The sequence below is a fragment of the Coccinella septempunctata genome, chromosome 3, assembly GCF_907165205.1.
Source record: "Coccinella septempunctata chromosome 3, icCocSept1.1, whole genome shotgun sequence".
Classification (NCBI taxonomy): domain Eukaryota; kingdom Metazoa; phylum Arthropoda; class Insecta; order Coleoptera; family Coccinellidae; genus Coccinella; species Coccinella septempunctata.
Genome location: NC_058191.1, coordinates 32862440 through 32934528, shown reverse-complemented (window position 1 = coordinate 32934528; position 72089 = coordinate 32862440). Strand labels below are relative to the sequence as shown.

At 36.0% G+C, this 72089-nt stretch overlaps 3 protein-coding genes across 5 annotated transcripts; 1 reads left to right on the top strand and 2 right to left on the bottom strand.

The window, feature by feature from the left end:
• Window positions 1-27733: 27733 nt before the first annotated feature.
• Window positions 27734-37848, bottom strand: LOC123310501 (serine palmitoyltransferase 2). Of its 3 annotated transcripts, XM_044893985.1 has the most exons (9): window positions 37710-37848; window positions 37432-37620; window positions 37157-37198; window positions 37062-37097; window positions 31289-31635; window positions 30551-30915; window positions 28888-29225; window positions 28558-28820; window positions 27734-28235 (listed from the first exon to the last, which is right to left on the bottom strand). In XM_044893985.1, the coding sequence occupies exons 2-9, from the start codon at window positions 37552-37554 to the stop codon at window positions 27995-27997; spliced, it is 1755 nt and encodes a 584-aa protein (XP_044749920.1). In that variant the 5' UTR covers window positions 37555-37620; window positions 37710-37848; the 3' UTR covers window positions 27734-27994. The 3 variants fall into 3 exon arrangements, with proteins under 3 accessions (XP_044749920.1, XP_044749922.1, XP_044749921.1); XM_044893987.1 differs by lacking the exon at window positions 37432-37620 and having other exon boundaries at window positions 37710-37837; XM_044893986.1 differs by lacking the exons at window positions 37062-37097; window positions 37157-37198; window positions 37432-37620; window positions 37710-37848 and adding an exon at window positions 36376-36532.
• A 249-nt stretch (window positions 37849-38097) lies between these two features.
• Window positions 38098-50185, top strand: LOC123310500 (low-density lipoprotein receptor-related protein 6). Its single transcript, XM_044893984.1, has 15 exons — window positions 38098-38370; window positions 38427-38659; window positions 38787-38992; window positions 39045-39335; window positions 39696-40020; window positions 40537-40783; window positions 40937-41323; window positions 41382-41688; window positions 44285-44569; window positions 44856-45142; window positions 45229-45492; window positions 45550-45701; window positions 45788-46035; window positions 46090-46275; window positions 48141-50185. Exons 1-15 carry the CDS (start codon window positions 38298-38300, stop codon window positions 49444-49446), a joined length of 4797 nt encoding a protein of 1598 aa, XP_044749919.1. The 5' UTR covers window positions 38098-38297; the 3' UTR covers window positions 49447-50185.
• Window positions 50186-51752: 1567 nt separating this feature from the next.
• LOC123309636 (phospholipase A2 inhibitor beta) lies at window positions 51753-68198 on the bottom strand. Its single transcript, XM_044892838.1, has 4 exons — window positions 68144-68198; window positions 67719-67788; window positions 54335-54457; window positions 51753-52868 (listed from the first exon to the last, which is right to left on the bottom strand). Exons 2-4 carry the CDS (start codon window positions 67719-67721, stop codon window positions 51798-51800), a joined length of 1197 nt encoding a protein of 398 aa, XP_044748773.1. The 5' UTR covers window positions 67722-67788; window positions 68144-68198; the 3' UTR covers window positions 51753-51797.
• Between the last annotated feature and the right edge of the window lie 3891 nt (window positions 68199-72089).

Here is a 72089-nt window from a genome sequence, read left to right as displayed (position 1 = left end):
TCGGGTCAAGAAATGAGGATAAAATGTCAAAATGGCTTTCTTCGTCTATTATATGGATAAGAAAAGTATCTGAACGAACACATACAATTGTTTTCCTTACTTCTTTTTGCAAACTTTTCGAAACAATACAGTTCCTTTATCAAGACTACACAAGAAGACAAAAACGTGCATCAAATAAAAGAGGTCCTCCGAAATTGTGAAAATCGAAAAATTGGAGTATCGAGCAATTAACAAGTATTTAAAAGGGTTAAGAGGTAAGCAAATTTACGAAGACATGCTTAATACCCTTGGTGATCAATGTCCTTCGTATGCGACCGTGAAAAATTGGACTACAAGCTTCAAAAGAGGTAAATTTTCCATTGAAGATGATGATCGATCGGGAAGGCCAGTTTCTGTGTCAGTCCCCGAAAATATCGAAGCAGTTCATGACATGATTTTATCAGACCGTCGAATTGGGCTAAAACGGATATGTGAAGCACTGAATATTTCATGCGAACGCGTTCATCATATAGTTCACGTCAATTTGGACATGAGAAAAATTGCTGCAAAATGGATCCCCAAATGTTTGAATGTTGACCAAAAGTTTGCTCGATTTGAAAACGATGTAGAGTTCTTAAACCGAGTTGTCACTTTGGATGAGACTTTGATACATTTTTACGATCCAGAAACAAAGCAACAATCGATGGAATGGCGACACTCTGGTTCTCCAAGACCTAAGAAGTTTCGTGTCCAAAAATCTGCTTGAAAAGTTCTTGCTTCAGTTTTTTTGGGATTGCCATGGAGTAATCATGATAGATTTTTTGGATAAGGATAGAACAATAGCCAGAGGTTACAATTCGACATTACTGACCACTCTACGGGAAACAATTAAAAGGAAAAGACGCGGAAAGCTATCCAAAGGTGTTTTGTTTTTGCAGGTCAACGCCCCTGCACACAAATCTCTTGTTGCCATCCAAAAAATTCGTGATTTAGGGTTTGAAATACTAGAACACCTCCCTTATTCACCAGATTTGTCTGCATGCGATCATCATCTGTTTCCTCAACTGAAAAAAAGTTTAAAAGGTCGTAAATTTTCTTCCAACGAGTAGGTAATAAAAGCTGAGGCTGTCTGGTTTGCAGAGCAAGAAGAAACATTTTTTTTTGAAAGGTCTAGAGACGTTGCAGGTTCGCTGTAATAAATTATCCAATTAAGAGGAGAAAATGTTGAGTAACAAAAAATTTTGACATTGAAATTTTGTTTGGTTCTATAGTAGGCTAAGAATTTTTCAAGATATCCTCGTAACTTGGTATTTATGAGGCAAAACTGAGCATATCTCTGAAATACGAATCCTACATATCTAAAAATCGATAAGTGATTATTTTGGAATTCAAATTTCTCCCACCAATATAAATACATTTCGTGTATCCACTCAAGCTTATTGCTTCAAATACTAATATACTAAGTAAACAAAGTTTCAGTATGATATACAAGCCTAATAATCTCTGGAACACAAGTTCTGCTCAAGACATAATTCTCTTGAACATACCGGATTGTTTTACTAGAGCAGGTGCAGAACTTTGGGGACTTGTAACGATCTCATCCAGTCGTCTATATGGGATTGGCTCTGTGAAAATGCCGAGTTTGATAAATTAGCTTCAATCTCCGTGACAGCTCCACCATCATTCGGTCAAACACACGAGTTCACTCACTGAAAATATATGTATGTATCAAGAAAAGTCATTACTCTTCGAGGATTGAAGAGTCATACGAAGCGGTAATTTTGATCCAAGGTGAATGATGGAAAAAACGATTTTGAGGACTTTTTAGGATTTTTAGACAGTCATCCACAATGTGTCACAAATTTCATTTCCCTGTGGATATTTCAGAAAGAAGAATCACTCTGCACATTAAATCGTACAGAATCTCATCATAGGATGAGGATTGATTGAATTGAATGTGAATTCTTGATTGCAAAAATTTTCTATCGATACCTATACTTCATTCACTTTCATTTTAGCAGTCGGTTGGCCATGGAAATTTGACACATTTCACTCTGTATAGTACGAAAATGTGGGGTTGTGAAGCTTGTCAAAACATTTTTGGGTTTTAAATCAACGCTTTGTTGCCCGTTCTACGTAAAAGTTATTACGTATTTTATTACAATGTCGAATCTCTTCAGAAAATATGTGACGAACATAATTGAAGTTTATACAAACTAATTGAAGTCACACCAAATCCAGTTATTTGCATGGAAAATACAAGAGATCAGTATAATATCATAATATGCCCTAGCTTGAGGAGAGTTTATGTTCGTTATCTTCTTTGGCTTACATCATTTGTAGTTTTCAAAAATATTAACTGGAAGATGAAATGCATATGATGCAGTGGTTGGGAATGAGTATCTCCGAAGTAATTAACAGATAATTACAAGAATGTTAAATTCTTCAACAAAAATCATCTTGCATCAATATAAGTGAAAGGAATTAAAGGAAGTTTCAAGTCAAGATTAACTTCACCTTTGAACAAAAATTTCATATGAATAAACAAGTAACAGGGCAACTTGCGCATATTTGTGGCTATTCATCTTAATACATTGATGTAATAATAAAAATTATAGGTATTTATTAGTACCTTAAGACATTTACATTGTATAGGACAAGTCAAATGAAAAATAGAAAAATCTATTTTAGGGAACTTATTCTCCGATGACATTTATCGAAAATCCTGTAGTAAACTTTTCGCATTAATTCACTCAAACATAAAATTCTCAAATGCCACCACTCTTTTGGGCCTCCCAATAGAAGGAAATTCTTTGTCATCCTCTTCATTCACAATCTTTCTGATTGTGGAAATATCCAGCTGAAATATAGGTCTTTTAGATTCAGATGAAACATTATATAAATTCTCTCACATTGAATATGTTTGCTACCGTCTGACGTATTGTGGATTTTAGAATATCAGGGTATAACTATTTGAATGAGCGGACCTGAATTCTAAATAGCACTTCCTGAACCCCGTTTCTTTTTTCAATCACTTTCGGCATTTTCGTAATAAAAAATTGATAATAGTTGTGGCAACGGCGTTATGACATTAACGACATTACATGAGTGCCAACCTTACTTCGTTCTAGTTACAAAAACTTGAGAAAATTATTTCATGGCCAACCGACTGCAAAAATAAATTTGAATGAAGTATAGTCAAATTTGACACCTTATAAATTTTCTATGTTCATATTGGAATGCTGATATTTATGAGGCCGATCGAACATTTTGAGAAGTCCATAGAAGGCATATTCGAGTTGTGACATTTTGAGTAAATTACATTAATATCGTTCTCTATAATATCTGTTAAAGAATACGTGGAGCTGGTGGAAGCTTGAGTTGTAGTACATTAATATATTGATTACTCTCTAAACATCACAATTTTTCTGCAACCTCCACAATTCATCTCAATTATTATTATTCGTCAAGTTTAAACATCGATTATCATTCCACAGAACTAATATGGCCCTACTTTTCCAAAGAAAAGAAGAAGACTCTAATACCCCAAAGGAACTCGTAAAAGGAAAGACGGAAGATTATCTCAAATATGGGAAACTTTCAATGCCCCCAACTTTCATTCCGGACAAAAACAGGGACAAATACAAAGCATCACGAACTTCCTGTTCATTGTTCCCGAGATCTATCTCCTTCCATAACGAGGTAACATCTCACTGTTCAACTACTGGAGCACGAAAGAAACGGAACAAAAACTTTCTTCCTCTATTCAGTGTTACTGCGAGAAAACAACTGTTTACATCAGTTATTTCCTTTTAGTAATTCCATGTCGAATCAATGTGCTTCCGCAGATAATTAGTGATTTTGCTTTTTAACCCCCTACAACAACTTCAACTGGACATAATATTTTTCTTGCCAGATGTTCATTCATCCAAAATAAAAAAGGAGTTTTTAAATACTGACTAAATACTACACCTGTTTATGTTAGCCTATCAGTATAGATTCTTTATGCTATTTTTATGATTTCCTTATGAAATGGTCCCTTTATGACACAATTAAGTTGATGCGAATGAACAAAACACGCACAGCAGGTTTCATAAAACTTTGACCAAAGACAACCTACTTTGACTTTCCAAACAACTATTTGACACTCGGTTCCCTAATTGGAATCAATAAAACTTCTGCATTTCTGAATATATTGAAGGAGTAGCAACTGATAAATCATTGAGTGGACCTATAAAAGTCATAATTTCTCCTTAATGGGCCGTTCATGCGAGGGATGCTTTCTGCATACAACAATTTGCGCGGATGAATAGTTCTCAATTGACTTGCAGTATAATGTTTACTGCACATGGTGTAGTCAGTAGTGTTTGCTGAAGTCATTGCCTTATGGCCGTTTGCACCGTTTGTCTAAACAACGATTATATTCTTAAACAACGTTTAATTCCTTAACCGGGTTGCATCGTTTCTAAACGTTGATTATAAGGCCCTTAAACGTTGTTTAAACTAAACGCAGAAATTTGCTCGATTAAAGCTCGATTAAAACGTTGATTGAAGTAATACTAATACAAATTCGATTGACAACTGTGTTTTCTATTTGTGTTGATATAAAATTCAAATTAATAATGGATGATTTGGAAGATGAGATATTACTTGATGATGATCTTGATGCAATTTGGATTTTCTAGATGTTTTCCCCGTAGAAGAAATTATTTCGATAGAATGGACCTCACTTTTTTCAGAAGATTTCGTTTAACGAAAGAAACCGTGTTATTTTTTTTGCCATATATGGAGAATGATTTGGAATTTCCCAGATGTTTTCCCTGTAGAAGAAATGATTTCGAAAGAATGGACCTCACTCTTTTCAGAAGATTTCGTTTAACGAAAGAAACCGTGTTATTTTTTTTGCCATATATGGAGAATGATTTGGAATTTCCAGATGTTTTCCCTGTAGAAGAAATTATTTCGAAAGAATGGACCTCACTTTTTTCAGAAGATTTCGTTTAAGGAAAGAAACCGTGTTATTTTTTTGCCATATATGGAGAATGATTTGGAATTTAATAATCAGTTATATTATAGAAATATAGATATTTCAGGAATAATAGTGTTGACCCAATAAATCAATTGCTAGCTACATTGAGGTTCTATGCTAGTGCTGGTCAGTTGGCTTCTGTTGATTTCATAAATGTAGATGTATCGCAAGGATCAAGAATTATTCCCGCAGTTTCATTAGCAATTGATAATTATATTCCGAATTCCTTGAAATGACCAAAGATGAGGATATAGTGCAAATTCAACAGTCCTTCCACAAGAAGGCTTCTTTTCCTAGAGTAATAGGATGTGTTGATGTTACCCATGTTCGCACTTCAAATTCAAAACACAACACCGAATCTCCAAAAAAAAATGTTCAAATTTCCCACCTTGACAACAGAAGTTTAGTCAGAAAACCTTGACTTCTTTTTCTTTTTAATTTATCTTCTATGATGTGCTTGGCTGAAATTTTGAGTTTTTTATGCTGTGAGTGGTGTTGCCAAATCTATCGATGATTAAATTAAACAACGATTATGATTCCACGGTGCAAACCGTCAAATGCTAAGCAACGTTTAAATATTAAACATCGATTAGTTCAACCATGGTTACCAGCGAAACGGTGCAAACGGGCATTAACGTCCTGAAAATTTTATCCACTTTGGAGCACTAAAAATAAAAATCAATGAATAACCGATTCACATGTTACGAGTTTCATTAGACTTACGTTTAAATTTTAACTTTTCAATTTCGGACTATCCATTTTATTAATTTATCCACAGCTCTTCACCATTCAAAAATATTTCGGAAGATATTTTGGGGTTTTCACCAAGAAATTAGACAAAAAAATTCAATAATCAGCAACTGAAAAGCGGTACAAGAATCAAAACATTCAAAACCTCTTTGATCAGAATGGCCATCTGAAATCTTATAAAATTTCATATGTTTCTGCAAATGACACTCAAATTAATATTTCAACCTGTTCTGGTGTCTTAAAAACACACTTGACACACAGATGGCGCTCACATCACTTTAGTCGCTTCGTTTTCCATCTTTATACTCTATAATCTTTGAAACTGAAATATTTAGTACTGAACGAAAAGATATAATATAAACAATTATTCAACTCTACTCTTGAAAATCAAGAGGGGGTAATGATAGCTTCTAGAGCATTCAGAGAAATTTCAGATCAAGTATATATTAAACTATCTATTAGTGCTTAATAAAATCTACATTTCTCGATGGCATCGAGAACTCTCATCTTCCTTTAGATTCCAACGAGTTTTTAACCGGCGTAAACTACTTTTTTGATTTACAAACTATCAAAAATATTCAGTTTCCCATTTTTAGCTTTCATATGTGGAATTTTGAAGTCTTCGTTGAAGTTGTGCTTTGCCTTCAACATATGCTCAGCTAAAGTAGAATATCCAGTAACCTTGATGAAACAATTTCTGAATTTTAATATATTTTTCTGAAATTCTCTTCCAGTTTGACCCAATAAAAGTCTTGTAGTTTTTGCTGGTCTTTTTATATGTATAGATGAAACTGGCTATTGCAGAGAATATTCTATTTGAATTATTTTTTTTCTAAACGAATGAACAAATATGAAGTATATAAAGACTGGAATGTTGTATTCACTTTCCGGACTGCCGTATGACTCCAATATAGTTAACTGTATACATTCCATAGGGAATTGAAACTTTATTTCCCGTTTGAGGTTCAGTATTCAAAATAATGAAATGAAATGAAAATTACCCAGTTGAATATTTTCTATTCAGCACGGGAGCATTAATGAATGTTCAAAATTCCTGACTTCATTTTCGGGGATACCGACCATAAATAATAATCAGTTTCGTACCTACCGCACCCCCAATTCTTCCCATTCAACATTTCGCCTCTCGTTTACGTTCGATCAACTCACATGCGGTTTCGACGCTTCCGACCAATGAATTATTTAATCCTCTCTAACTTTTCTCGAAGTTTTCACCTCCCGTATAAGCCACCTATCGATCAGATCTGAATCATTCTGCAGGTTCGAGAGAATGGCTCATTCGATTTTCAAATATCTGGAGTCGTTCTCCTCCTTTCTAATTTAATTAACTCGGGAAAGGGGAAAATTGAAAACAGCTCGGGCTGGCGTTGGGAAATGTTAGTAATTTGAGTATTTTCAACGGCTCTTTGACGAAATTAGAATTTATATACGATTGTTGGACGGCATCAAAACGTTGGGGGGGAATGCTATGAGTCTGCCAGTTCAGCGGTCTACATTGAATGAAATTGAATATTTAATACAGATGCGAATCTCATCAGAATTCAGCGATGTTACAATTATGCGGTTTGAATATATTTTGCGATTCGTGTAACTGTCAATGTAGCTGCTTATTTGACCTATAGATTTCGTTGACTCGAATAGAAAGGAGGTTGAATGTGGAGAAAAATAAATAATAACAAGTAGGAAAATCAGTTACGAGTTGGGCGATACTTATATGGATTTTTTGTTATAAAGTTTTCAGTATCTTGATGAATACATTTGTGTCACACTCACCCTCAATTTTGAATGAAACTCTAGAACAGGTCGAGCAGTTCAAATACTTGGGAAGCTTCATAAATACTAGGGCTAACCTGGACACAGAAATACACAATCGTATCAATTTGGCATCACGGGCATTCTGGAAGCTAAAGGTCAGAGTATTTCAAAATCACGACCTCAATCTGAAGACCAAGACAGCTGTTCACAAAGCGGTGGTCCTCCCAACTCTTCTTTACGGAAGCAAAAGCTGGACGCCCTACAGGCGACATATTAAACAGCTTGAACAAACGCAACAACGTCATCTAAGACAAATAATGCACATCAGATGGTTCCACAAAGTTTCGAATGCAGGAGTCTTGCAACGCACGAGTTGTACAACAATTGAGACTCAAGTAACGAGGGCCCGACTGAGATGGAGCGAGGAGCGGCCACATTCTGAGGATCCAAGACACAAGACTCCCAAAATAGCTCTGTATGGCGAATTGACAGAGGGAGCCCGGAAACCAGGAGGCCAGTATAAGCGGTTTAAGGATATACTACATCAATCCCTAAAATCAGTTAATGCCAATCATAACTGGAAACAACTAGCGTTAGACAGGTCACAGTGGAGTCTTATCTATCTATGGTGCACAGTAATAAACGAGAAGAATACAGCGGCGGCCAGATCTGGTTGGTGACTATCAATGCCCGGAGTGTGGAAGGATCTGTAGGTCACGGTTCTACTCTGTAATCTGTGGGTCACGGTTGGGTCTCTTCAGTCACAGGAGGGCACACAGTCGCAATTAGCCCTAATAAATTATAAGATTGTTCTTTTTTTATGTCTTTTTGTAGATTTATTCCCGGCAACGAGATACAGCAATGAATGAATGTAAGTAAACCATATAACTTCAAAAAATCTATTTTTCATTATACTTTATGTATATCACAAATTGGTGTATTGAAGAATGTTGCGAATATATACGTTTGTTTTGTCGCTTAGGATGTTTGTTTTGTCGCTAAGGATGTTTGTTTTCTGAATTGAAAGTACGTTTCGAGCGACCTCTCATTGTCAAGTGTGTTTTCACTGACCAAAATGTAGTCGGTTTTTAGTACTAGAGATATGAGGGCATTTCTTATCTTTCTACTTTAATCTTTGTTTCAGTTTATCTTCACCCACCTGAGGATGTTATTATAACTACATTAATAGATCATATCACAAGGATACCATCGCAAACGAATCATTAAACATTTCTCATACAGAAACGTAATTGTAGAAAATATTAGATACATTGAGTATCTTGGTCTGTGACAAATGCTGAACGTATAAGCATCCAAAAAAGAGTTCTTCTCCTCCAGTTATTCACGCGGGATTTCCAGAAGGAATATATTATGTATGGCACGAACTTCGAACATCAAATGCCATATTCCTGAGTGACTATAACTCCTACAATGATATCGTTTCTATTGTTGGGATATAAATTCCACACTTGACCCTTGGTATTCGAGATGGATATATTCCCCAAGTACGGATCGCATTTTATGGGTAATGAAAAGGCTGCAGATATGAAATGGTTGGGACGTAACTGAAAAATTGCGTCAGAATAGACATTTCAGGAAATATGATTCTTTTGTGAGGTGATCAATTCAAAGGGTGTTGAATGTGAAAATATCCGTGAGATATATTACGATCAGGAGTTAAAAATATATCATGAGTTTTGACGAAACCCATTTTTAGAATAAGCAGAATAGGAATTCTAGGAAGTAGACATAAATAATAAGTACATAATAGGTCTATGCATCTTATGTACAGTGTGTCGAACTATTAGCAGGTGCATTACTGAAATATAGGTGGAGAGAAATTTATGCAACAAAATTTGGTCACAAGTACCAGGGCAAAATTAGAAGCCCCTTATTTTTTATATTCCTTGAAAATTCTTGGGCCGTTAAAGACAATTCAGTTGAAGAAATTCCTTGTTTCTTGCAATTTTTCGTGGTTTTTGAGAAGAATCTAAAAATAAGTTTAAGTGCATTTTCAGATTCGTATGGAATTCTACTTGTCAATCACAGGTGCCTGCAGTTCAATTATATTTTCAGATTTTTCTGAAAAAATCTTGCATTTCGTGGAAAAATTGCAAAAGAAAAGGAAGGCTTTATAATATTTCAAGAGAACGAAATACGCGGTTAAGATTGAGTGGTTCCGGAGACCCTCAGATGTAGGTCTTTTGTAAATTGGTTTCTGCTGGATAAAAAAGATTTGAAATCTACCCTACCTTGCAATTCAAAAACATGGTAACAAAAAAAAAGTCCAGAAAAGAGTAAAAACCCTTCTTGAAAACAACCCTTAGTGAATCCGAAGAATCAAAGAATGTTGAGCAAATAATGGTTCTTGATTATATATCCTCAAATAATATGCAACAGTTGAATATATGCCTGGGTTATATCAGAAGCTATATGGGCCAAACCAATCGTTAGGCTCTTTTTGAGGATTTTTGGCACCCTCAACAAGCTGTTTCGGAAATAATTTCATCAGACAGAAACCCCTCTGTTTTTCGTGAAATATTGTTCGACAATTCCGATTCACCCTATTAGTTCTGACTTTTGGAACATTCAAAAATGTTCTTTTAATCCACACTTCTGTAAGATTAACTTTGTTATCGGGATTATGAAAATTTTCTCTTCATTAGACACAATATTCGTTATATGATGAATTATGACATGAAAATAAAATCAAAATGATAGTTTTGAGTCTGGACACGATATTTTCGAGCGATACCAAACATTGTGCTTAAAATATTTCGAGAAACAGAAAAAAAATCTTTCCTTATTATCATTTCATTTGAATCGATATACTCAAAGTTTTTTTTCGTCAATAAGTCTTTATGAAGTCAAGAGACCAATTCATAGAATGAATGGGGGAATTCATGAGAACCCGCCAGACGACTATGCCCTCAACAAATTCTCCGAATGCAATTAAAACAAATTAAGAGGCAGAATGAAGTAATGCGGAGTAGAAAATCACACAATTCAGCCTTCGAAAGAGGGCAGAATTTCACATAATTGCAATTTGTAATTTTGGCATTGTTCTTCAGTCTTTTTTATGCTGCCACTTTTGCTGTATAAATTTGTACGTTGTGTTTTTAATTTTAATAATACTACGTCCCAAATTCTCTCCAGAGAAATATAAGAGAGTGATTTGAAAAAATTTACGACGTAAAGGGTGCAATGTAAGAATTGCGGGAACCAGAATAAATTCTCCAGAAATTGAAACAACTGATTTATATTTGTTTTATGGCTCAAACGAAAAATGTTTGTGCGATAGTTGCGCAACGTTTGATAATTTTCATACATCTAAAAATACATACAGGAAAAAAATGACTTTGTATATGTACTCTCGACATATGGCTATGCCAGAAAAAGCTACAGTATGAAAGACTGCCTTAGAGCGACAGCAAAGTAGACGAATCAACAAAATGAAGATCAATAATCGGTTCTACAGTCAAATTACCGATAACTAATCGCTGTCGTGATTGCAGAAAATAAGATTTTTGCGCACATTAAAACAAATGCCTCCCCAAAACACACCCTGAGCAACCACCGAAAAGAGTTAAATGAAATGTCCATACCATTGACCGCGTTCTCGCCACACCGACATTCAGCAACATACTCATTCAGCCGAAGTCTGGACTTGCAGAAAATAAGATCTTTGCGCCCATTAAAACAAATGCCTCCCGAAAACACACCCTGAGCAATCACCGAAAAGAGTTGAATGAAATGTTCATACCATTGACTGCGTTCTCGCCACACCAACATTCAGCAACATACTCATTCAGCCGTAAACAGACAGCAAAGAGTTGATACTCTTTGCAGACAGTATCTCTATTTATGCGTGTCGCACTTCTCATGTTCGAGATCCCAATCCCGAGTCCTGACGGATCTTCTTGTTCTCAAATTAAAGCTATGCAACCTATTCTGTATTGATTGAAGAAAAATTATCCTACTGGTAGCTTGCAGGTAGCTGATCTTGTGCGACGGTTTTAGCTCTTGCTCTACCATCCCATGAAAGGAAGGCTTTTAAACGAATGCTTAACTCGTGACAATTAATCCACAATTTCTACACAACACCAAAAGAGTTGAAAGAGTCCATTATCCCACATATCTGACAAATAAATATTAAACACCTACAAGAAATGAGTTCCTTGTGAAGGACCATATTTTGTGTGTGTACGTAATCCGCTTATATATGCCTATCTTCATGATATATACAGCAATACTGAAAATTTGCTTCAAGTGTAAAAAGTAAGTTTTCTCTTGATTTATCCACTTCAATTTTTGAGCAGTGTAGTTTGGTTTTCAGGTGGACGCCGACATGCAACTGTTCAATTACAGTATGGACTTCAACTTCAAAGGTCTGGACCTTCGAGCTCCATATGAGGAAGAAGCAGAAATATTACAATAACAACTTCCTCCCGAAAACCCCAAATTTGGTACCACTTACTTGATGATGGAGGATCAAATGCTTCAGCAGAACCATGCTCCTTCCAAGAGTAACTCTCAATTCTTCGGTCTATTAGAGGGTATATGTAACCAACACTTCGAAGTCCGCTGCAAATTGCTGGGTTATCTATTTATCTATTCAAAGCTAGGAAATATTTCTTGACAAATCAGATTCATCCACTTTACCATGATAAACTGATCATGTGTCCATTCAGAGAGATGGAGCTCGAACAACTGAAAGAGACACACACTCTGGTGGAATTTTCCGAGGATGGACCATTCCAAAAAGTTCCTTGGGAACTTTAATACAGCGAGATATAAGAACCTAGAAATAGGCCTCCCCTCCTCGCTGGATTCCTTACAGGGCGTTGTCAACTCAGAAGGCACCTAATGAGATTGGGTGGTCCATCAGAAACTGATGAGTGCGAATTGTGTAGAAAGGAAGAAGAAGCTTCAACTCACCTGGTGAGGAAATGCCTTTCCATTGCAACTGAAGGCAAAAATGCTATCGATGAGAAACATGCAAGAGGGATTAAGTAACCTCTTCCTGAAAACATCCCGGATACTGGAGTTCATTAAAGCTTTGGTACTGGAAGACGAGCTGTAGACTACAAGGCAGAAACAGCTCTGATGGGGGACACAAAAGATCTTAAGATTGCCGTGCAAGACAATCCCTTTAAAGGCCAAGATCAGACTAAGAATTGAATAATACTGCTCAACGCCCAAATATTCATTGCAACTCTTGAACTATATCCAGAAAACTCAGAAAAGGGTAAAACAACTGATGGAATTTTTTCTTTCATTGTCTTCACATCAACCGTCCACCTGATTTCAAAATTTTAATTAATAAATCTTGAAGAAAGAAGAGCTATATCGCATTCTTTGAGTGATGCGTGCGAGCCAGCAGGACAGATCCGAGCGAGCCCTATCCGGCCCTGTTGAATCCGATGGCTACCTGTGGAGCCTTTGTAGAATTCACGCTCCCATAATCAATTCGGTCCGCAAATGCTGCTGCATCAGATTTTCCCGTGCTTACAGGGGATGTTCATCGCAACAACATCGTAACCCTCCAGGAAGATTTTTAGCGTTGTTCTCAACAGGTTTACGGCCATGTTCTGTGGAATCGATCTGCGCTCTCACCTGCGTACTGAGTCCCCCGTCTGGAAGCGGGACAGATTTTCAATGATTGCTATAGACAGCTTAATATCCGAACCATGCCAGCGTCAGTTCGTTCAGACGAGAACAATGATATATTTATGGTGCGATGCGCCAAATTCGCGCCATGAAAAAGCAATGTTTTCACCCCGAGTTAACGCCAACCGAATCTCGTGTTTGTTCTCTGAAATCAATTCGAACTGAACCAACAGCTCCGGTTGCAAGTCTTGTTTTTTTTTTCTCGACTGTGTTGGTACATTTTTATGTTACCGATGTCGAAATTTGATACATCATCAAATACATCAGATACTTTTTTGATTTTTCTTGCAAGAATTATTCCAAACATACAGATCTTCCCTACTTATTTCTTTCTTTAAGGGATTTTCAAATTATTTCTTAACTTTGTCAGATTTTTTAACGTTTCCAAGAGTGGTAATGAGGTTGAATAGAAAAAATAGGGGTAAAAAGCTATAGATCTAACAAACTGTACTCTCTGCAATAGCCAGTTTCATTTACGAGGATATATTGAAATATTCTTATGCTACTATAGAACCAAACAAAATTTCCTTGTCAAAATATTTTTGTACACAACACATTCTCCTCTTAATTGGATACATTTATTACAGCGAACCTGCAACGTCTCTAGACCTTTAAAAAAAAATGTTTCTTCTTGCTCTGTAAACCAGACCTCCATAGCCATTATTACCTCCTCGTTGGAAGAAAATTTACGACCTTTTAAACTTTTTCTCAGTTGAGGAAAGAGATGATAGTCGGATGGAGCCAAATCTGGTGAATAAGGGGGGCGTTCTAGTAATTAATGGCAATCCCAAAAAACTGAAGTAAGAACTTTTCCAGCAAATTTTTAGACATGAAACTTCTTAGGTCTTGTAGAACCAGAATGTCGCCATTCCATCGATTGTTGCTTTGTTCTTGGATCGTAGTCTCATCCATAGTAACAATTCGGCTTAAGAAGTCTACATCGTTTTCAAATCGAGCACAGATCGAACACGATGCTTCTACTCTGCACGCTTTTGATCAACATTTAAACATTTGGGGATCCATTTTGCAGCAATTTTTCTCATGTCCAAATTGACGTGAACTATATGATGAGCGCGTTCGTATGAAATATTCAGTGCTTCAGATATCCGTTTTAGCTCAATCTGATAAAATCATGTCATGAACTGCATCGATATTTTCGGGGACTGACCCAGAAACTGGCCTTCCCGATCGGTCATCATCTTCAATGGAAAATTTAACTCTTTTGAAGCTTGCAGTCCAATTTTTTACGGTCGCATACGAAGGACATTGATCACCAAGGGTATTAAGCATATCTTCGTGAATCTGCTTACCTCTTAACCCTTTTAAATACAGGTACTTGATGATGGCTCGATACTCCAATTTTTCGATTTTCACAATTTCGGTGGACATCTTCTTTCTTTCAATTTATCGCGTAACTCTGGTTTACTTTTTTGACCTCAAACTTCACACTGACACTTCTAATGAGTTATTGTTCGTTTCTATGATAACGCAATATTTTTTTATGCATGGAATTGGTCTAGGTTAACTAGATATCAATACATCCTCGTATATTAGAATTATTACAATTTGTAAACTCATACTTAATATAAGGGGTGTTTGCGATCTCATGTTTCTGGGACCTTTTTTTTTTCTTGAAATTACTTAAGGAACTCCCCTCTTCATTTGTACCTACAATTTAGGAAAACCCTGTATAATAGAATATGCTTCTTTGTCACCCCGGATATTCGGTTTTTTAAAACCAGTGCAGGAATTTGCTAGTGGCGTCCCATTTTCCAGAAATCAAGACATTTCTTTAGGTCCCATCATTTTTTCGCTGTAATATTGTTACAGCTTCACACTGCGTGCTTTTTTTTATGTCAGGTTTATTTTCAAAGGCTGGGATCACCTAGAATGAACATTTCTGATTCACTGTTAAACGCAGACAGGTTTTCAATTTTAGGTTGTTGAAATATTTCATCCAAAAACCATATTTGTTCCTTCTGACTTCGTGATGCATGATCAGGTGCTTCAGTCAAAAAAATCCATTAATCTCCTCTGCGTGACTGTCAATTCTTCGTACTGTTGGGGAAACATTTCGAAGTTCGCTGCAAATAAGCCTGGGTTTCTGTCCAAAACTATTGAATGTTTCTCGTCAGTTCAGTTTCTTCAATTTCACATGGCCCAAATCCGACCATAACGGGAATGCTTCTTGCATATTCGAAGCTGAGCAACCAAGCATTTATTGCAGCTCTTGAATTCCATCCAGAAATGACCGATTAACTGATAAACTTCAACAAAAATTAGTCTACTGAGGTTGGAATATCGAAAGAAATAATGTGAAATGAGTTCATATTTCCTTTCCATCTTTGCATGAAATACGGTCAAAAAAAGTGACAGGGAGAAACTGAACATCAGGTCAGCTAGTTGTCTTTTTCTAGGCTTAATATCGAAACAAATGTAACGAGATTGCTACCTGCAATCTCATTAGTTTTTGAAAGATCTAGGTATTCTGTACTTACATAAACAGGAGTCGAGATGTTGTTTGTGGAGACAGTAGAAACAGCTAGCTAACTGGCAACGAACGCATGTGAAAATTTGGTTACGAGGAGCAATTCTATTCTGAAAAGCATTTCAGTGTCAGTAAAAGATCAAAAAACTCGATAAAACATGGTTTTTAATTGGGTAATGAATTAGATACTTTGGAAATATGTATGGACAACGAACCTGATGAAGGATCACAACGGCTTTGATGAGACCTGCATATATATTTTTTATATTCCAAAAAATAGCAGATACGGATATACGGATTGAAATTCATATGTAGTTTTCATCAGTTCATCAACCAAACAAACCTTTTCAACTCGGTGTTTCTGATTCAAAATGAAAACTGACGTCGAAAATGTATTCGTTTATCTTTTTTTCGTTCGACCCAATGGTCGAACGTTTTACCGATCCATCAGAACAATAATGAAATTCTGGCTTAACAATGAACAGAATATTGGAATGTGGAATGAACAGAAACACAACTCAATCGGGTTGTTACTCTTTCTGTATAATAGAATTCTGCAACCGAATCATTGTTGGAACGGAAAGAGAAAGTTTTAAATTGAAAATGGTTGATCATTCCATTTGATGAAATTGATAAGTTTTGAGGAATTCTCTTGTGAAGTAGGACGTCCGATCGAAAATAATTATATTGATAGATTTTCTTCTAGATATGCTGAAGATATAGTTAGATACTTTTTAAAACTGTTTTCATAATGAATGCGGACGAATTCATCAGAGTAGGTTGTGGCCCATCCAGAGCAGCAAGAAAGAAACCGCAGATTACAGAGTAGAAAAAAACCATAGAGATTCCAGGACATTAAGGTCTCGCGTAGACAGAATGCGTTCTGAGGTCCGAATCAGCGTTCTGCATTCTCTGTAATCAAAGGTTCTACTCTGTAATATGTATGTGGTGCCAAAGGTAATCATCTACCGTCACGGTCGGACCGTAGCGTCGGCAGTGTGTGTTCTTCTAAGGCCATCCTTTGATTACAGAGAACGCTGACCGCAGTCACCGCAGAACGCTGACGCCAAAACGCCTTCTGTCTGCCCGAGGCCTTAATGAATTCTCAATTTACAGAATATCTTTCCACAGAGACGCAAGCAAATCTAAAAATAACCTTCAATCAATTTGATATCAGATGATTGAAACGAAATTGAATTAAATAAATTCTCAATTTACAGAATGTGTTTCGAGAGAGACGCAAGCAAATCTCAAAATAATATGAATTGATTGACGAACCTGAACGAACCTGAAAGTGAGCAAGGACTTCAGCATGAGAAATCGAAGCGAAAAACTGAATCAGACCAGAGTGCTGTGTCATAATATTCCTTTTCGCCAGAAATCAAGATCGGTAAGGTAAATAAAAGAAACGTGAGGAAATGGCGAACTTTCGGAAACTCTCAATGAAGGGAGTATTCTCTAGTGACGAATTCATCAAATATTTCCGACTAGGTCAAGCAGGGTTGGATGAAGTTCATCATATGATTAAATATAATATTTATTGCAAGGGAGTTGAAATGGCAACAACCAATCGAAACAAAGGAAATACTGAGTAAATTCTCTCTAACTGAAGCGAAACGTTGGTGTAACTAGCTGATATCTGTATCGTGTGTACGATACAGATTAAGCCGGCCAACAATACAAATATTTTTGCATTTTTTAATAAATATAAGAAATAATAAAATAGAGTAAATAGTTCAAGCTGAAGAAAAGTATTGGAGTATTTGGTAATTTTTTTTAAATTTCGTGCTTCTACATTTCTGAAACATCTAGATTTGACTCAAGCTAACAAGTAAAAAAGATGCAAAACATTTTTAGTGTTATGATGATAAATGAAACTACAAAATATCAATATGAAGGGTGTTGTTCAGACTATATGTATACCTAAATAGGTAAAAAATTTTCGAGGCCGAACCTGGAATTTTTCATTATGTCAATCGACAACACTCCGGACAAAGAACATACGAATCAAATATTACAAAAATGTGTACTGTGGTTCAAATAAGTTATGATTAATAGAAAAAATTAGCAAGATAAACAAATATCATCTTGGTAATAAAGAATTACAGATCTATAAAATATGGGTTAATTATTTAGAAGTACCTTGGTTTCCTCTGTATACAGGGTTATTCATATCTATTGGGACATAGGCTAAGGGCCTAAGGGCTGTTTGGACCAAAATATGACGATAGGACCAAAAATACCTCAATAAAATATCGCTGTGGAAAAAGATAGAGGACGTTAAAGTTGAATTTTTTTATAACTGGACAAAATAATATTTTCTTCGAAGTTCGAAAGTCCTTCATTAAAAGAATTAGAAAAGGCATAGAAGTCGGAGGAGGCCACGTAGAACATTTAATTTGAGTTTATTCTTTTTATGTTTTACATTGTTTTTAATTATGCTTTATCGTCGAAATAAATAAATAAATCGTTACTTCAAATCCCCTTCGGATGCTCTGAACTGTTCAATTGTGTTTTTCTTAAAAACGGATGATGAAATATACAGTGAAATTATTAGCGAAAAACGAAAAAAAAAAACAACTTTATCGCCCTCTATCTTTTTCCACAGCAATATTTTATTGAGGTATATTTGGTCCTATCGCGATATTTTGGTCCAAACAATCTGCCCTTAGCCTATGTCCCAATAGTTATGAATCACCCAGTATATGTACCCTGGTGTGGTATGCGCATTTCCTAAAGAATCATCCCTGTATATTAAGGGTCATTGCAATATATTTCTTGTTGTTTGAGATATGGCTTACTGAAGAAGAAAGTATATAAGAAGTCAAAGATTGTTATCTCCCATAAAATGCCACTGCTCAATTGTTCCCTCAGAAAGTCTAATTTTTTCCAATCATAAAATGCAGCGTAGGTATCTAAGTTTGATCAGCCTACGCAGATAGATATTTAATTTTAGCTCCCCCCATTTATTCCATATAACATTCCTTGTCCTGACTACCATAGGAATCTACTTATGTGAACATTACTGATATTGCTGCATGAAACCACCTGGAAAGGAAGTGCAGCCATTCCATTCTTCAATCTTCATGTATAATTCCTCTATTCACTCACCTAGCGTCGGAGCTTCCATTGTGTAATCGAATGATTGAATGAACATTCAGCAAGCTTGCATTATATTCTCCTCGTCAGTCTTCAGAGGGCATGTCACCTAACCTACTGAAAGGACCATTACAGTAGGTACACTAATGATGCATATATTACATGTCAGCCAGTTATTTGTTGTACAACCAAACACTGTTGATGAAATAACAAACTACAAAGGCTCAATTGTATGTACATAGTTTACCAACTTGGCTTTAACCCGACAGGAGCAATTTCAATCAATTTTGATTTCAATATATCTCGAGCGGCTGCTGCGTAGGACAGTAATTCCCACACAAGAATGACTTTCAGCATCTATCCAGGGTCGTACATATTATATTCTATCTATCCAGGTCCTTTTCACGAAAGAGTGGTATAAAAATATTTAAGCTAACTTTAGGTAATCATGTCCTTCGATTCAACATCTTTCTAATCATATCTTCTCTCGCTGAAAGCGAGAGTAGGTCATCCAGGTTTTCATGCATTCGGTATGAATTAAAGTAACTTCACCAAAAATGATCTAGGTATATAAAATATTCAAGATTACTGAGCTGCAACCCCTAGCAGATCGACAAAATTTCATTAAATTTCAAGTACGAGACTTTGGAAAGCGACTCCGACATCGTAAAAACGAAACAAAAGATAAATATGTGATGGTATTCTATTGTATGTCTTTTTACATATATTGCCTTTTGACATCCCATGTAAGTTATTTCATGGGTTGATAAATAAAAGGAGTTTTTATGCGGCAATAGACAACCTTAACCATTTGAGCGAGAATTCTAGAAATGGATCTTTCACTGATGAGGATCATTATATTTCATCAACTCTTTTTTATGAGGGTTAAATGTTTAAACTTAATGGAGTCGAATTTTTACATTTTTATTTATTTTAAGATATTTTAAGATTCAGATGACACACACTTTAGGTTCAGAAGTACTAGCCTAGATAAATGGAAAGTTTTCGAAAACTCCTCTAATAACACCTAATTAAGTCACTGAACTCAAAATATACGCGTATAAAAAAATCTTAAATTCGAATTCAATAAGTTCAACCATTTCTTCATTATAAAAAAAGGTTGATAAATAAATGTAAATAATGAAAGCCTGTTTGAAATTTTCAGGGTTTTTCAAACATCAAATTTAAATGAATCTATTTTAAATGAGATCTCAGGAATGATTAGACCGATCCAATTATTTTCGTATACGTGGATGATGCCGGATTGAATTGCCGATACAATATTTATCTCAAACAAAGGATATTCATGATCATTATTATGATCATTGAATACGGGCTTTTCGAATTGCTGAAATCTGAGAGCCTAACTCCTGTAAAATTGATTCCACGATTAGTAAACATCGGATCCATATTCATTGCTCAGTGAAATCTGATGAAAGAGGTACCAGGGGATTATTATTCGCTCGTTGTTTGTGAAATCAATATTTTATTGGAGTACGGTCGGTATTAAGACCAGGGGAAAATACGGATTTACTCAACTGAGCAGATTACCAAACAAATCCCAGAAATTTCAGGTAGGATCATAGTGACGAAATTAATTGAACAAGCTGGGCTCATGGATGGGGATTCGATAATATTGAATCTGGTTCACTCCTAATTAAGGCTGCGGCCAATATTGTCACTAAGAGTTTTATAACTAGCACAGGGAGCTATACACCTATACTTACTGATGGCAATTTGAGAATTTAAGGTGCATACAGTTAATATCGTTATATAGATAACAATTTATATTGTTATATATACAATACAATTATATATTGAAACATAGTTTAATATCGTTGTAGTTGAAAAAATGCACTTTGATCAAAATTATTGTAATGAAGTTCAATTTTTTTTTGTAAAAATGCACCCTCATCTGAGAATATTTTTTTCTTTTGCGTTTTGCATATTTTTTTCGTTTCGATTCGTCACACAGTGAAAAACATACAGAACTGGGGAATAAGTTTTTGTTTGCTGGTACCGATAAGCCAGAGTCAAGACGTTTCCATCGACGCGAATTTTTTCTGTATTCAGATTGAGTCAATGCCGAAAAATTAACGAGTAGTTTAGTGGCGATTTGAAGCCTAACTCCTTCCGATTTTTAATAACGCCTTCGGAAGACTGTATTCGAGATTGCCGAAAAGTCATTTTTTCAATACGGTGCCAGTAGATTGCGAGAGAGTCTACTGATGAAATTATTGTGACCGATCCTCTAGACCAGCCGTCTAGAGTCCAGAGGTAAGACAACCTCCGTATTATTATCTGGGAACCTCAGCCTCAACCTTCACTCATCCTGTGCAACACTTTGAGTTCTACCCCTACTGTTAGTACTCTACTAGTACTAGATTCTCTGCTGGTGTGAAAATCCGGGAGAACCGAACGCCTTCAGAGGCGAAATGCCTTTCCTTTTTTTTGGCTAACTCACCAGTATCTACCTCTACTGTTAGTACGAATGTCTGCTGATGTGAAAACTTGCTCAAACCCTAATTCTGCTGAGTTCCGACATCATTGTCCGTTAAGTGTGAACCTTGGTTCTGGCTGGCGAACAGATCCGTAACACCTGTGGCGCATTTGAGATCGGATGCCCTTTTCATTCCGTTCAACTCACTGCGTGAATTCAATACCCGTACTAGAGGATGTTTGTATGTAATTTCGAGAAAAACCCTCTAAGTTGTGGGAAGTAGACTGTTTCGATTTTCGATTCCACCAACTATACACTGTGATTTTCACTTGACTGATTTATTTTATCTCCCTGCAAATCGGTGGATTTTCAAAGTTGTGTGTTTGCTGATTTTTTCTTTGAAGAATGAAGTATCAATCTCCTGTTTTATGATAATTACATCACCAGTGCATAATTTCTGTAATATGACATATTAATTTACGGAAAGCTTGCTCATAAAGTTTCACGTTTTCCAATATTAACGATAAATGTTGAAAAGGTTTTCTTAATTCATGAGTATTGTTAAGTTCCCTTAACCTTCCTTATATAAATAGTTCATTTCATTCAAAATAGCTTCTTTCCGCAATAAACATAATAAAATCCTTGTATTGTGCTTTATAGTATACGTAGGTATGTACACATGTTTTTGGTCAGTATTGAACCAATAGGAAATCTGTTTACCAATAATGAAATTCTCTTCCCCAAACGTAAATACCTAAAGGCAAGGTTATAAAGAGGAACACACAAAATCAACATCTGAAGAAAACAGATATTAATGAATAGTTTATAATTTTTAATTATCATTTCATTTCTTTAATAGTTAATTCAAAATTTCCTCTCACTCCAATTCGATTGAAAACTCAATAATTGATTTCAATCCTCTTCCACTTTTAATCAATATCCCTTTTCTCCGCACAAAACAATCCCCCTTCCATCCCATATACGAACTCGAATTTCTCATACAAGGTGTTCTTGAATGAATGGCTCCGTGGATCAGCGAATTCTAGAAAAGTTTATCATACAGCAATTGAACGTCGCTGCAGGTCGAAGCTTTTCAGAAGCAACCGGTGGCAGCGAGTCCCAAAGTCTGAGATGCTTTTGGTTATAAAAGTGCAGTGTAGGTATGCTGTTCCGCTGTTCGGCGAGTTCTACTGAGTTTTCTCAATCCATGGGAATCATGGGATAATAGAGCTCCAGCTCCAAAAAGAACATTGCGGCCAAGTTGGCCATGGAGGTACATATATTTATGAATACATCCACGAAGAATATAAAAGGAACATATCGGAAAACTACAATAAAGCGATATTTATCCACCGTGTTTTTCGATTCCGACAGAGTAGGTATATTCGGTAAATAAAAATATTCCTACTGCAAAAAATGTCTACTCTGCGAAATCAATGGTTTCTCGACCATGAAATTCTCCGAATATCTAATACACAGAACTTCTATAATATATATTGGATACGTTATACGTTATTTGAGGTCTCCCCTTCCTACTCGGCAAACTCCTCATTGAATTTATGCGGAAATAGTTCTGCAAACCGAGTAATAACACAAGTTTTGATTGAACTGAAGGTTCACTGAAATTCCTTTCAGTATGTATAAACTTTGGTCAAACGTATTCACTGTATTGAAATTTGCTGACAAGATTCACAACTTAGTGGACTTTTCATCACTCAATAGGCCCTAATTAGGTAGTTACATCAACTATTATTGCTTGCAATACCTGAACCTTGAACTTTATTGTTATAGTAGACACTTTTCAATGCGAAATTACGAAAAATTTGCTGCAAATTTTTTTAAATACTATTTCAATCTTTCGCTTCGTTTTCTCATCTTTGCATTGGGTAGTCACTCCTTTTACTGCCTCGGCCCAGGTTTTCGATAATTTCATTTTTAGAATATCGGAATATTTCCTGACTACAGACTACAGTTGGCTCAAATTAGGGTCCACTAGCGCGTTGTCCAAAATACGTGCTTGGCCTTTCTCAACCATATTGATCTCAATGCGAATGCTGAGAGTCTGTTGAGTCCAATGCTCTCCACGAAGAATTTTAGTGCTCTACGATTTTCATTATTTTTTATTATGGTTTATGGGATTATGGCATGGGTTAGGGGTATTATACGTCGTGCCTTTTCTCACGAAACGTGAAGTCCACTATATGGAAATTCCCCTAACTAAAAATATTTACGTCCCACAAAGGCAATAGCTCCCTTCGAATCATTTCCACGTTTAGCAGTTTTGGCGAGATGTTAGCTATAGAGACACAGGAAAAAACATTGTTTAAAATCGAAGATCGTCTTAATTGATCCTTTGTTACTACAACGACAGTGAAAAATTAATTGCCTCAGTATGAAGTTAACCTTCATACTCAAAAAGTTAGATGAAAGTTAGGATGACTAGACCAATTGTCTTTATACTATTTTTCAGGCACCTTCTATGATAACACCGGCGTCAATATTCTAGGATAAAATCAGAAATATAAATGACAATCTCATATTTTCACCGAGCGTATACATAAATGTAAAGAGGAAAGGACCTGTTGAATAATACACACATATGTAAGGGATGTGGCTATATTCGATGCAGAATTTCTCCATTATTTTCACTCTCGATTTATCATGTTCAATTTCAAACCGGATACGACATACATTAGGGTGCCTAGAGGGAGAGTTTAGTTCAAATAACCGATTTATGCTTGATGTAGGTATATGACGTGAAATACATTCCGCTAATGGAGTAAATAAGAACAGTGCTTCCGAAACACGTCCAATGATAAACATGAAATTGAGCCTATAAATAAATAAGAGAATTTAGGTGAAGAACATTCTATCACATTAAATAAGTATTAACTGTTCCACAAAAGTTCAGAATTTTTGTGACCAAAGTTGCTTGTCAACCAAATGTTCACTTATGAAAAATCGAATGTTTACTCTCTTTTATCCGAATGGTTTTTGAAACCTAAAAATAAATGAGCAAAGAATAATGAGATTTCGAATACATAAAAAATTGAATTACTCCGACCAGTTGTTGATGAAACGTCAGGTTGAATAGCTAATAGACCACGGCTAAAAAGCCGGAAACTTCGAATATTCATGTATTACCCGACCGTGAAAGCCCTCCGGCAATACAGAATTGATGAAGTCAAAAAGCATCATTTAAAATGCAACCTTTCTCAGATCAGGTTAAGAGGATGAAATAAAAATCGATATCGTAAACAGATCTCAAAATGTATTCATAAAAATAGTAATTCAACATTTCACTTATTCTATTAATACATAAAACGTGTTGATTGCATTCTCCAAAGGTATCAGTTGTTGTCAAACTCATCATACGTATGATCTTAAGTTTGGAATGGTTTACAGTAAAAATAATTGATAATTGATAAATAAATACTCTTAAAAGCACTTATTCCCTTAAAAATCCTCAATTTCAGTTATGAATATCAATAAGAAAAAAATCAAATAATCTCTTTCTAATCCAAAATAATATATCTTAAACCTAAAATTACAGTCAAATCAGTCAAATTATGGAATAACATGGCTATATAAAAAACTTATATTTCTTCCAGATACAGCTGTTGCAGAATTCGGGATCATTGCTTTTTCTTTACGTAGCTACTTCGTTCAACATTATTTTTCAGAGACTACGTGGATTTTCTTCAAATCACAAACCACGATTTTGTTCGATATTTCTTTTGAGAATATAAAGTTTACTCGAGTGAACAAGAGGGTTAAATTATAAATTAATGGTTCATTAAAATTTTAATCCTCTATTGAACAGTGTATTAACCCCCCTATAATGGAAGATTCAGATTTTAATGCACCATTAAATTATATTTGTTGTTCATGAAACTGGGCGTACAATAAATAAATAGAAAGTTTTTAAAGACAACCTTTGAATCATATATCAGTGAACTATCTAACATGTGTTAGTGGAGATATGTCCAGCAAGAGATCTATATTACGAATCACTAAAGCCAGTTCAGAAACTGCAGACTATATCTACAGTGAAGTTCAAGTGAAAAAATTAAAATTATCATGAGTTTATGACGATAGGTCATATCCTAAGGCAATCAGATCTTTTACTTCCACATCTACCAATTTATTTTTTCCTTAATTGTATCGAGAGACTCAAAAGTTTTACCGTCTATACTAGTGAGTGAAATTTTTTTTTTCAAGCATACCTAATTATTTGACCCTAGAACTCAGTAAGTTTTGTATAAATAAAATAATGACAATATAACAACAACAAAAAACAGATAATCATCAGTAAATAAATTATGATGCTTCAACGAATATCTGTATAGAGATTCAAAAACCTCTGCTTTAACACTAAAAGTTACATACACGTAATTATAATACTGGGAAAATATCATCACAAAATAGGTTTCTGTCGATTTCGAAATCAAGGAACTCTAAAACTTTCGTTTCTGAGGAATGTTATTTTGTTGAATAGAGCCTAGTCTCAGAGTAAAATGGCTTCGACTTCGATAACCTCTGCCTTCTTAAACACCGTTCTCAGAACTTCGTAGTGTCGCCAGCAACAGTTTTGGTGCCAGGATCAGAAACGACGTTTGGTTTCCCCTAACCTCTCAATCTTCCGATGCAGGATTGCGATTCGGGTAATTAAACTGATTCAAATACACCAGAATAGGAGTGCTCTTTCGTGCTGAACCAAATGATCTATGTAAATAAAATCAGATGGATCAATAAGCGATCGTTCTTTCGTTTTCAATCAGTTTCCCCTATCACTAAGATGGTGAATGAAAGTTATTATTCTAATCGCTAGAATTAGTACTAAAATAATTTCGAAATATGACAAAACGACATATACTCAACTCTAGGAAAACGTTCGATTCAAAATTGGAATTGCCAAGATCTGCTTAGTAGCAGGCTCATTCAGTGGAATTGAACATTTGTCGAAAAGGCCTGAGCAGCCGTGGACATACCTGAAGGAAAAAGAAGAAAACGGCGAAGGCGATGATAAAAGTGAGCGCATTCTTTTCGTCATTCATGCCAGTTTGACTTACTTCAAGGCAGGCTTTAAGTTGAGTCATACTTATTTCAGTGATTACTATCGTAACTCCTATAAAAATCAGGGAAATGACGATAAGCCTGTCTTAAATATAGCAAAACGAATGCGTTTCAAAATCACTTTCACTTGAAAATCACATAAGTTCTATCAGTTGAAACAATACGAAAGAACACTACTATTGTCACTGATTACACTTCAATCGCAAGAGTGGGGTGAAGTCTTGGCGACATCTCAGAACGCGGCTCTAAATTGTGCAATTATGTCCACTCAAAGGTGATTTCAAAATTTTCTCAAGAAAGTCGAAAAATACTGAGTTTAAATGGGGGTGTGGTTGATGAAATTTCTGATAACTTCAGAAAAAACTTTTTCGACTAGGCTTTTAATCGAATTCTGATTTTTCCCGAATAGTCGCAATAGTTCCAAATACTGTATAAGAGTTGGATGGAACTCTCTCGAGAGCCATACAAGAAGATTGTATTCGCAATTCGCAAGATATGTTATGTAGTGTGGAACTGATGATTCGGTTTTTACGAAACCCATTTTAAGCTCACCATAAAAGAAACTCAAAAAGAAATTACGCGGAGCACACTTTTGAAAGTTTGAAAAAGAAACAGTAGTTCTTTTTTGAACATCCGTAAAATTCACTTCATATTGAATATGAATGAGAAGGGGTCTCAAAGACAACGACACATTCTGTCAAATCACAAATATGTGCTACGTGCAGTTCACTTTTTTCAAAATTATTTGGAACATTTGAACATATTCCAAATATAATACAGCTGCCACATAAACAATTAACATTAAAATTGTGTTGTATAAAAATATTCATAAGCTGCCAGATCAAGACGAAAATCAATCTGGTTGATTTGTCCAGAAAGAAATTGAAAAAGGCAATCACGTTGTGATATTTTTTGGCTCTCACACATAACACCTTCTACGAAGGTATACCTAATGGTGCGTTAATTGCTCTCAATACTGTTGTCAACGTTAACAGCAGCTTCAACTAAAAAGCGAACTAAGAACGAAGACACACAAGGCGTAAACTCGCTCACAAACTGCAGTCGACCTACAGTGCCACAAACAAGAATCGTATAAGAAAAACAACAAAAGCTAGTTGAACAAATAATACCACATCATGTTCTCAACTATGCATGAATATACGATTTACCTATTGTAAACAAGAAATACAGGCGTGCCAGCGTATGATACAGATTGTGTAGGCGCAAAAGCGTATTGATTACGCTTATTATATTTGCGACCCCTAGACTCGATTCTAAAATATCTGCAGGGTCATTGCGCATGATACATCACTGAATTATCGAACGAAAGCAATAATCGATAGATTTCATTGGTCAATTTTACTGTCTAAACCTAACGAGATTTCCTCAAAGATCTATATGTTCTTATGAATCGGCGTAGAGTTAGTAATAAGAGTCGGCGTGTTTACGCCTTGTGTGTATTTTTCTTTTGTCCTAAGCTACAAAAAATGAAAAAATAAGTGAAAAACTTGGAAAATTTCTAACAGAAACTAACCAAAAAGATCTAATATCAGAAAGTAGCTTCGAGAATAAAATATGTTGAAACATAAAGAATTCAACATTTTCGGCGTGAACATGCATATAAAACAGTTTCTGAAATTCAGTACGGGCGAAAAAAATCCAACAACAATATTCGATTACGATTCGATTATCAATTTCGATAAATCTTTATCTTGTCGAATTCAACAACATCTGGATCCCTTGGTTTCCTGGAATGTTTCAGACCGACCTCCTCGGCAACCTTTTCGATTATTTCTAGAGCATAATCTAGCTGTTCTTTGGTGTGAGCTGCCGACAGACATATCCGAATTCTCCCCTCGTAAAGGGGAGTTGCGGGATAACCCACACCCACTGTGGCTATCTGGTACTTGTAGAGTGTTCTCACCATAATTCTGAAAAGAACAACTGATCTGAAAATTCCTCATGTGCGAGGATTGGATACACATATTTTTCAAGGCTTTCTTCCTCACTTCCTGCTGCCGCACATGAATTTACTTTTGACGAGCAGTTTATTTTATGGTACACACAATAAAACTGGGAAAGAATGCAAAATAATTTCTGTTGAAGAGTTACTTAAATATAGCAATGATCGAATTTTCACATAAACGTTTATTTCTGGTATTTAAATAGCGGCAGTGAGATCAATACTAAAATAGTATACATCAAAACAACTCCACGTCCTTCATTATCCTTTTCACTTCAACAGGTACTTACACAATTTTTGAGTAAAGATACACCAATATAGGAACCACCGGCGAATGGTCATTACCATGGATAATAACACCGATTTGTTCCAGTCTCATTCTGAAATAGCGGGTGTTTCTGGCCAGCGCTTCAATCCTCTTCTGACCCTCATTCGTACCGTCTCGCCCCATCAATATCCTGAGGACTGCCACTATTTGAGCTGCTACCGGAGGCGGCATGGCCCACGCATGGCAGGAAGCGTAACTGTGTTCTCTAAGGTAACTTATCAGGTCCTACAAAATTACTGAAGAAGTTTCCACCAGCTCCACATTGGTCGGATCGATTTTTGCTCTACCTTACCTTTGAACCTGCTATGTAACCGCCAGCAGATCCGAAACTTTTCGTGAAGGTGCCCATCTGAATATCTACATCTTTCGGATCGCAATCGAAGTAATCAATAACCCCTTTTCCGTGTCGTCCCATAGCGCCCACGCTGTGAGCCTCGTCCAAGTAGAGGTACGCTTTGTACTTTTTCTTTAACGCTATAATCTCCGGTAGTCGCACTATACTTCCTTCCATACTATAGACCCCCTCTACCACTATCAGGATCTTTCTCCATGGCTTATATTGACCATTTGGTTGGTTCGGTTGACCCCTTATGATGTTTTGTTGCAGAAGTTCCTCAAGATGTTTGACATCTAAAAAGTAAACACTGAACCTAAATTCAATAATATTATACAGGTTTTTCCCGGCATACAGTTTATCTGCGTTGCCAGATTTTAGTTCACAAACTTATTGTGATCATCATGCTGCTTCCCATTCAGATTATGAATATGGAATCTTCCAAAATGAGCTCGGAAATCTTTCAATTACTACCAAGTGCAGGAGGTATGAAAAGTAATGTGATGATATGTGGTTGGCCATGCTTCTTTCCCCCAAATAAAAATAAATTCAACTAAGCCATTAGGATAACCACAAGAAATGAGACAATTTCCCGTCAAATGGTTGCAATGATCATGATATTATAACAATTAGTGGTGTAAATGGAGGCGATTGATGTGATTATTTGTTGAGGATGTTAACGAATAAGTAACGGCTCTAACTCCTATTTTACCTCAGCCAATGGAATTCATCCTCAAATGTTATTTTCCCTATGTGTGCGTTGCGTATTAGGACAGGTTATGCTATCTGAAACCTACTGTTATGAATTCAAATGTATATTCTGTCTTTGTGAAAAATGAAGGGACATTTCAAGGAAATTTGGATTATAGTTGAATAACAGGAATTCTGCTTAATCGAAATGAAAATACAGGATGATTAATCGTTATAACCTATATGACGTTTATGAAAAAAATTACAATTTTGTGCAGGAAATTTCCATGCTTTCGACAATGAACTTTTTCCTCAACATATTTTCAGACCTTTACAGCTTCCGGCTACACTGGACACAGCCTACAACCCTCTTATTTCAATTGGCACACCCAGTACATCTTTGTATGAGAACTTTGAAATAAGAAAGTAGTAAACTGATTCCAGTATAATTAAAGTTGCAGATCTGAAAATATTTCAGGGAGAAAGTCAATTGTTAGACCAATTTTCAGCACAAAATTTTGACTAGGTTTTCTACATCCGGTATATCGATCCAATTGATCACATAGGCGGAGGAAATGAACAACCCGAAAACCATGAAAAGCTTAGAAACGTGTGAGGGGGCTGAATCCAAAAATAGTTAACAAAATGAGATGTGAATCAGAATAACCAACCATTTAAAATTAAGCCCAATTTACTGAACTAAAATCGCATACCCTTCAACTCAATCATCAAAACAATCTTTAGCTGCACTCATAAAAACGAACACAGGGGAGTTCCTTTCTCGCACGGTTCTGTAAACAATCATAATCAGTTGAATTTTGGTTCATTCGTTGACTGGCAAAAATAAATCCAGGTCCCTATAATAAACAACTGAAAAACCATCCCACAGAACGGATAATCTAAATCTAAAACATTTCACACTTGTACAAACCATTATGTTTGAAGATTTCAATGACGGCGCCAGGAAGCCTCAACCCCACAATCAAGGATGCGTGGTTTTTCTCGTCACTTATGACTAGGCAACCGGGGCCGATCAACTTGGGTATGTTCAAGGCATTAGTGGCATAGCCCATTCCGAAGGTAATGGCATCTTCCGTGCCCAAAAACTCAGATACCAGCGATTCGAGTTCAACGTGTAAGTCAGTCGTGCCGTACTTTTGTCTTGTGGCACCAGTTGAGACGCCATATTTGTAGATGGAGTCGATGGCGAATTCAGCGCAAGGACCTGACGCCTCGGCAAAGCCGAGGTAATTGTATGATGCCAAATTCAAACATTTCAGTTCTCGTCCTGTAAATCTGAAAGAAAAATTCTATTTCAAGTATCATAACGTTAGTATCAACATTGATCAACACAGGAGCAGATGTGCCATGAACTACTTCCACCAATACAAGTGTTTTATTACAGCGCGGAATTCATTTTATTTTAATTAACAAAAGTTACTTGCTACAATCGACAATAATAATGAAACAATGTGATGGATATGAATGAAACTTTGACAGATATTAAGTAAAATGATGCTTGCTGAAAAAAAAAATTAACGATATAACGAGTATAACCCACCTCTTAGATTTTCTAAGGACTTATTGAACGATCCTCGTACTACAAATTGGTCGAAAATATCAGAAAATCTAAGATTTGAAATTCCGTTCGAGAAGAATAGGTACTTACTTGAAAGTCCAGCCGTTATCAGGAGTGTACCTCTCCTTCAGGATGATTTCTTTTCCCGGAACGCTGCATATGGGATAATTCCAGCAATCCCTGATCCTTCTGTAGACGTAGCGTGAGTAAAAGGCGGAAAATTTATCAAAGAGCGGCGGGTAACCGTCTCTGTTCTTTTCTTTCACGATCTTCGGCGGGAACAGAGCCTGACTCAAGAAACCCAACAGCATCAATATGTAAAAGCTTACTTGCGTCAAGAAAGCTGTTATCAAACTCGGCGATTCGAATGATTCGTTAACCGCTCTGGTCGCCTTTCTTGTATCCTCATATTTGCGGGTGAAGTTTCCGTTTAAACCCTGTAAAAATTGAGGATTGATAATTTTTGGTACCATAAGCCTTCCGAACATTATGAAGAGGCTTTTTTATCTTTGTATCACATCATATCACATTTCCTGCAGGATCAACACATCAACCACCATCAATTGTTTGCAGTATCAACAGGAAGACCATTCCATCTTCCCTTCGAGAGTCAAGGAAGCGTATTTGGTATATGTTCATACAGCTTTACTAAGAAGAAATTAGTATTACCCGACAATTATTTTAAAATTGACCAATCTAAGGGGATCCACCATTCCATTTCTGCCAAGATGCATGAGAGTTGTGTTATTCTGACTATGTCAAACAAGATCCAAACCATGGTCAGTACCTTCTCGGGAAAGGTCTTTTAATTGATACCCCGAGTGATTGTGGTTGGGCTAGTTCGATTTAGATCGTAATATTCATTGATTTTTGTATCAATGATTTTTATGTATCCGAATTGTTTTCGATTGTAAAACTGAAAACTTTGAATCATAATAACAGTAGTTTATTTTTAGGTACACAAGGTAAAAATACCTACTATTGAAATACCTCTTTCTGCCGACGATTCTTGGATAGATAAAGTGTCTGAATATTTTTTGAATCTACAAGTGCTCAAAGCAAGTACAGGTATTCCCAAATACTCTCATCAAAACCATGAATAACTAGTATCAATAATGTAAACCATAAGGAATCTAAATATCGACTCACAGGAGTTTTTAACGTGTTAAGCGATTCACATGTATTTTTGAGTATACATAAATTCATATCTGTATGTGATTTCTTCACTTTAAATAATGACCCAGTTTAAATTCAAACGCAATGCCAAATAGAATAGAATAGAGTCAATCTAAAAAATGACCTTCATTGGGTCATTTATTGCTTGTCCGACATTCGTTCAGACTAGAATGTGAGTGCCTTCCTTACCTTACCTTGATGCCGTCCCCAGATTCGGTCACAGCAAATTCATTTCCATAATACAATTTTTTATTTTTTGACAAAACCATCGCGATAGTTCTAATTTTGAAAAAGCATATGAATCGTTTCTTATGGAGGGGCAGCTTTCATATGAAGCCTTTTTTGTACTGCATTTTCGCAGAATCTATCGATATAAAACAGTATGTGCGGTAGGTATTCACTATTTTGTAGAAAAATGCTGGTACAGTTAAATTATAAACTTTTCATGTGTAATGGAGGAGTTTTTCTTGCATCCTCTACAAGGGGTGGAAGTGGCAACTTCAACTTTTTGTGCCAGAAATGGGTGGTATTCAAAGAATCATCTGAAATGAAAATCACAATTACAAAATAAATGTTTGGGATAATACTTCAAAAACACCAGTTGCTAATAAGTGCACCTATGTCATTGACCTCAAAATACATAGAAGTAGAATTGGAATGGAGTAGATTCCATTTCATCCTATGACAAAAAAAAACCATTAGTGACTAAACCATCCTGAGTAACAAAATGTCAATCCATTGGCATAATAAGTGGGGTTGTCCTTAAAAAAACTCAACCTTTCTTCCACCTCTCGTAAGGGACGTATATACGGCAATCTCCTCTAATATAAGTACATGAAAAGTTGCGTATTATCTAAAAAGTAGCTACAATCTTCTTATTCAAAATAGCAAATACCGAAAAAATACAAATTACCCAAATAATACTTCAGATAAATACTATCTGTATTTGGTTTTTTTAACTTCTCAATACATAACATCATATAGTGATCATGATTGCTAATAGTTCAATATTTTCGACATTTCAGATGTGAATTCAATGGAAAATTATGCGACACTTTTTCATTAACTTCATTATAGAGTATTTTTAGCAAACTACCCTTGAGTGATTTGAATATCATTTGCCTGGAAATAGAATATTGGACTGAAAGTAAATAATAGGAAACTTATCGACATCAATTTTGAATTAGGCCGCAAATCGATTATAGCAATTACTATGGGTCATTTTCATTCAATAGCCGGACTTATCGGCCCATTAAATGAATGATCTTCACGAAAAAGGGGAAAACTTTTCCATCAATAATTCAAATAAATTGCTGACTATTCACCAAAAAGGATATAAATTCGGAAAAACCCATATCTTACGTTATCGTTCACCCACACATTCAGTTTTCTTGGAAACCTCCAAACAGACAACGAGATTCCTGTGACCTCAAACGTTGGATTACTTAATCTAAATACAAATACCCACAGATTGTTATACGGAAACAAACATGAGACAAAAGCTCATAAAAAGCAAGTACTCGTGTACCCGTTGCGTTATACAGGTTGTATCACGAAAGTAGATATTGAAAAATATTTCAAGCGTGGGAATATTTCCACAATCATCTTCTTAAGACATGGCCGAATTCATGTCTATTGAATGATGACGACTTATTCACAATCTATGCTACCACATGTACAACTATAATTAATAATATGATTTCAGAATAGGGTGAAATCGACCCTAAGGAAAAGCATTTGGAGTAATTGCTTGGGCATTCTTTTGTGGAACACTACTAATTTAATCTAACTCAAAAAATACATCTAAATTTTAAATAAAAATCAGATACACCTTCGAGGGACCGCCAAAACAAGATGAACCCATTTCTCACATTTCTGAGATTATATTCAATGAACCCCCTAGCCCAGAATATGCTGCAAGCTCCAGATATGTTTTCTTTAGTGTCTTTGGAGACTTGAGATGTAGTGCTCAAAAATTTAAGGGGATAATTTGCGTACCTACATGTAATAATATATAAAGGGGTATGAAAAACTTGTATTGTGTATGCACTGATGTGAAACGGTCGGACAAGTATCTACAAACGGTAAACCTGCCTAGAATAGCAACAGCAAGAATGCGATAACACAGTAGAGAAATTTAAAGCATAAAGTTTATACATTTGAAGAGATATGGAACTTTTACTAAACCATTGCACTAGTTACAACAACCTTAAGTGCATTCGAAATTAATGCGAAAATACCTTCATGAGAAGATTGAACTAATTCATTCAAATACAGATCACCACAATGTCGTTCCGTTAAATCAATTTCCAGACAAACATTACCCAAAACAGGATCGTAAAATATACAAGGGCATCTTGGCATCTAATAAAAATTCTGAGTTCACCTAACTAGTTGAAATAATCAAATTATGTAAACCACAAAAGAATGTGTACTACAGGGTGGTCCACGGGAACCTGACGGTTTTTAAATGAGTAGTACACATTTGTTTTTCAGCATATAACATTTATTTTTTCATGTACTTACAGCCAGTACTATGCCATTTAAGAAATCAAACCTTAAAAATAACATCTGTCAAGTGGTGACCATCTTGCTCGAAACATGTTGCAAGTCTGTTCAAAAACCCTTGGTGAACGCGCTCCAATAAGAAATCATTGCGTTGTGGAGGTCCCATTTGAACCGTTGGAATGTGCCATTTAGTGTACATCATGACTGCGTGGGGTGTGAGGCATCGCATGGTCGCGTTTGAAGCTTTTATCAAAAATGGTGAATCAGTGGTGGCTACGCAGAGACTGTTTCGGCGTGAATTTAATATTGGCCGTCATGGAGCTGTCCCAAGTCGTAACACGATTCTGAAGTGGGTCAACGATCTTCGAACAACTGGAAATGTGATGAAAAAGAAGCCACCAGGACCTACTCGCACGGCACGGACCCCCGAAAGTGTGGAGAGGGTGAGGCACGCGTTGCGAACAAGTCCATGCCGCTCAGTGCGAAAACAAGCGCAAGCATTAAGACTAAGTCGTTCCACAGTTCGCCGTATTGTCAAACATGACCTCAGATTCCACCCATACAAATTGGCAATTGTCCAGCAGCTGAAACCAACTGACTTTCCACAACGCAATGATTTCTTATTGGAGCGCGTTCACCAAGGGTTTTTGAACAGACTTGCAACATGTTTCGAGCAAGATGGTCACCACTTGACAGATGTTATTTTTAAGGTTTGATTTCTTAAATGGCATAGTACTGGCTGTAAGTACATGAAAAAATAAATGTTATATGCTGAAAAACAAATGTGTACTACTCATTTAAAAACCGTCAGGTTCCCGTGGACCACCCTGTACAAACAAAACCGAATAGCCATGAATAAATAGATATTTCCCAACACTAGCAATATTCTAAATTGCCCTTTTAAACGGAACGACGAAATAGTTAGAATCGTCAACACATCGGTATTTGTACTATAAACAGAAGCATGATGCAGCGACTGAGATTACCACTTAATTATTTAAACAGAATTGATTGTACTCCAGATTCAACTATTCAACGACATACAAGGACTGTACAGAAAGTGCGAATTATACAAGAAAATTCCGATTAATGACTTATTTACATATCCTGACATATCCCTACGAAAATACAAATCAGCTGAAATACCTATATTGAATACAAGAACTAAAATTTTGCACTCATTTCCGAAATTACGCATCCCGCGTTTTTGGAAGGAATTCGACAAGAAAGCTAAATCTTCTGTCGTCAGTTCATCTCCACCCAAAATAAGGGTGCGTTCTGCAAAACTAAGCCGATATAACCGAAAAATGCGAATCGAATCGTTGAAATTTGACGTCTAGTTTCGAGAAAAATTCATAGCATAACTCAATAGTTGATCATGTTTCATGTATAGATTATTTGTCAATGGACTGCGCCACAATCAAATACATATACGAATTCCAAACTTTTTCCCTCGATTTTCAGGTAAAATAATGTTTCCTTATAAAACTTACAAGAGGCTTATGAACCATTGATATTGGATTATCATCAAATTTTAACACTTCTAATACAACTCCCAAGATACGGAAGAACTTGATCACAAAACTGACACATATGGAATTCTTTTGGGCAGTTGTAGTTCATTTTTTAATAGTACAATATCTGAGTGGTTATTCCTTCAAGCAAATTATCTCTGCCAATAGGAATTAGTTTACTTATTTCTTTGAATTCAGTATTACCTTATCAGTTAACTAAGTGCTGAATACACAGATTTAATTCCTTTTCATTTTGAGATTTTTTTTAAATATTTAATATACCATAGCAATCAAACATGGAACTGGATCCCCAAATAAGCCCCAGAAATTGGGCAGTATTCAAATTTCTGATGTATGAACTATTAGTTCCCTTCAGATTTTGAATAATGAAATTAGGACTAAATGATTAATATTGGTGAAAACAAAGTATGAATGGCAATAAAAAATTAAGCTCAAGACCTTGCCAAATTCTAATTGATTACTAAGGATAATGTAATTGTGGTAGATAAATTAATCTAAAAGTACTATTAATATAGTTGATTCAGAAATCAATGAAACATTCTGTTGCTTGCAAATTTTACCCATTGAACTGAAGAGACTGAAATTTTCCATCTATATTACTTGAAACAATAATTGTAATGATAAATTATAATCAGATTACTCACCCTTTGTTTTCTATTGGTCTCATCCTCAGAAGAAGTCTGTTAGAAATTAAATAATTGAAATCTTTTTTGATATCTTTTATGAATAAACAACTCACCAAAACATACCCATTTGAATTTTTGAAATTCTTTGAATATTTCTGCAAAAAAGACCTCAATTCATTGAAATATAATAGAATGCACAGTACTAAGCAACAGTCAATACCAGAAAATACTTTTCATTCTCTGGAAAACTGACAAAAGCTTGTTCAATAAATAGTAGCGTTATTAACACTCTTATATTGAAGCCACTACAAAATTTGAGTAGGCAATGATATTTTTCATCTATATTATTTACTTCATTCCTTAAGTGACTTAATGAAGTTTGTATTACCTTAAACCCATTGGCCCTACTCTGCATTGCTTTGAAAGGGTAGTGTTTCTCTTTTGAGTCATTTTCATAACTCAAAATTTCTGTTACACTTTCCCCTGCACCATGATCTATTCTCGTAGCCATTATGATAAAGTATTAGAAAGCCATTTAGCACAATCACAAAGTATTAATGATTATTAGCAGGATTCTCTGAAAATTATGTAGAACTACACCTCTGAGAGTTGCGAACTAAATGAATCAATGAATTGAATGCATAGGATAGATATCAATCAATTTACTTCTCGTTACAATGTCAGTAATTCTCCGAATTGTCTTCATTCGCACATTATCTATTAAGATTTAGAATTATTTATATCACGCAGTGAGCCTTTTAAACTTTTGGTTTATTGATGTTGAAAATTTGACAGTAATTTTGACAGACGTCAAAGGCAAGGTCAATGTAATCGAACACCGAACTCAAATTGGAACGTGTTTCAACAGCAGTAAACCTCATTACTTCTAATAAATAATTAGTTATTTGAATGCCCAAATACTGGGATATATCGCAAACAGTAAACATTTCATGAAAAAACTAAAGTTCTTCACTTAAAATTATTGTCCTTCAGAGAGAAAACTAGAAAAAAAGAAAACCATCTCGATGAAGTTTCGCCTTCACCATAGAAACATTGTTATTGTCTGTTGCTGTTTATAGTGTGTTAATTTTTAACCTTTCGTTTAATCTTAGATTGTATTGAATGATATTTTAATAATCAACGCGTGAAATGCGAAAATTCAAATCACTAGTGAAATATTGTAGGGCCATGATTTGAAAGGCCTTTGGTCATTACAAATAATACAAAATCAGTTTGTTTACATATGCTTCTACAATGAATACCTTTTCAGAATGTTACCAAATATTTATAATTCTAATATTCTCTTTGATTCTGCGGATTAGTTATGGTGAGGAAAAAATCCGTAATCAATGGTGAAAAATTATCCTGAAAATTCCTTTGCAGGTTACATGTGGCAAGGACAAGATATTCTTCTTTATTCGGCTGATAAAGAAATCAATATTTTGAATACTTCTCGAGTTGGAGGAGCTAGAATGAGAACAACTAATGTTGTACGAAATTTGACACAGGCAGCAGCTGTTGCTTATAATTATGAAAAGCAGAAAATATGTTGGAGCGACCATTCACTTGAAAACATACAGTGTACGACATATCAAGGCTCAGATTCATATAATAAGGTGTGTATTCACTTGGACCTTATCAAATAAATAGTTATTATTCTCTCAATAATCTCTTAGTTTCAAATAGAAACATTTTTATTTGGTTGTAATATAAACTGTAATAATGAGTGTTCATTGTTCTCAGGTCAATTCAAACAACTCCAATACAGTTATAACTGGAGTTTTATCAGTTGATGGATTATCCTGTGACTGGATAACAAATAAATTATATTGGACAGACAGTGAAGCAAATCGTATAGAAGTAGCTACAATGGACGGAGAATTCAGAAAAGTGTTATTTTGGACAGACTTGGATCAACCAAGAACAATTGCTCTGATTCCGCAAAAAGGGTATTATTTAAAAAATTCATTAATCAGAAGAATATATCGCTTGGTATTTCAGTATAATGGTTTGGACTGACTGGGGAGAAACACCTAAAATAGAAAAAGCTGGCATGAATGGAGATCCTAATACAAGAAAAAAAATAATCACCAAAGATATATTTTGGCCTAATGGATTGACAATAGATTATAAGGCTGAAAAGATCTATTGGATAGATGCAAAACTATCTTTTATCGATGTAATGGACTATGATGGAAAGAATAGGCAGAGGATATTGAAAGCAAAATTTGAATATCCACATTCTTTGACATATTTCCAGAACAGGTTTTATTACACGGACTGGAAAACATGGTGAGTAAATCTTATATACAAATCAAGAAAACAGGTCAAGTGAAGAAATCATTGTAGATTATCAAATTACCGTCAAATTATTTATCAGTAAGATATGTGAGAATTCAGGTGTGAAAAAGTTTCAACATGGAGGGAATGAAACATAAAAATATTTTAAAGGGGTCTTTGGACAGGTTTTCATTTTTGTTTTAACAGTTATATGTACTTTATTATTCCCTTTTCAATTCAATATGTTGCATTTTCCAAAAAAAGTGTACCTAATTCTGGAAGATAGAATAAAATATCAAATGATATAGTAGAACTACTGTCTAACTTGCAATGAAGGCTATTTTTTATGTGTTATTCCATGATGTATTCCAGGTCTATTCATGGTTATGATAAAAACTTTCGCCATTCTACTGTTAAAGAAATAGAGCATTTTCATAATATTGTGCCAGTGGATGTGCATGTTTGGAATCCGGAGACCCAAGAAAAGTGTCATAATCCATGTGAAAAAAATAATGGAGGTTGTTCACATCTTTGTCTTTTGGCCCCTTATCCCCCAGGTTACACTTGCGCTTGTCCTATTGGTATCAAGAATATTAATAACCAGACATGTGCCGATGGGCCTGAAAGTATATTACTTTTGGCCAGGAGAGCTGATATTTGTGTTGTTTATTTGGATTCCCCGGAGTATACTTATAAGGTATGAGATTCAATTCTAAATTATTATAGAATATTACGAACATTCAAGAGAGATTTGTTTCAACATACCATTTTTCACAGCCGGCACAGATGTCAATAATTCTTGAAGTGTGTGTACCGTATAGTTTTGATATATAAATGTCGTCTAGTTTAATCACCATAATTAAGTACATGTTTATGTGTACTTAATTGAAAGTTTTAGCACTCGTAATGTGTTCTACATTGTATGAGTCGTGTATAATTCGATGTTTCGTTCATTATCATCAATTAAATTGGATTTGACTGCATTGCAATTGGAACTGAAATGACTTGTTATTTATCGAATTATACAGTTACAAGATGAGTAACAGATCTGTTTTCCAATAGCATCATTGTATTTTTTTCATTATGTTATCATTTTAGCCCTGATAAAGGATTAAAGTAATCCGAAAGGTTGGTCCAAAAAATTTGATGAAGAAAATCGATAAATTCGTCAAAATTCCCGTTATTGTTTCATTATTACGCCGTATTTTTTTAGACTGTACCTCTAACGAACTCAAGATTTGCGGTGGGAATTGATTATGACGTGAAAGAAGGTTTCATATATTGGACCGATGACTCAATGAAAAAAATTGAAAGAGCGAGATTAGACGGCAGCGATCAGCAGGATGTTGTGAACGCTGAAGTTGTCTCACCAGACGGCATAGCTATAGACTGGATTTCGAGAAATATCTACTGGATTGACACAGGAGCAGATAGAATTGAAGTTACAACTATAGAGAAAGGTAGGATCATATAAATCTGCAGACCAATTTTTGTATCATGAAAGCTGACTTGATTGCTTCGTCAAGCATGGAACAGACAAAACCAAATCACGATTCCACAAGAACCATCTCATTGATTTTTGTTTTATTTTCCACTTTAAATGTTAATTTTAGGCTACCGCAAGGTTCTAATCAGTGACGACTTGGAAAAACCAAGAGCCATAGCGGTGGCTCCAGAAATAGGCTGGTTGTTCTGGTCGGATTGGAGCGACAGAAAACCGAAAATAGAGAGGGCGAATTTGGATGGTACAGAAAGAATAATGATAGTGTCCAAAGATCTGGTTTGGCCGAACGGGGTAACTCTCGATATAGAGGCGAAAAAAATTTATTGGTGTGACGCAAAAGAAGACAAGATTGAATTTGCGAACATGGATGGGACAGAGAGAAGGGTACTGATAAATACTGACGTACCTCATGTATTTGGACTGAGTTTATTAGGCGATTATCTCTATTGGACTGATTGGGAACGGAGAGCCATCGATCGAGCACATAAAGATTTGGGTAAGATTTTTTTATTGAATGCTAAAGATGCAGTCCTTAATTTTTTTGATTGTTATAGGAAATCGAGAAATCATTGTTGACCAGCTGCCGAACGTGATGGGATTGAAAGTGGTTAATTTAAAAACGAAAATAGGATTTAATTTCTGCAAGATCAATAATGGCAATTGCTCTCAGATATGCCTTCCCAAAAAGGGAGGTAGGGTGTGCGCCTGTCAAATCGACTACGAACTAGATGCCGGAGGAACGAATTGTGTTAAGCCTAAGACGTTCCTTTTGTACACACTCGGCAATAAAATCGGAAGGGTTGGCATTGAGCACCGTGGAAATGAGATGAGTTTACCGATAAGTGGAAAGAAGCATGCTAGGTTAGTGAGAAGTAAATTTTTGTTATAACCGTGTTCAATCGGATGATCCGGTATTGATACGTTTTATTTTCAAATCTTTTTACGAATCAAATGAATTTAATAATAATTAATAATTGAGTTTTCAAAAGTAGGCGACTGTGTATCAGACTTCAATCATCGAACGCGCGCATATTATATTCCATTTTTATCATATCCTGTTGTTCAGCGTAGATTGTACATTTTAATTGAAAGTTGCGTTGCACTACGGGCTCAATATCTATTGTGCCCCTCATTAGAGATGTGCTTGCCACTTAGGGTCAATTTTACCAAAGATTTAAACCGAGATTAGACGTTTATGAAAGAAACTCGCCGATTTATGTCGATTACGCGTATTAACTTCAGTTAAAATGGAGTGTGTGCATTTTGTGGTTTCTTTACCCTCCTTATTTCTCTTCATAGATAAAGCAATTTTAAAAACAGTTTGCCCAAGTTATAATCTGAGTTCAATTTAAGCGAAGTTCATCACCTCCTGGTGAAATTGGCCTTACTCATCTGCAGCTCGACCACCAGTTCCAGAGTACTAATGAACCCCATATCTGGGAATTCTGGGATGTCTTAATACAGCATTTTCTTCCTAAGATCCAGATACTTCTTAGATCTCGCGATGTTGGAGTTGATCCAGCCTCGAAAGATTCCGCCAGAGTGTCTCCCTACTATAGGATGGCCCTGTAGTTACTTCTCTCCAAGGGGAGCTTTGCTTTGCTTGAATATCGTAACAAAGATCGATCCCTTTCAGTCATCAGGCTATCGCCCAGTCCTTCAAATGAGGTTACAGAGTTTCTGCAGCACTTTTATTCCTTCCTCACCAGCGGACTCCAGAGCCTCTGACATTATTTAATCAGTGTCTTCGTTCGTAGAGTTTTGATGGCATTTGCTCTTTCCGATTCTAATAATGAGGTTCCTGAGGGTCATTCCTCTCTTCTGAAAGATGTTCTGAGTCTCCTACATGAAGTTTTTCGCAGTATTAGCTGTGCGGTCTGTAATGATCTCCAGTGTCCTAGTTGGGCACGTCCTCATAGCTCCAGTAGTGCTGGGTTTTCCTGGTGCTGTTCTGATTGGCCTTGGCGTGCCCCATAAGTGATTATTGTTAGTCCATTTAGAGAGATGGATTTCATAGCTGAAAGTTTCCTTTTCTCGATAAATGGGATAATGCCTACCTACTAAACATCGTATAAGGGCAGGTTTATTCAACCGTTAACTTTCGTTTGTTGAATTTATTAACCACGTGTAACTATTTGGGGTATATTTATAACCATACTGAAGAAATGACAAGGAGTTTATATTCATGAACGTTCAGGTTTATTGACCTGTCGTTAAACTGTTCAATAGCCTTAGCAGATAATGTTGGACACTTATAAACATATATACGTAGCTTTAGGCCTTAGACTCAAAATTGACAAAACCAAAATTCTTCTTAAGTCCGCCAGAAAACCTTCAAACAGATATCAGCCTGAAGGATGAAACTCTAGAACAGGTCTAGAGTTCAAATACTTGGGAAGCTTTATAAATACTAGGGCTAACCTGGACACGGAAATGCACAATCGTATCAATTCGGCATCACGGCCATTCTGGAAGCTAAAGGATAGAGTGTTTCGAAATCACAACCTCAATCTGAAGACCAAGACAGCTGTTTACAAAGCACTGGTCCTCCCAACGCTTCTTTACGGAAGCGAAAGCTGGACGCTCTACTGGCGACATATTCAACAGCTTGAACAAACGCAACAACGTCATCTAAGAAAAATAATGCACATCAGATGGTTCCACAGAGTTTCAAATGCGGAAGTCTTGCAGCGCGCGAGTTGTATAACAATAATTGAGATTCGAGTAACGAAGGCCCGACTCAGTCGGAGCGGCCACATTCTGAGGATGCAAGACACAAGACTCCCCAAAATAGCTCTGTATGGCGAATTCACAGAGGGAGCTCGGAAATCAGGAGGCCAGTATAAGCGGTTTAATGATATACTGCATCAATCCCTGAAGTCAGTTTATGCCATTCATAACTAGGAACAACTAGCGTTAGACAGATCACAGTAGAGGTCTTTGGTCCACAGATATAATGAACACTCGAAAAGAATACACCGGCGGTCAGATCTATCCATGCCCGGAGTGTGGAAGGATCTGTGGGTTACGGTTGGGTCTCTACAGTCACCGGAGGGCACACAGTCGCAAGTAGCCCTAAGAAATTATTAGTTTGATCGCACCGACAGTTGTTTTTGAGTCTTTTTGTAGATTTATTGTCGATAATGGAATACAGCAATGAATTAATGAATGAGCCTTAACGATAGGTGAATAAATCAGCACTGCGTTTTTTTTTACTGTTTTCTTTTTGTATTATTTTTGAATGTTATCAGTCTTATGCTCAAGCAATCAATCGCTTATGCAGGAGTCGCGTAAACCGGTTTTATAAATAAATATTAAGCCGGTGTCAGTTGAAATTTGCACATAGGTGGTTTTGAGAGTTTTCAATAATTCTTCTGGTGGAAAATAATACACATTATGCTTTATCGGTTTGATCTTCTATCCATACTAACTTTCTTTGCAATTTCAATTATTTCAGCGGTCTAGATTTCGATGGTAACGCGATGAGGATCTATTGGAGCGATAGCAAATCACGCACCATAATGAGATCGTTCGTGAACGGATCTCATCCGCATAAAGTCATCGAATCTGGTTTGAGCTCTCCGAACGGAATAGCCGTCGACTGGCTAAGTCTCAACATCTATTGGACAGATTCCGAATCTCACAAGATCGAAGTCTCGCGTTTGATGGGATCCAGTAGGCGAACTCTTCTCTGTGGTGAAATCTACGAGCCGCATAGCATAGTCCTCGATCCACTAGCTGGGTAAGTGAATTTGATTCTCTTAGGTAACAAGTAGAATCTGAAGAGTATACTCTAACGATAGTACAATTTTCTGTTCTGTAACGTGTGAGTAGGAAGTTCATCAAGACTATCTTTAAGTGTCATTGGAGACAAATGAATTATATGATATTTCAAGAACCACAAGGTTGTGTATTAGGAAGTTCGAATAAACTATAGTCCATATTTTGTGGAGACTCCGAAAATGCGACAAACAGGATTTTCTTTAACTTTCCATCCTCAATATCGAATTGAATTTTTCCCTTTTCAGCTATATGTATTGGTCCGAATGGGGTACTTCAAATTCAATCAAAAAAGCAGCGATGGATGGTTCAAAGCAAAGAAAACTTCTACCTACCACTGGATCGGCTTCTAGCCTAGCTTTGGACTATCATGCTAAGCGGTTATATTGGGTAGAATTTGGAATTTCCTCACCTGCAATGTTATCATCCGACCTGGATGGAAACGACAAAAAATTTGTGCTGAGAGGAGGACCCTACAGACCCTCCGCCGTGGCACTCGATGGAAATTATCTCTTTTGGAGTGATTCTGCCAGTAGTAAGTAGTATACTCAGGTTTGCAATTCTATATGACATTTTTACGACTTTAACTTGGTGTCAGTTTCAAGAATGTCGATTTTTCAGAAAAGATCTTCAAATCAAGGAAAGCAGACGCATCCGCTAAATCAGATGAAAATAATCAAGAAGAAATATACAGGCTGTCTGATGTTACCAACAATCTGATAGTTTATGATCCCGAAAAGCACAACGGAAGCAATCAGTGTTTCGTGAGCAACGGCGGTTGCTCCCATTTATGTTTGCCCCTTCCTGGAAAAAACCCAGACGATCTGGCAAGTTTCACTTGTGCCTGTCCGAACCATTATACTCTTCAGGAGAATAAATGCTTACGTGAGTTGAATGCATTCATTCGGTGGTGAACTAATTTAATCGAACAATTGATTACAGCTCCTAAAGAATTTATGGTGTACAGCCAAAAGAACTTGACAGTCCGTTTAATATTGGATACACCTGATTGTCCCGAAGCAGTGTTACCAATTTCGTCTTTGAAGATGGTCAAGGCGATTGAGTACGACCCTATTCACAACTTCTTATATTGGGTAAGTGAATGGATTATTTGATTCACAAGTTGAACATATAGATTGCCTCGTTTTTTTATATGATTTTGTGATCGATATTGTTTCAGGTTGAAGGAAAATCTCATGCTCTAAGAAGAGCTGAAGTTACCGGAACATTATCCTCTATAGTTGTTTCCGGTTCAGAGGATGTGCATCCTTTCGACTTGGCGCTAGATCCAATCGGTAGAATTCTCTTTTGGACTTGCTCCGCCCGGGACCTGATAAATGTGACCAGATTGGATAACAATATTTCTTTTGGAGTTATTCAGAGGAAAAACGAAAAGCCCAGATTATTAGCTATACACTACACCAAACGGTAATCGATTGAAGGTATTTTTTTTTCCATAATGCTCAATTTATTATGTTCCAGGCTTTTATTCTATACAGATGTTGGAGCAACACCTCAGATAGTTCGTATTAGGTTGGATGGTAGTCACCATTTGGTAATCGCCAAAGTTGCCGATGTTACAGCAATCGCTGTAGATGTGGATAATGATTTGTTGGTTTGGGCTCAGGGTCATAGTATCTACATCAGCAATATCGATGGGGAAAATCAGTAAGTGATTTATTTTTTTTTATCTCACGATATTTCCAATTGAATTTATCTGGACGAGTAAGCCCGTGGATCCCATTTTCTGGGTTCTTTCTTCTGAAAAAATGTAAGAATACAAGAAAATTCGTTTTTGCTCTCATTGAGCTGGTCCGAGACCATTCCTAGATCAAACTGCCTCTTTGGGATAGTATTTGCTGTAGGTAAATTCTTTCTCCACCCTGCTTTGTGTGGTTCCAACACGCCCAACACTCATTGGAGGAGTTTTTCTTCAGTTCTCAGGCTCTCAGCTTGATTCCAAGAACAATTGATTCTCAGGGTCCCCAGACTAACAAATATTCAATAATCTCAATGTATTACCATTTTCATTAGGTCTGATTTAATCGGTTTACCGACGGTCCCTCTGTACGGAGTGTCCCAAATTCCATGTCCAGTGAGCGGATTTCGGAAACTAGATGAGCTAAAGCAGATGGCACCTTTCCAAGCTTCTTTTCAGAGAAATAGAGAATGGTGAAAACCTTAGCCTCCTAGGATCTTTCGTTTTTGAGTTATTAACAAAAATTGAGATTTTGACGCTTTAAGGCTGATTCATGCTAGACCGTGTCGGGTCCGGGCCGGGACCCGGACGGGACACGGTAAAAGAATTATATGAGCAATTTCAATTGACCCATCCACACTACACCGGTTGGGACACGTGCCGTGCCCGTGTTTTCAGAGTGGCGATCCATTGCAACGGCCCGGAGTCGGTCCCGGCCCGGCTCCGACACGGTCTAGCATGAATCATCCTTTAGAAAAGTTTTCATGACTTTTTTGTCTGTGAAGTTACAGATCTGAAACGTGAACCTTCCTGTAGAAAAAAAAAAAGTGCCTGTAGAAACAAGCACTTTTTTTGCGTAGAATTCACTGACCATCTGAAAAAATTATTTCCTTTCCTATATTTCGAATTAGGAGGCCTTGTTTTTTTAAATGTGAATGAACTATTGTTAAATTTGTCATCCCTGAATTGGATAAAAATCGTCCAAAATCTCCTTAAAAAGTGCCTGTAGAAGTTCAAGTTTCAGAACTTTAACTTCAAAGACAAACAAGTATAGTCCATTCTAGCACTCGGTTGCCCATGAAAATCTGACACATTTCTCTCTGTATAGTACGAAAATGTGAGGTTGTAGATTTCAAAAATATTAAACCGAAGATGAAATGCATATGATGCAGTGGTTAGGAATGGGTATCTCCCAAAGGAATTAACAGATAATTACAAGATATAATAATAATAATTTGGTATTTATTGGTACCGACATTTACAATGTATAGGACAAGTTAAAAGAAAAATAGAAAAATGAATTTTCGGTAACTTATTCTACGATGACGTTTAGATTCAGATGAAACATTATATAAATTCTCCTACATTGAATATGTTCGCTACCGTCTGACGTGTTGTGGATTTTAGAATATTAGGGTAAAACTATTTGAATGAGCGGACCTGAATTCTAAATAGCACTTCCTGAAACCCTGTCTCTGTTTTCAATCACTTTCGGCATTTTCGTAATAAAAATTGATATTAGTTGTGGCAACGGCGTTATGACATTAACGACACTTAGAACACTTGAGAAAATTATTTCATGGCCAACCGACTGCTAAAATAAGTGTGAATGGAGTATAGCTTTTTCAAATTTTTGCTGATAACTCAAAAATGAGGGATCGTAGAAGGCTGCCGTTTTCACCATTCTTTGTTTCTGTCAATAAATAAATTCAATAGGATCTGTTGAATCTGCATGACCACATTTTTCGGTCAAAATTCGCGTCACGGGACCATCTATCGAATTACGTTTCTTTCAGGAAGGACCAAATATTTCATTTGCATTTTCAATTTTCAGGCACGTGTTACTCAACGAGAGCAACGCCAAAATATCCCAGCTGACCGTGCATTTGGGTTGGCTGTACTGGATCGATAAAGAATTACACCAATTGCAGAGGTTAGAATTGATCTCGGGAAAATCCAGATCGACCCTACCTATTCAAGCGTCCCGCATCACCGATCTTATCTCTGTCAAAAACCCCGACCGTACCCATCCCTGCTGGCATAACCAAAAGAAGTGTTCCCATTTTTGTATCATGAATAGCACAAGTGCAGAATGTGCATGTCCTCAGGATAAAGTGTTGCAGGACGATAGACGAACCTGTATCTTGCTCCCTAACTGCGGCAACGACTATTTCTTCACCTGTTCCCTCTCCCAGTCGAATAAAAGAGATTGCATCCCCATAGCCTGGAGGTGCGACATGCAGAAGGACTGTAAGGATGGCTCGGATGAGATGGATTGTACGACGTGCAATCAGAATCAACACAGGTGTAACGATGGTCAATGCGTAGATAATGTTGTTCTTTGCGACGGTATTCCCCAATGTCGTGATAATTCGGACGAGGCCAAGTGTTGTCACAACAGCTTTCAGTGTCCCGAGACCGAGAGCTGCATAGCTTTCACCTCGGTCTGCGATGGCATCGACAATTGTCCGGACGGAGCAGATGAGTTGAATTGTGATCATTCGAATTCATTCACTGTTATCACCATCATCTTGGGTATTCTTGTTGTGGTTATGAGTTGTTCGTTGATATTCTATTGCCTGAAGAAGAAATTTACGACAGTCGATAAAATTGGAGATTATTCCGATGATGCACTGAACCCGTTGCAGTCCGGTTCTCAGTTGAAAATGCAGAATGTACGAAAAGGCATACCGGATGTGGTCAGAATGTCTATGTTGAATGGAAGTAACAGTTCGAGTTGTGATAGAAGTCACATAACGGGGGCATCCAGCTCAATTAACGGTTCCAGTTCTTACCCGAGGGAAACGTTGAACCCACCCCCGAGTCGGGCTACCACCCACGCTTCGACGCGAGGCAGTAGTCCTTCATCCAGGTACCGTCCGTACCGTCATTACCGTTCTATAAATCAACCTCCCCCTCCCACGCCATGTTCGACCGATGTTTGCGACGAGAGCGACTATAATTACCCTTCGAGGTGTGGAAAATACGATTCTGGACCATTTCCTCCACCTCCTACTCCACGGTCTCATTGTCATAGTGAGAGTTGCCCCCCTTCGCCCAGTTCCCGGTCTTCGACCTACTTCAGCCCCTTGCCTCCACCTCCATCACCAGTTATTTCTCCCAGACATTATCATACGTAAGTAGCAATATCCATATGTCATTATTGACGCACTTAAGACTGACTTAATTTATTTCGATTATGTCGCAGAATATTTATTTTTAATAATATGTAAAATGTACAGTTTATACATTATCAGTTCTTTTTTCCAAAGAGAAAGAATCAATCTATTTTATTGAAAATCCTTTATGTTCAATTATAAACTCTTGATAGGTTTTAAGTTTTTTTTTTGTAGACGAATACGCTACAATAATAATGTGCCTTGTACTTTGGAATAAATGTCTTTTAATAATAAAATGCTCATGTGAAAGTTTAAGAATTTGGAAACGCGAAGGATCACAGCTCATTTATAAATGTATTTTAATTTTTTCAATTAATATGTGATATTCATTAACAAAAGTTGTCGAAGCAACTTCCTTTAGCAGTTTTTTATGATTTTTTGTTCTGAAGAATATCTGTTAATTTACTACAAGACTCAAGTGCTTGCAAAATTTTATGAAAACTGTTGAATGTAACTTTAGTTTGTTTGAGCGAATAGAGTGAAAATAGTTTTAACATATCACCATTACTTCAATCCTATTTGTAAAAATTTTAATGTTGTTGAAAAGATTTATAAGCGCTTCCGAATTTTTCATTTTTATTTTCCTACCTTCATGGTCGAAATGTGTAGATACTATTAGATTCTTGTTAATTTTTTCCTTTGAAAAATGTCCAAAATGTTGAGCTCTTTTTATGAACAAAATAAAAATATTTGAAAACTAGGAACTTTTTTATTTAATACCATTCAGCTCTTCACAAAACATGCTTTGCAGAGTGACCCTTCCACATGGCGGGTCCAAAGAATACTGCAACTGTATGCACTTTTGAACCACATCTCTGTTTGTTTAACAGTTGAAAAAAGTTTTCAGGATATAAAAATTTCATGCATAGAATATCCTCCTACAGGTTATATGAACGACAGCATAAATATAAACTAAAAAAAATTACAATCACAAAAAAAAATATGAAAATCTGGCAATAGAAAAAATGCAAGAAATCAATCAAGAAATTACTGAGCCTACCCAATAAACATTAAAACTGAAAAAAAAGGAAAAAGCGAGGAGAAATCACTAACTGAAATTAGTCTATTCAATAGTACTCATATATACCTTCAGGATTTCATCCAACGAATCAACCATATCAGCTATTTGATTATAAACATCGCACATATATTGACTTGGAGACTGCAACCTCAAATTTGCCCTATCTCAAATAAAAAAGTGATCTTCCTCTACTCTCTAACCGTGAAGTTAAAATTTCGTTGGAATTAGGTGCAAAATTTCTGATCGTGTTTCAAATGAAATCAATCATTCCGTACTTGAAAAGTGAAATCGCAAATTCTCAGTTATAGCTATCTCCAAAACAAACCTGCATACCACAATTTTTGTTGAAATCAAGAAAATATGTTTGATTTTTGTTCCCGATCAAGTAACTCATTATCTCTTGATCATGTCATATCAATGTGTGAAGGAGAAACTCTCAAATGTCTAAAATTGGTAACATCTACGTTATATAGAGGTGCAAAAAGCATTCAAATTCCCAGTAAACAAAATTATGAAGGCGGTATACAGGGTGAGTCTTTGACTCGTACACATATTTTAAGAGTAGATTCTTGAGGTCAAAAGAGACACTTTTTCTTTTACAATTTTTTCCGAATCGCCTCGGATTAAAATATAAAAGCTGTTAAAAAACCATAAAAAAATGTTATTTTTAGTTTTATCTCACAAACGGTTTTATCGAATGAAATGAATTTCGAAATATAGTTTTCCATTCATTTGATTAATCTTTTTCGAACGCAAGATATCACCGTCTTCCAGTTTTTTTATTATGGCCATTACTTACCATAAAAATACCAAAAATTCAAAGAACCCAACACTTGAAACTAAGTTGGACGCTATCTAATGAATATTTGAACGTTTTGTGAAATAAATAGAATCCTTCATATTTTCTCGTATAATGCTGCGTTTTCGAGTAATTTGATGTTCAAAAATTAAAAAGTATCTGTGAATACTTTTCAGCGCTAGTGCAGGAAAGTTACATTTACTCGAAGTACACTCTGCACTCGACAGCACATCTAGACATTAGTACAGTATTCGGTACTCGTTTTTCACTTATGTATTGAAAGTGTGAATTCATCAGTATCCCTCCAGCTCGGTTCATTAGCGTGGTAAACTATTTAGGTATTCAGCTCTTTGACATCTTCTTCTAATGTAGAAGATAAAAGTTATATTTTCAGGTAGGTACCCAAATTTTTGAATTTATATTGAAAGTTGAAATAAAACTCAACAGTATGCATAAAATATATTTGTATCTTTGAACAATCAGTCATTATAATTACCTTAAAAGTAAATAGATAACGGAAATAAAACATAACTCTGTAATTCCTGTATTGCGTTGCCCTGCAGACGTTTCCCTAGACGCCTCGAAACTTTCCCTAGTTACGTCTTCTTGGCATTTTAGTATACTGTCGAAATCTAGATAGCTCATCAGTCTGCCATTCATATCCAGTGGAGATATGCAATAATTTTCAGACAAGAATTCTGATACACTTCCGTTCACCAACGGCCCCTCTAACAGATTCCTAACGTGGCAGTTGCAAGGAAAATGATTCGATTTTATTATGAGTTTGTGAACAATTATATTCAAAGTCTCACTTCTCGGTATTTCCAATATGTGATTCCCGTTTAGTTTCAGTGTACCTATATTATGGTCTTGGGATATGTTCATTCCGAGGATGGCGTCGATTTTATTATTTATAAAGTTCAGAACTTTTATATTGGTAACACCGTCAAAAGCTTCACTATCTATAATGCCCAAGTCCGATTCTTGAATCGAGAACACACCTATATTCGTTAATCCCCTAAAAGTACTCGCGTCAACGCCTGGCAAATCCATAAAAGACAATTTCAGATGTTCGACCGTGTCCAAACCGCTGAAAGCATCGGGTTCTATTATTCTGATGCCTGAAGGAAAACCCAACCTCTCCACACTTATTAGACCGCTAAACGCGTTACTCTCCAATTTAACGATGGGGTTGTTTGTGAGCACTATAACTTTGAGATTAGTGGTTCCTGCGAACGCATACGATTCCACTTGGGTGATCTTATTGTGGCTCAGGTTAATTGACGTTAAGTTTTGTAGTCCGGCGAAGGAGAATCTTGGTACGGTTGTTAAGGGAGTTTGTTGAATTGACAGCTCCTTCAGCCTAGGCAGACCGCGGAAGGCGAAAGGTTTGATGGTGCTAATGCTGTTGCCGTCTAGGTGCAGCTTCCTTAGGTATTTTAGACCTGCAAATGCGTCGCTTTTGATGACGGAGAAGTTGTTCCTAGTCAATGATAGGTGTTCAACGGTTATCGGCAGCAGTTTCAACGGAATTTGATGAAGACCTCCGGAATTGCAGAGTACCTGTAATGAAAAATGTAGTAAGAAAATATCCCAACGACATTCTAGAAGGAAGATGGAACATCCACATAATTTATATCAATTGTTTGCGGAACAGCCGATGTTTCAATATGCGCCTTATTATTTATGAATATATGAAGGATGTGCCTTCAGTATTACAATAAATGAATGAAAAAAATCAGCTGTTCTTAAAAAGTGATGTTCTCCCTCTTATCAAATGAATGTGAAAATCAGCTGTTCTTAAAAATTTATGTACTCCCTCTTCGAATGGATTCATGAGAAACACGCATGCAAACCATAGGTGTGCCTTTACTGCCTTTTCCAAGAAAATATACGTTTCAAACTACTCGATAAATATCATAAATAACACGAATACTATGAGCTCGTATAAAATTAACCCTGAAATGAATGATTGACCTGTGAATAGCTGAAAATTCAACTAATTACCTCATTTATCAGTCTGGGTATTGCTGGTTAAGCTCAAGACCGTTTAGGACGCAAATGATGTTTGTGTTGAGGATTTTCGGCTTAGCTTGTGCAGGTAATTGTGAGTCTTCACACCGACTCTGGATTGCTATTTGGAGTTTCTGGTTCCACATTCCGTACACTTGACTTCATTTTATGTATGCCTCATTTAATTTTAGTAGATTTCGAAACGTTCAGTAACAGCATACCTATCGAAATTTCTGTATTTTGATTTTGGATGTCGTCTTTTTATTTATGAGCTAGGCATTTCAGAACTTCTCAAAACCGACTCAATAAGATCCTGCTGACTGCTGTGGCTTCTGTAGGTGTAAATACTATAATTCCAATTTAATAGCATCAGTAACTAACAACCACCCACCACAAGAATTGCCATAGGATTTCAGATTTTTGATAATCTTCTCCTGATGACCGTTACTGATTTGCCTCTTTAAATGCCTTTTTTTGTCACATCACAGCATCGATTATAATAGCCATCCTATAGAATTCACCAGATATTTTCGGGCGCCTCAAAATGAGTTAATTTTTTTTTTGCTTCTACAGTGTGGCTTACATAAAAGAGTTCAGCCGTATATTGGCATATCCTTAGAAGGATGGCAACCCCACCAAGAATCTTAAATGGCAATAGGGTAAAGTGAACATTCAGAAGGTTTTGCAATGTTATTCAGGGTTGTGCTGAAAGAATTCTATTTGGAATTTTACTGAGTTAATTGATCAAATTGGCACACTGTTATCATGTTTGCCTTGATGTAATCGATAACATAATCAGTCGAGCATATTGTCAAATTGGTTCAGTTCATTTTTTCCACTTCAAATATGACAAATTCCATAATAGGTCAGATTTAAAAAAAAAATACCTAACTTTACTTCTTTATTCAAAACCTAGAAGGTTAGACATCGAATTTGGGACGCTGTACATTTGGTGTGGATATATACCTAATAAGAAGCAAATTTGAAAGGAGCAGACTGAAATTGTTATAACATACCTGTGTTTGAGATAAACAGATGCATTCTGGTGGACACAACACTTCCACTTCCGATGTACAAATGTCAGCAAGAAGACAAAGAATAATGAAGATACTCGTTGTATAACATCCTCGTCGAGGCATCTGAAGAAAAAAAATTACAATTAGATGATGAAAATAGCTGAGTTTCAAAATATCTGAGTCGAATTCACAATCATTATAATGCAACTTATATATCGGAAATCTTTTATTGGGAAGAAATATATCCATAAACATTCTTCCGACTTTTGAATATTGGTAGAATATTTTACATTGTGTCTTTCTATTTAACGTTCTTTTGATTTTAGTCTGAGTGAAAAAACGATTCAGTATATAATAAAAAAAGAAATGGATATCGCCTGGAATTGAATTGAATTAATTCAACAGATGTCAGATGGCGCTAGATTATTGTTATATCTTTGAAGCATATACTGGCATCTAATAAAGGTCTATCAAAGCTTAGACGTTTTCTAACAAGGTGAAAGTAGTGACCTCTTAAGAGGTCAAATAAGACCGAAACCATGGTCAGCATTTATTCTTCCTCGATATGGAATTGACACTGCGGATGACTGAACGTTGGCAAGTTCGATTCGGTTAATGTTTATATCAGCCGATGGTATCTGTCTATTATGCAAAGGAGAGGAACTGATTCTCAGATGTTACTACTAATTATTGGTATAATCTATATAATCTGGAATGCAGTTGAAGGATGATTGTTTTTAAAGAGCACCTTGGACACAATTGACCGAAATGTATAATTTGCAGCTTATTCAGTTTTTGTCCACATATTTCGAGCTCGAGATAATAAGGTCAAAATATCTATTCAAAAACTTGTAATTTACTAGAATAGAATATTATTATGGTTGAATATTTTTTGATATGAATGCTCTTTATGCATGTACAAAATACCTTAACCTGGTATAATTAGTCCGGAATCCAGGACTACGCTATGAGCTCCTACGTAACTAATCGAATGAATAGACCTTTTAATTAATTCAGCGAGAGTTTTCATTTCCAATTGTACGCTCTGTGTTATTATCGTGGGTTGTTGCAAAAACAAGAGTTTTTTAACTTATTTTTCTAATTAAAGAAGCATTTTCTGCATTGAGTATATTTGATACGAAAGCATTTCTTGTCAGGCATTAATGAAAAGAGGAAGGAATATGAATTTTCGATCAACAAGAGCAAATTGCTAGGCGCTCGAACATAGATTTCTGTGAAAATCAAATTTTCTGGTAATAAATCTGACAATTTCATCCATCTAGGTACAACCGCTCGGTATTGACGAATTTTTAACCGAATCCATCTTCTTCATGATTTTTCGAAGGTCAGCTTTCGAGTCGTTTGTCTCTCAATAAATGTAACCGTATATGGAAATGTGATACATATACTGAAAGAGCAACTCTTCTAGTAATAAATTTGAGAATGTCATCCATCTAGATGCAACCGTTCAGTCTTGACGATTTTTTAACTGAACCCATCTTTTTCAGGATTTTTCGAAAGTCAGTTTTTGAGTCGTTTACCTATCTCTCAATAAAAGTCATCGTAGATGGAAATGTGATACATATTCTGAAAGAGCAACTCTTCTAGTAACAAATATGAGAATATCATCCATCTAGATACAACCGTTCGGTCATGACGAATTTTTGAATGAACCCATCTTTTTCAGGGTTTTTAGAGGGTCAGCTTTCGAGTGGTTTATCTGTCAACAAAAGTAACCGTAGATGGAAATGTGATACATATTCTGAAAGAGCAACTCTTCTAGTAATAAATCTGAGAATTTCATTTATCTCGGCGCAACCGTTCGGTCTGAGTACACAAATTGATAAGTATCCAACCTTTTTCATCGTGAACTCAATATTTCCCATAATTCAACAGGTATGAACACCAGTTTTAGCATCTTGGATAAGGTCATGAAAATCACAGGGGTAAATCTCCCCAAAGAATAAGTTCGACTCAACTTTTGGCCGCAGAAAAGAGTAATATGGAAAGCTTTCCCCATATTACTTTATTATCACTTCCTTATCCATTTTTTCCAGTAGATTTGGCGTGTTTCCACTCCATATCCCGGTCTCATTTTTCTCTACCATCGCACTTTCTCCTGAGTTATTGCAAGATTTTTTCGTTTTACCTATTCTGCTGATTCAATGTTTCTCAACAATTGAATTTTAACATTTCAGAGTTATCTTCACCATTCCGGGCATATGACACGGCCTGAAACTGCCACGGGTGAATAATATTGGAAAAAATTCGCCTTTCTATCGATTCTGTTTGAAGGAGTCCGGGGACCTTTCCTGAATTTATAACAAAAGCTTAAGGTTGTCAACTTGAAGAATGAATAACAGCAAAAACTTTATTTATTCTGCCTTCAGCATATTTTTGCGGAAATCTGAATGGTGTATAAGTTCAACTTGTTAAAGTTGTATTTTTCTTGCCATATTCTTTTGTCGAACGATATCATACTGTGGATTTATTGCACGATGGAGAAATATGTAGGTTGTATACCGTTCTATTCACTCTGTAGGTAGGGTAATATAACGAAAGTGAAAAAAGAAGTCAAGCATGTTATGAAATTTATGAGATTTTCTGTACTCTTTCTTCTACTATACTTTTTTCTTCATCTAGTGTTTTGAAAGAATCTCGTATTTTTTCAGAAATCCTTCCTTATCATGGAATATTCTCAGTAACATAAAATATGTAGCTACAAGGTTGTAATAAAGTATGATACAAAGTTACCAAGGATGATGTTTATGTAAATTTTCAGGGTACAATAAAGCATAACTCATCTAATGCTATATTTTTTATTTATTTAATTTATTATTATTTTTTTTTTAATTTTCAGGGTACAATAAAGCATAACTCATCTAATGCTATATTTTTTGTTATACAGGGTGCGCTAGAAGAACTGTATAGCGGACTCAACTTAGCGCATAAGACCATAAATTATTTTTGACTATATGGTGCTCCGAAAGTGGAGAACCACGATACAACCATGCTTTTTCAAAAGAGAATTACCAATTTTTTTATGATATTCTTCCACACGAGATCCTGATTTCTAAACATCCCAATTTTGTTTCATTTCAATGCTACTAGTTGTACATTCTACTCTATTTGGTTACGCTTAATCGACTAATATCTGTGAAATAAGGATCATCTGGTCATTGGGAAAAAAATGAAAGGTTTGAAATTGCAAGTAAAAAAGTATGTACCTACTTAAATGAAATTTTAAATTCGAAAAAGATTTATAGCTGATATCTCGATCCCCAATGCCCTAAAATATTTCTCAGATTTCCTTGAAGGAAGTCCAATATACTGTGTGTTCCACCTTTCAACGAAAAAAACCAGGAGTCCAACTATTTTCGAACGAATATTGACGCAGTTCTAGCTTATTCCGTTGTCGTCTGGCCAGTCTGAATTTTCCACGTTTATTTTTTACCGTTTTAAAGAGTCTTAATACTCGGAAGATAACAGAAACCTACGACTCCTTTTTCATTCGTATAGAACGACAGTGATAAATTCTATCACATTTCGACCTTATGACTTTCAGCAGGAAAGTCCCTTCTGGATACAATGCTGAAAAAAATCAATAAACCATTAGAGTTAAAAGGTGTAGATGAAGGTTTGGTGAATGTAATTTTGAATTCTGTAATCGTGATCTGAAAACAAATAAAACAATTCGATAGGTTCGAGTAAATATATGAAAAATTGAAATGAAGTTTCTACTGAATGGGTAGAGCGTTTATTTCCTTGAATTTTTGAAGATAGATAACAAAATATTACGAAATTAGTATTACGACATCATTTATTCATGCTCATAAAGGTATACATTGCGAACAAATCCAGCAGGTTAATCTATGACTTACTTTGAGTCGGAAAGTTATTGTAGGCATTGGTCAGGAATTGCTTCATTTCCAGGATACAGGACGTTACATTTACTTGAATCCTAACTAGAGGCATTGAGTATTAAAAAGTGGGTTTAATACTCAATGCTAGAGGCGAGCATTTTAAACAATTCTTGTAATATGAAAAGCTTTCTGATGTGATAAAATCCAATTTGTTTGTTTGCTCTACTCGAGAATATTTTTCGAATAATAAGCGTTTTTCAATTTTTTACTGAATAGTGGTGCATCCCAGACAAAAAACTCATGGAGCCTTTTGGTCCTAATTTGAATCTGAATTTTAGGAATGAATTCAATACTGCAAAAAGGCAATGGTCTACTATTTTTTCTTCAAAAATATGTGTCATGAGTCAGTGCAAGTACGCACGACACTGTAGTTGCTGAAGACAAGGTATTCAACGTGAAATAATCACCTTAATGGGGAAGTTATCCATTGAAAAAAACTATAATTGATGGTTAATTTCCATAAGTGACAACACCAGGATGAATGGAGAATATGATAAAATTGATGGTTAATAACCTTATTAGCTGACAAGACTAAAGGACATTGTTGTAGCGTTTAAAAATCGCATCTCAACAGCGTGATTTCGAAAATATAATTGGAGGTATAAATATAGAGAATAATTTTAAGAAAAAAAAGTCTCCTATACATGTGACCGCAAACGGTTCGTTTTCTTGATACAGAGTATTTTTTTTCAGCCTCACAAGTTCCCACCACATAACTCAGAATTCTGTTCGTCCTACTAGCGATTCTACAGCTTCCGCCTATACACACTGTGTAAAAACAGGACTACAGGTTGGGAAGCAATACTGAAAATAGATATTTATAAGCTCTTGAGAATGGTATATGCAATTATAATTCTATCCAAGGTTTCAATTCATTCGAGTTGACTTTTATAGAAAATGAGAAATTGTGGGAATCCATTGGAAAAGGATAATAATACCCCACCGAGAGCTTTTGAGAGAGAAATACTGCGATTCCTACGAGGTATAAAATTTTCCTCATACGTAAACAAGGGATCACAATGGAAGTAAGTCTGGTAGTAACGATGTTAATCCCTTTGCATTCTTGTTTATGCGATATCGGGGAATTAATGAGCTTTCGAATTTCCGTATTTCCTGCTGAAATTCGTCAACCAACTCTCACATTGCTTGATGCGTATCAACTGAGTTTCAGCTTCTGCACTCACTATGATTTCCTGCTAAATATGTGCATTTGTTTTCAATAAATTTGAAGCTGGATAATGTGCCGCTGCCTCTTGCTCTTTGTGTCTTTGTGGGTGGTATTCATGCTATTCATACATCACGGAGAATCGAACAAACGAAATTCCTCGAAAAGTATCATTGATTTCGTAAACCCCGATTAAATGCAAATCAATATTTGCAAGGCATAAAGACCATATTAGTTTTCTATGTTAGCTTTTGAAATTTCTCTCCTTCAGTTTGATATTTCTAATAATGGATATTTTTACTCAGCATTGAACCAGCTTTTGAATGGGGTATGTCAGTATATGACAACGATCTTTCTAGATCGGGAATTCAATGATCACCAGAACTGACCAAGAGGCCAGTTATAAGAATAAGCAGGGCTCTATCTTCACACAGTAGAGTGAAGTCTGTCATATAGTGTCATTCTTGGATTTGTATAGAACAGAACGATCCAATAAATAACATTCCATTCCATCAATGCGTGGTGGTCATGAATCAGTGAAGGAATCCCCAGAGATGCTAATACATATATACACAAATTGTAGACCGGTTTCGGGAATATTGTCTCTCATTAGTACAGTGCAGTGTAACTCATCTCAATCGGAGGATGGTGTCTTTGAGCAAGAAAGGGGACCCGCCATGAGGGATCATCACGACATCAAAACCTACCTACCAAGACTGATACAAACCTTACTCTGTAGAATCCTACACCTATCCATGACTCCCAAACAATATACCACCTGACCTGCAGTCAACGAAAGTGCAACTATTCGCCGAGAGACTGCAGGAAAGTATTCATTCATTCATTGCTGTATCCCGTTATCGAGAATGAATATACAAAAAGACTCAAAAACAGAACTATCGGTGCGATCAAACTTATAATTTCTTAGGGCTCCTGGCCTCCTGGTTTCCGAGCTCCCTCTGAGAATTCGTCATAAAGAGCTATTTTGGAGAGTCTAGTGCTTGCATCCTCAGACTGCGGCCGCTCTATCTGAGTCGGGCCTTCGTTACTTGAATCTCAATTGTTATACAACTCGCGCGCTGCAAGACTTCTTTCTGCATTTGAAACTCTGTGGACCCATTTGATGTGCATTAGTGTCTTGGATGACGTTGTTGCGTTTGTTCAAGCTGTTTAATATGTCGCCTGTAGGGCGTCCAGCTTTCGCTTCCGTAAAGAAGAGTTGGGAGGACCACAGCTTTGTAAATAGCTGTCTTGGTCTTCAGATTGACGTCGTGATTTTGAAACTCTCTGTCCTTTAGCCTCCAGAATGCCCAGGATGCCGAATTGATACGGTTCTGTATTTCCGTATCCAGGTTAGCCCTAGTATTTATGAAGCTTCCCAAGTATTTGAAATGCTCGGCCTGTTCTAGAGTTTCATCCTCTAGGGTGATATCTGTTTGAAGGCTTTCTGGCGGACTTACCAGGATTTTGGTTTTGTCAATATTGAGTCTAAGGCCTAAAGCTTCGTATATATATATATATATATATATGTTTATAGGTGTCCAACATTATATGTATGTAGATCATCTGAGCTCCTAGCGATAAGTGCGTAGTCGTCTGTATATTGAAGTTCCGTGATAAACTTTGTACGGGTTTTTGCTCTGAGGCGCTTCAGACCTCCATCATACACGAATCTTATTACAACACCTGTTACAGGCATACTCATGTCAGCAATTATCGAGAAAGCTGTGGCGCAAATCTTGAACAGTAAAGGCGCTAACACGCAGCCTTGTTTTTTCCAGAGTTGGTTAAGAAATGGTCGGTTGTAGAGACATTATGCTGTATTCTAGCGGTGTTGTTGGTATTGAGGCTTTTACACACTGCTAAGCTAAGAATTTCTCGGGTACTTCAAGGCGTCCCATGATTTTCCTTAGCGCTTTCCGATTCACCGAGTCGAAGGCCTTACTTAACACATTGACGGACAACGACGTCTATAGACGTTCAGGTCACTGTGCATGATGTGACGGCACAGTTTTTAGACGTTTATAGACGTCTTCCTATAAACTCGTCTAACATCGACATGACGTTCCTGGACGTTGGAAAAGCGTGATATTATGAAAAAGCGTCACATCGTTCACACATTTTGAATTTTGTGAACCTGAATCATTCGCTTCGCCATACCGAGTATTCAGCCGCGACACAGCCATTCAGCGTGTTCAGTATTTGTTCAAATGTGAGGGTGTTACGATCGAAAATTACGTAGTTTCCGTGTTAAACTTGCGTTATAACTTTCTTACCAAATCTAATGAAGAGAAATTTTACTTTTTCTGTTGAAAAAATGAGAACGCCTTTGGACGTCCATGTCATAAAAAAATGAAGAAAAATGTTCATGTTATGACAGTGACGTCTAAAGCCGTCTGTTGTTTATTTTCCATATTCACATCCCCTAAATGACTACTAATATTTTGATGTATATCACTCCAATTTTGAACCATATTAAATCAGTATACATGCGCGTCACATCACAAGCAACTGCCAAATAGGTACTGTCCGTCAATGTGTTAAATCGATATTGGCTGTATAGATCCTTGATTGTATAAGGAGAGTATAAGAGTTCTCACGCAGACCCCATTCTCAGGATATGAAGACCTGTATTGTCGTCTTGCCGTCCCCATGTAAGATATTCCGATAATCAAGATTAATTTCGTTTAGGTGTTTTCCATACAGAGGTTTATCAATCAGTTATCCTGAATTCCGCTCTTTGCGGTAATGTTCTTGTATATCTAAATTATACTGTTGTATCTTTAGCAAAGTAGAACAATCGGCTTTACCAATTGCTCGATGGAGTTTTCGAGGAAATATTCTAGAAGTCCCTTTATTACTGAGACATAAGGTCAGATAAGTCAACAATGTGTGTGTCGCAGGAGCTTTTTGGGTGATGTCTGTGAGCTTTGGTTTACATTGTTCTTATTTTTCGTTGTTGTGCTGCTATGCCAGTGGCAGTTGTTGTTTCAGTCTTCACGCAACCTCTGTTTCATTCTGTGATATCTAAACGTAACAATAATAATAATTATTATATTATTAGTAGTAGCCAATATTTCGGTAAAATATTGTGTGTGAAATGGGACATCCATGATTTGCATTTTGGCCGTTCGCGGAGTTGGATTCTGAGCAGCCTGAGTTTGATCCCCCAGACCTTTCATGTCCAGAAATAATATTATCTCATCGCCTCAGTGTTATGTCGAATGCAAATCGTGCCATCTCGAATAACATGTATGCTGATAATTCATTGCCATTGTCCTCCCTAAGTAAATCTGGAGAAATCAGTTTGTATTTAAACTGTGAGTTCGCCCCCAGCTACGGGGGAGTGTAACCGAATTTCCTCCCCCACTGTTATCTCTCACACATTCAAGACGAGCTCGCGGCAACTTAGAAGGCCTGGCATAGTGTAAACTGGCTGGTCTACCCCTAGCGACAATGTTGTCTTTCGTTTGACGTAACTGTTTGTTCCACATGCCCCGAGGAGAAAATCGAACGCAATATAAGCTTTTTCAATAATTTCAGCCCTCTCATGAAAGGAACTTTGACGGCACTTTGCCTTTTCCCGAGTTATTTTGCTCTTTCAAATATGGACTTTTCACTATCTCCATTTTTGCTCCGAGGCGTTCTGGGTAGTTTTAATGCTTCGGAGGTATTTATACAGAAAACTCAGGTCTTGGAGCTATAATTGAGAGGGTTTGGCCACGTTTATATAAACCGGGTTTAGTGTCTTTTCGGTAGAAATTCAGAGATCCGTTATTCGAGCACTTTCTGGAGAAAAGATAGGAGAGTGATCCTTAAAATGGTTTGATACCGTTCAACATAATGAAGAAATCGATGTCGAAAAGTGGTGAACAACCCGTTCATTGCAGGCCTTCATAGCCGACGCTGAGTGAACTTTGAGAGATAACGAAAATTGATCAACTATTATACAATTTTGCAGAACCATAAAAAAGATATTAAAATGTCCGCGATACCAAGTATCTAACTTTCTAGGATAACCCCGGTGAAATCCACATAAATACTGTAAATTTAATTCGAAATAATGATTTAAGAAATGAAAAGGGCTTTTGACTGGTATGAAATAAATTATAATATACCAAAATGCATGTGGGTTGTAGGAAGCTGACGAGCTAGTTGATTATTAATATTGAGATTTTATCGTAGGAGTGATAGTATCGATTGTACTTCAGAAATTTTTGTTCAAAGGTGAAGTTCATCTTAACTTTAAACATTCCTTCAATTCATTTTACTTATATTGATGCAAGATGATTTTTGTTGAAGAATTTAACATTCTTGTAATTATCTGTTAATTTCTTCGGGAGATACCCATTCCCAACCACTGCATCATATGCATTTCATCTTCGAGTTAATATTTTTGAAATCTACAAATGATGTAAGCCAAAGAAGATAACGAACATTAACTCTCCTCAAGCTAGTGCACATTACGATATTATACTGATCTATTGTATTTTCCATGCAAATAGCTGGATTTGGTATGACTTCAATTAGTTTGTATAAACTTCAATCATGTTCGTCACATATTTTCCGAAGAGATTCGACATTTTGATAAAATACGTAATAACAGAAACTTTTACGTAGAACGGGCAACATAGCCTTAATTTAAAACCCAAAAATGTTTTGACAAGCTTCATAACCCCACATTTTTGTACTATATAGAGTGAAATGTGTCAAAGTTCCATGGCCAACCGACTGCTAAAATAAAAGTGAATGAAGTATAGTCAACTTGTACCTGTTCTTTAGATATTGCTCCAAGGAAAGAATTTGTATCAAATGAAGAAAATATTGCCGAAACTGAAACCTATTTTTATAGCAAATGTTCTCTAGAGGGCATAAAGAAGTAAGTGAATGGAGCATTTGGATGAATGTATTACACTTAAGGAGAGAAGGAAGTAGATTTAAAAAAAATGTTTCTCCTGGTTGGACCTGAGACCTATTCAGTGATGTGTAGAAAAAAATAGAGCTCTGCAATAGCTTTGAATTGCGCAGAAACATAAGTAGAGATCTCAATAAGTTTTCCTTTTTCCAAAGATTCTATTTTCGCAATACCATCATTTGCCAGTATGGCATTGGAGAATCCACGAAACACTATGTCATTTTCGCAATTCACTTTGACAATTTTTCACTCAAGAAGCAGCCATCCAAGGCATCCAACTGTCCACTTTCCCCATCGTACATTACGATATGGGAATCCTTTTACATACCAAGGGAGGAATATTTCATAGCATTGTATCAACTGACTTCTATAAGATCGCATTGGGCCATAAATGCCTTCAATAACGACGAAGTAAACTTTACGATCTGTCGAGTGGCCCTATATCTTTAATTCTTTCAGAAATTCCGCAACTCTCCCGAAGGAATTCATCCGACCCCAAAAGAACCATTCGTTGTTACCACCCTACAAATTCACTCTGGCGCACATGTTTCCTTTTACGGAATGAGAATGCGGAAAAGGGAAGGAATGGAAGCTTTTTCCTTCAATCACTTCTCAGATGAAATAATGAGTGGGGTCAAATGCTACTGGGAATATGAATCAGATTTCGGGAAGGCCGTTTCCAATACAAAATGCGAGTTTCGCGTCAAACATATAAATTGAACTTTCTATAAGATAAAATGATCAATTAATTGGTTCATAAGTGTTCAACTGATTTTTGAAATCATATGCAGGAAGTGGTTTATGTTTTTCTAGCCTATACCAATCGCGTGTAATAAAATCGCAAGCTCAAAGAATATAACAGCCTGTAGGAGCTACCAGATAACGAGAATGACCTCTGTGTTGAGGACGATGGCAACGTCCACATGATTCTGCAAGCTTCTCTTGCGTTTGACTACAATCTTTATCGAGTAATGTCTCAAATTCATGTCTTCGAACTTTTTCGCTATGCAGAACAGGGCCTGTCTTCAACGATGAATTTCGAAACTTCGAAATAATTTTCTCCATCTCCATATGATATACCGTTGAATTCAACTTGTCATATTTTCGAAACGGTGACCTATTTTCATGAGAGAAAAAGGTTCAAATATTCTAAACTAGCTGACCCGGCAAACCTAGTTTTGCCATTTAAATTATTTCTAGGGTAGATAATAATAACTAACTCATCGTAATGTCGAAAACCTATAAGTACCTACTCTATGATTGCTCGATTGGTCGTAAGAAAAAGGAATGCCTTTTTTTCTGTTCTGTACAATTTTTTTTGGGAATATTTTGCTATATAAACCTTGCCCTAACAATAATAAACACAACAAAAAAAGAATTGTCCAATTTGGTGCTATCGTTTGAACAATAAAGCATTTTGAAGTAAACCATAGATCCTCTTTTATTAATATAGATGACTCAGACTATTGATTAGGATATATACCATGCTTCAGAATTTGGATATAGATTTTGAAAAAAATAAAATATACTTGTCCCAAGTCACCCACCGATTTGGGAGGCTTGGAACACAAGTTAATATCTATTTCTCAACTCTCAAATGGAATAGGTGACTTGGGACGGTGTATAGTTTTGAAAAATTAGAATTTGTGATTATATAGTTGAAATTCGGTAAGGAAATCAAATGATAAACCCCTATTACAGCGAAAGTAAATATATTGCAACTCAAATGTAGAAGAACTAAACAAAACAAGGGAACTTTGATTTCTTTCATTCTTTGGAGATTTCTTTGTGGAAATAACGTAAAGAATAATTTCCTGCGAAAATCGGCATATTTTCTGTTTCCAATGCGCCGCTTGGCATTGTCCCAAATCACCCTATATAACAACAAAATAAATTAATGAGATCCGTGTTGCCGTTTGATTTGTAAACAACCTAGTTTCAAGAAATATCTAATATCCCAATATCCCACGTACCCAGAAAAATTACACATGCACAAAGTGAAACACATTTACAGGACATTAAAAAGTATAAGGGCCATAAAAAAACGCGCTTTTATTCTCTTTAATTTGTTAATTTTTCCTGTCAATTCAAACGTTCTGGTCACGGCAAACTTAACAGGAATTAATTGTTATACTAACCGAAAAGACGCTACACAATCTTATAAGTTTGTCCCTTTACTCATAAATGGTAAGAAACAAAGAAATCTGCAAGGTAATTGTCCCAAGTTACAGGACTGTCCCAAGACTCCCAAGTCACCCGAATCCACCAGTACCTATCATATAAGCCATTTACATTCTCCCACCTTAAGATGCTTCTGTGATTGTGAAACATGTGTTAGAGAGAATAATATTTTTCTGTTTTTAGTTTAGAATTATATTCAATCGATTGTACATCCGCAATACCTGAAAGGATGAATTTCTCTACTAGGAATACATTAACGAAAAATCCTAAGCTCCTTATACATCATTTTATACATGATGTTTTTCATTCATTTCTTTTTACATTTATTAAATATCAACATCAGATTTGAATGAAACAAATTCAGCCTCCGTGTGTGTACTTACGTCCGGATAACTCGATAAATTCACTTTACAATGTTGGAATGTTGCATTTCATTTAATATAATTTCCATTACGACGTCCCCTACAGAAGGCATTTTGAGAGGTCTTTCTCCCCGATTCTTCTTTCTACGATGTAAATAGTGAAAATATATGTCGCATAGTCCAGTGTTGGTAAACATTTGATTTTCATCTTCGTGCACGAAGAGGACAAACGGAAAATGTAGTTAAACAATGAAAAACGTTTTTCAGGAAAAAACTATCAATTAGCGATTTAATTGAAATGTATGTGGGACGAGTATATGTATATGTTTTTTTAGAATATTTTCATTCAACTACTTTCTCAATGACGAATATCAGTTTCAGTCAAAATCAAGCGTGGCCGTATTCAGCTAGTGTTTTATAAAAACTGCACTGAATACTTCAAACTGATTTATCATGGTATATAGGTCCAATGACTTCCATACAATGGTTGAAATTATTATATTGAAAAATTTGACCTCAATAGTTTATCTCCCACATTCATGGATAATAATATTTTCTATGAATTATATTATTGAAAAGTAAGTCTGTAAAAATGGAAATTTTGTGGTAGGGCAAAATTTGAGAATTTAGCGCAACATGCACCATATCCCATATCGTGAATCTATATGAAATGGAGAGGCTCCATCAAGAGATATAGAGACAGGTGCGCCACCTATAGCCAGTCAGGCATATGTGCTACCTCAGTCGCACGTCCCGTTTGTAGACCTCTATCCATGAGTGATAGTCAACACAGGTCTATACCAAGAAATGTTAAAAAAAATATGATGTTTTAACTTACCATCAAATACCCGGTGACAGCCTAAAAGCTTCAAAATATCATTTTCCATATGGATGACTTCAGAGAATATCTGAAAGATTAAGCTCATTTATTGAATTGAAAACAAGGAATCGTTTCGTTAATATCAATGTTATCTCCAAAATTGCTTGATGCATTTAGAGAATTATTATTTTGAAACAAAAATTTTTGACATCTCTTTGTGGTCGTCCATATATTATAATATTTGATATTTATTTATGCACAATCAAGTTAGGCATTGGCGCCAAAATTCGCTGCTTTTACTTTTATAGGAAACCTTACAGCTGTTCGCAAGTGACGGTTATTTTGTTTATGATTAATCAAGAATATAAGGAGACGGCTAAGCTAAAAAACGTGTTAAATGTATTTATTTACTTCCATTTCGAGGAAAATGAACTTTTATTTACCTGAACTGAAAATCTGGTGTTGATTCCTCCTCAGAATTTCTCATCGTAGATTCTGAAAAAAAAATAACGAATAACTATAAATTTGCATCCTTCGTAATTTATATTCTATAGAATATTGCTATTCAAGACGAAAAATATAGTATTCTCCAAAAATAATTTATAATGAAACTTTGGCAGCTCCACGATGATAACAGTCGGGAATAATTCAAAAATTCCTGAGAAGTGTTTAGAAAAGTTTTCAATCAAATAATACCTAATTTTTTTTTGTGGATTTTTAACAGCCTGGTCTTAGGAATCTTTTCTTAAAATATATGTACATGTCAGGGACTAACCCTTAGATCTGAATGAACCAATTGAGATTTATTTATTTACAATTGAACGTCGGGCCTTGTTTTTCACATATACAGGGTTAGTCTTCGACTACAAAACATTTCAACAGTAGATTCTAGAGATTAAAAGGAAAATTTTTTCCTATACCATTTTTTCCGATTCGCCCCTGATAAAAAGATAAAGCCATTTTATGTTTTTATAATGACCTGGAAAAACAAAATATTTCAAAACAAAATTACCTTCAGAATAACTAGCTGAATCTGAGACATCACACATTTGTGGATCTTTCAAAAAGTGTTGCATTCGGTCAAAGTAACCAATTTTTTGAATTTCACAGATATTTTCCACTTTTGAGCATCAAATTACTCGAAAACGAAGCATTATACGAGAAAATATGAAGAATACTTTAATTTTACAGAACGCTCAAGTATTCATTAGATAGCGTCTAACTTAGTTTCAAAGAGTTGTGTTCTTTGAAATTTTGGTAATTTTATGGTACGCAAAGGTCATAATGAGAAAACTGGAAGACGTGGATGATATCTTGTGCTCGAAATAGATTCATCAAATAAATGAAAAGCTATATTCCGAAATCAATTTAATTCGATGAAAATTTTTTATGATTTTTCAACAGCTTGCATCTTTTGGACCGAGCTGATTCGAAAAAAATTGTTTCGTTTGATCTCGAGAATCTACTGTTAAAATATTTATAGGAGTCAGAGACTCGCCCATTATAAACATTGAAATGAGATTTCCACTGAAAATTTTCAGTTGAATTTTATGTTTCGTGGCAGAATGAGCTCTGTCATGTCTGCTAGCGATTTATAAACTACACCACTTGAAGTTGTTTCTATACCTCAATCATGGACGCTCGCCATAATATCTGAGAGAAACTAACGCGAGCTCCTCTCATTTTCTCCACATTTCTTGAGTGTTTCTCGTAGCTAATAACTTGATCGCCCCTTGGAACGAGGTCAACTATTTGAGATATTTCTCTTTTATGGCCTACCGTTGCCGAATACTGGCCAAATTGAAACAGGAAGACATCTCAGAACGAACGGAGACTAACGATAATCGATAACCTTAAGCCACCTTCCAAAAAGTTTCAATTTCAATTGTAATGCGAGTTTATAAACGAACATTTCATGGAAACAATTCGACTCGATTCGAAGGATTCTGCCCTTTCATCAGACCCATCGAATTTATTTTGAACTCGATGAAGAATTCACATTCTTGATATGTTCAAATTATGTAGAATTAAGATCGGGAAGAGGCGTTTTAATGCTCTGATTAGGTACTGTAGGTGATGAGCTCCGGTTTGCACGAAGCTTTGACTTTGATAGCTTAATACCCGTAGGCTGACAATTTATCCTGAAAATTGTTTGTTCATGATCATTGAATATGGTGAACATAATAATGTAGAAGGAAAATAAAAAAGGATATTGTATATTTACTGATGCATTAAACTTCATGTGTTTCATACATACCTGGTATGTATGCAAGACTGCTTTAGAGCGACAACAATTAACAAAATAATAATTCTACCCGGTGTAATCGACAGAAAAGGTTTTATTTGTTTCTCATTTGTAAACGTCAGTTTCCAAAAACACAATATTAATCAAGAAAGTTTATTTTATCAAGTCACTAACTTGTAAAACTGACAGTTAACTTGCAAAATTTTTACAAGTTAGTAGTATTATTTACATCAGAAAATTTTGTTTTATCGTCATATATGTTGAAAATCATGGTACAATTGTTATATCCAATATCACAGGTTTTTGATGATGAAAGATTTGATACTGATGATGATGAATCATCTGTTGACTCAGAAACTGCTGAACTAGAGGACTGCAGAACATTTGTACTCCCCTTACTACCAAATAATTTGCTAGACATTTCGATTTTTTTGTTGACCGAATCATCGACATAACTCATCGCAATTTCGGTGCTCTTCCACCCTCCTGCACGCTTTAGTGCTAAAATATCTCCACCCGAATCCGCAACCATAGTGGCTCCAGTTCTGCGAAAAGAGTGGCCGGTGTATAACTCTGGGTCTTTTAAACCTAAATATTTCGCTATTTGCTTTGGGACACCACCAATAGTGTGCTGGCCAGCATTGAGGGAAATGCACTTTCCATGTCGGTATGTGAAAAAAAATCTTAGGCTTTCTGTTCCAGGAGGCCGAAGATTTACATATTTTCTGTATAACATGCAGGGCTTGAAGCTGCAGCCATCATCGGTTATGGTGAATCTTCTTGTTGTTAAATTTTTTGTTTGCCGCAATGTCATAATAACGTATTTTCCCATATCTTCTACATCATTTATGTTTAAGGAGAGAATTTCGTCACATCGACAACATCCAAAAATCCCAAATATTGTTACAATTTTCGCCAGCAACCACTGGTCATCAGGAGCATGTAAAAGACATTGTTCAGCCTCTTCTTTACCTAATACCTTGGCCTTTTTTGGCGTATAACGCTCATTTTTTCGTTTCAGGAACGCTTTTACCTTTTGAAATCTGCAAATGAAAACTAAACCTCATATTTTTCAATAAATTTTTCAAGGAAAACAAACCTGCGAACAGGGGCATTTTCTTTCATTTCCAAACAGCTTTTCAGCATAGACCATTTTGCCCATTATTAGTATTAGTATTGGGGATTAATCTAGCTCAAGGAGGTAACTGACTCGCCTGCGGCTCGTCAGTTATATCCTCCATTCGCCAGTAAAAACCCTCTTACCTTGCTAGTAATGTTATATACTATTTCAGATGAAAACACCATTGATGAGCTGTTGTAATGCATGTAATGCAGTGGGTCAAGTATTGACCCAATTATTGCTGTGATATGGCAGATATGTTTAAATACAACTTGGGTCTGGAGAGACAGCGGTTGACAAGCGCTTTTGTCATAAATTTGTGTTTTAGGACAGAGAGTATATTAATAATATTCGAAAACTTCACCTTGTTTTCATAACAAATATCAAATAAAAGATCCAGCTGCATGGATAGACATTGTCACAGATTTGAAAGATTGATGAGATGATTTAATCCAATTGTCACACTACTGAACTGAAAGCACGTGCGGATAAAACCTGATGAATAATTTTTCATCGGAACTTCGGTTTAAAACCTGACGGTAAAAACTGGACGGTGAACCGAAAGCTCCCTTCGAATGAAAAAAAAGTCCGAAGATTTGATATTTTAGTTACACTGGAGCTGTGGTCAGTGCAACGCAGTTCTTCGAGATTTCTTAGTCATTAAAATACACTCCTTGGCACCTTTTTTAGTATCAAAATATTTTCCCTTACTAGTGGATCAATCTGTTTATCCAAACTCGATAATTCCTGGAGTATATGGATGGATAACTTTCTGAATCGCCGAAATTACATGTAACCGTGAGCAGCCGTTTGCTCAGTTATACAAATATTTGACTTCAATCACAACGTATCTACTTTGTTTTATAACAGAATTTCCCATCTAGCTGAGACACATGTATAGCCCAGTTATTGGAGCGGTCTACTGGGGAGAATTCACCTGCCATATACTAGAAGGAAAGAGGAAAACCCTGAAGTTTGAGGATACTTGTGAAACATGGTGGGTTCATTCATCATCTGCGACGTT

What these genes read in the sequence shown, in the direction of transcription:
- LOC123310501 (XM_044893985.1), bottom strand. Translation starts at nt 37,554, where the DNA reads ATGGCTACGAGAATAGATCATGGTGCAGGGGAAAGTGTAACAGAAATT. An exon ending in AGACCAATAGAAAACAAAGG is followed by an intron (nt 31,636 to 37,061) that starts GTGAGTAATCTG and finishes CAATTTTTACAG; the next exon opens with GGTTTAAACGGAAACTTCAC. An exon ending in GATAACGGCTGGACTTTCAA is followed by an intron (nt 30,916 to 31,288) that starts GTAAGTACCTAT and finishes TTTTTCTTTCAG; the next exon opens with ATTTACAGGACGAGAACTGA.
- LOC123310500 (XM_044893984.1), top strand. Translation starts at nt 38,298, where the DNA reads ATGAATACCTTTTCAGAATGTTACCAAATATTTATAATTCTAATATTC. An exon ending in GATTCTGCGGATTAGTTATG is followed by an intron (nt 38,371 to 38,426) that starts GTGAGGAAAAAA and finishes ATTCCTTTGCAG; the next exon opens with GTTACATGTGGCAAGGACAA. An exon ending in GCTATACACTACACCAAACG is followed by an intron (nt 46,036 to 46,089) that starts GTAATCGATTGA and finishes ATTATGTTCCAG; the next exon opens with GCTTTTATTCTATACAGATG.
- LOC123309636 (XM_044892838.1), bottom strand. An exon ending in TCTGTTTATCTCAAACACAG is followed by an intron (nt 52,869 to 54,334) that starts GTATGTTATAAC and finishes TTTTCATTACAG; the next exon opens with GTACTCTGCAATTCCGGAGG.